General features: G+C 43.5%; 1 protein-coding gene across 8 annotated transcripts; it reads right to left on the bottom strand.

The window, feature by feature from the left end:
- Positions 1-21,109: 21,109 nt before the first annotated feature.
- Positions 21,110-67,566, bottom strand: INDH (INDH1(iron-sulfur protein required for NADH dehydrogenase)). Of its 8 annotated transcripts, XR_015269793.1 has the most exons (10): positions 67,413-67,566; positions 67,170-67,331; positions 52,898-53,020; positions 52,695-52,792; positions 33,985-34,111; positions 22,668-22,765; positions 22,456-22,554; positions 22,231-22,356; positions 21,865-22,147; positions 21,385-21,524 (listed from the first exon to the last, which is right to left on the bottom strand). XR_015269793.1 is itself a non-coding variant. In XM_086824028.1 (9 exons), the coding sequence occupies exons 1-9, from the start codon at positions 67,417-67,419 to the stop codon at positions 21,348-21,350; spliced, it is 1,017 nt and encodes a 338-aa protein (XP_086680154.1). In that variant the 5' UTR covers positions 67,420-67,563; the 3' UTR covers positions 21,110-21,347. The 8 variants fall into 8 exon arrangements, 6 of the variants coding, with proteins under 6 accessions (XP_086680154.1, XP_086680155.1, XP_086680156.1 ...); XR_015269794.1 differs by lacking the exon at positions 22,456-22,554 and having other exon boundaries at positions 21,110-21,524; positions 22,668-22,753; positions 67,413-67,562; XM_086824028.1 differs by lacking the exon at positions 21,865-22,147 and having other exon boundaries at positions 21,110-21,524; positions 67,413-67,563.
- Positions 67,567-72,089: the final 4,523 nt, after the last annotated feature.

Raw genomic sequence — 72,089 nt, 5'->3', positions numbered from 1 at the left:
CTAGATTTAGATCACTCCGGAACTAAATCACTCTGTTAGCACTAGTACACCATCATGGTCTTGCTACCTAGAGCTTCTCCGAACTCTGTAACTGGGTTTTATCCCAACTCATGGCTATATTTGTAATTTTCAAAGTTCAAATTTTATCTTGCACACTTTATCACTACGGCAAGTGTACATACAGACCTGCCAAAGAGTCAAGTTACATGCACAAGCCTTGGCGTCCCATTCCACCAAGACTACAATCGATTCCGTGAGAATTGATGTCCCATACCATCAAATTACCACCAAACCAATTGATGTGACATATAAAAAGGCTCTTTCCCCCCTCGAAAGATCACCACAAACTCTCGAGCAGTGGGATGTCGACGCATGGCAATAAAAAGAAGAGAAAACCATGCTTAGTAAGTTTAAGAACAGTTCTCTTCGATCAACTTCTATAAGGGCATTGAGCATTACATCTCAAGATTATACCCCTTCAGATTTGTTTGTCACTACAAAACAAACACAAATTTGTCCGAACAAAACTTTAACTCTAGCAAGACAACACTCGCAAAAGTGGAAATTGAAATCTGGCGAGGCTACGCTCCCAGAGTCGAACACTAGTCATGTCTAGAGAGTACGTTGCTAATGGGGTCATGTGATCAAGGCTACTAGCAGGTAATCGACAAACGCGACCTCAATCCCAGCTATCTTAAATGCCATTGACCAATTGTAGATATCATGACCATGGCAAGACTGCGCTTGGAAGTGTCTCTACGGACTACATTTGTTCGTCGCAATGGACCATATCCAAGTAGACATTTTTCATTGGGTCTAAGCACATTGGAGCCACGAACTTCTTCTTGTGGACTTTCAACAAGAACAATGTGTCTGATCCGCTCTCATATTACTTTGTGGTAAACCACATGGTTAAACCACTAACAAAGAGAATATATCATGTATTTATGTATTGTCAACGAATACTTCTCGAACTACGCGAGAACATTACCATCGATTTCCCTCTTGCCACCTTAAAAAAAATTCTAGTGCACTACGGCACAATGTGGGTATGAGTGCACTTACGACGTGACACCAACATGTGCACGCCATGACATGACGTGTGTGCAAGACTGTCAATGGTTCAGCAGACATGGGCACGCTACGGCACCCTTAGACGTACGTGCACCGCACGAGCAAGTGCGTTATGCCACAAATGGCCAGGGTGCACTACGGCACGACTGGGTTGGACTCTACCAATGCGTCCACAACTGGTACCAAACATTGGAGGATGCAGGCATTGCGCATATTCTCGCGGGCTACGGTCATAGGCGTGTTCACTAGGCACAACGGCCATAGAACGGCTTTGTCTCGAAGGACTCGGCACTACGGCCGTGGGATTTGTCTCTCTTTTAGCACGCGACGCTACGGTCGTGTGCGGTGGGTCTCTCTCGTGGAAAACAGGCACTACGGCCACACGGCACGACGACCGTGTTGGGTTTGTTTGCGTGGGGTGTACCATTGTTTTGTGTTTTTTTTTTGGTTTAAAAAAAATAAATAAATAAAATAAAATAAAGTACGGGCCGGGCCGGCCCTCGCCGCTTCGGGCGTGGCCGCCCGCCCGTGGGGAGTGTCCAGGTTGGCCGCCCGTTGCCAGGTGTGCGCTAGGCATGCCTAATGCGGTATCAAGGGCTGGCCGCCTATAGTTTTATTATTCATAAAAATGAATAATTAAAAATATATTAAAAAAAACAAATGGGTTTTTTTTAACCCCCTTTTTTTTTTTTTTGGCTGCCGCTGGTGCCTGCAGCGTTTGGTTGGGCTGGTGGCTGGGTTGCTTTGCCCGCCGCCGCCGCCTGGCCGGCCGCCCTTGGCTGGCCGCCGCCGCTAGCCGGCGCCGCCGGCGTCGCTGGCTGCCTGGGCTGCCCTGGCCGCCGCATAGGCTGGCGGCCGTGGGGCTCTTCGCCCCCCCCTTTAGACGGCGCACGCTCCTTCTTCGCACGACTGGCGCAGGCCCTCTACGTTGACGTGAGCAACTGCATACACCAGTCCGAAATGGACGAAGCATTCTCCCACTCCCCACGCTCTTCAACGGAATGCTTTTCATTCCAGAAAAGCTTCAGTCAAATCTTCGCCCCCCTCCAGGCTCTACACACAGTGAGAGTGGTCCAGGCTCTGACGAGGCGACTGTAAAGTAGAGCTTGCAGAGATGGGTCGGTTCGCTGCCGTCCGTGGCAGGGGCGGGTCCATGAGCGTGCTGGAGGCGGCGGGCGTTGCCTGGTGTGAGAGGGGGCCGTCCATGGCCTGGGCATCGAGCGAGTACAGAATGGCCTGGCTAGCTGGCCTGGCCGCCTATGGCCGCCTGGGGCTGGCCTGGCCTGGCTGGCTACGCAGCACAGGCAAAGGCGTATCGCCTGGTGTCGCCCCCCCCAACACATAATTGTTTTCCAGCAGTTCGCAGTGGGCTGTTGCTTCGCCCCCCCTCCATTCCCCCACACAGTATAGAGAGTCGTTTTTTCTCTCTTACCAAACGAATTTTCCTACCAAACGAATTCAGTTTGCAGACCATTGCAACGCAGAGAGAGAAAGAAAACGAAAATTGCTTACCTCCATTGCTTGCTGTTTGTGACGGGGACAGAGAGAGAGAGAGAGAGTTCTTCTTCCTCTCCATTCTTCCATGGCTGCCTCCCTCCACACCTTCCATTCGAGATAAGGATAAGGAGACGAATGGTCGAAAACCATCGAGTGGGCTCCGGTCCCCCGGTCACGCGCGGGCTCTGACAATCCCATCGAACCACGCTCTGATACCAGTGTTACATTCCCGTAACGCCGCTACGGGCATTACCACAAGAGGGGACGGCCTCTGGCTCACCACCCAGCCATAGAGGAAGAATGAGGATTGCCCCTCATCCCCCAGGCTATATAGTGTGTGGCCTGCTGTCCACACTAGCCTGGCCGCCCATGACTCCGCATGGGCGTCCTCTCCCACTGAACCCCGGATATAGCCATCCGGTCTGCCGCCGTCGGTCACAGGCGTTACAGCCTACGTGACATTGATGCCCATTCCACACGATCAACTGATAACAACCAGTTATACAACCATGGCCCAAGCACTTTCATCATGAAACTTTTCTGTTGTGCTTAAGATTGATCCTCCATCTTTGGTACTATCACATACACGCCAGGACTATTTTGGCTGCAATTGTACTGAGAGTCATCCAACAACAGAGTGTTGGACTCGTTGAACTATGGGTACAACTGCCAAAACTGCCTGAGGTGCTTAAAAAAGACAGGTTTCCTTGTTGGAAATGTGAAATCTGCAACCAAGCAAGTTTCTTGCACCATCCAACCAGACAAAAAACCTATAGCTCTTGGAAAGCATTTTCTTATCTTACGTTCTACATTGGCAAGCATTCTAGTGCTCTAGATAAACACATTGGCATATGTACTCGCTACAAAAAACAGCTCTGCATCCTTATGCACAAAGTACTTCACCATATGTTCTTCGATAATCTCTACATCATCAATGCTCAGATCTGGAGGATCACCCCTCCTAGGGTCAAAAGTCATCATCAATGCTCAGATCTGGAGGATCACCCCTCCTAGGGTCAAAAGTCATCATCAACACATTGCTCATGTCAATGATGAGGGCTAGCTTTCCCTTCCAATCATCCTCTCTAAACTTCGAAGGCATCACGTACTGTGGTGGTAGCACCTTGCCAATCTCTATCTCTTCAATTTTTGGGGCTTGGACTTGTGCTTTTTTTTTTTGGTGTGCCTTAGCCCTATACAAATGTACCATATTAGAAAATACACATGCTTAATAATGTACATTTATTACAAAAATAACTATACTTTTATTACAAAAGGAGATAGCACAACATGATGCACAAAGACACAAAAAAATTTCATTCCAATGGTGGGGATGGCAAAAGTGGAAAGTTCAATGCCTAATACAAGTGACTGGGGCTACTAGCTTTTTACATGCTCTTGGCTTAGGAGGGTGTGCTATAGGTGGTGTGGGTGCAGTACTTAAGCCATCTCCTCCCTTCTCAGCATTGAAGGATCTAGTGTAGTTCTATAGCTTTTTACATGCTCTTGGCTTAGGAGGGTGTGCTATAGGTGGTGTGGGTGCATTACTTTTGGGTCTCCAGTCAAGCCATCTTCTCCCTTATTAGCATGACCAAAACTCCTTGCTCCTACCTTGGGGTCACCTCCTTGCTCCGTTGCATCCGTGTGTGCTACTTTTGCTTTCTTATGTTGCCCACCTGCATAAAAACAAAAGATCATCAAACTCTATCTTACACATATATTTACAATGTTTCTAGACAACATAACTTGACATACCAGCTTCATTGTCGTTTTGATTTCCTTTGCCTGCTCTCTTCTTTGATAACTTGGCTGCCATTTGCTGAAGGGTATCCTCAGGGGTGGCAGTGCCATCAGAATGTAGTTTCAAAGCAGCCTCCACACTGGCTGTTGCTGCGTCATCCAGATGTGCACCCTGCTCTAGATGTGTAGGCACCTCTTGAGCATCCTTCTCTGTCTTCTCTTCTATCGTGGTAGAACTCTCGGTTGCCTTCTCTGCCTCTACAACAATACAAAAAGTAGCCCCTTGCACATACTATGCACTCTCTTCTCGTATATCAAAGCCAAACTCCCCTGCAGCCTTGTCTCCACAATTTTGAGCCATCCTCATCTAAATCATGTATGAAATGTTTCTTGGTAGCATTATGCCCTACATTCAAAAGCAAGAAACATATGTGCTTCTAGTAAAGGTATACATATGGAGTGTAGAGTATAGTATAAACAAGTATACTTACCGAACATGGATGGCTGGGCGGCAGACACCCATTGCCTTGCAAGCTCTGGGATTCTCTGATTGCATCCATGCTTCACACAAGTTGATCTGTCTCTACTTGCACTAGAAAAGCACAGAGGGTGGTGTTGGTGTCTACATGCAAGCATGTATAGACCAACCACATCCTCATCCTCCAACAGTAGACCACAAGCAACACATTCCCGATCGACTGAAATGGTGGCGAATCCAAAGAGCTTAGGATTGCGAGGTGTGGGGACACTGTTGAATATCTCACCATGTTGAAATATACAAGTGAATAGGGTGTGTGTGGGAACAAGCTCTTGGATAGAGGCTGTAAAAGAGAAGATGTAATTGTGAAAGAACCTGTGAAAAGGTTAGAAGAATCTACTCGGAGAGAATAATGGGTAGCATGAGGGAATTTAGGAGTGTGGAGATATTCTGGGAGATATTCAAGGAAAAGAGAAGAGGTGGAGAGAATCAGGCAAGAGGTGGAGATATTCTGGGAGTAAATCATGGAGAAATCAATGGGATTAGATGCTTGATGTAAACTCTATAAATTGAGGCATAGCCCTAATGAGAATTTGCTGGTTTTTGAGTATCCATGCCTACATTAATCTATTTGCTAATTATTCACTAATTACGTCTTAATCATTTCTTAATTACTTTGTTAATCATGTTGATTCTAGTGTATGATCCACCATAGCTCATCATTTAGCTCAAATTTCAACATGGTATCAGAGCCATGCCTAGAATCAACCAGATTTATGAGCCCATTAGTTAATTAATGAGGATTAGTAAGATAATTAGCAAAAAATCAATTTTTTAGTGAGTTCTTCATCTTCCCCTTCACCCCTAGCCCCCCAGTGGAGGCTCTCTAGCACCTTGCACACATAAAATTAGGACACAAGCTTTATACACAAGCTAGCTAACATCCCTAGCTTCAAGCCCATCTACTCCACGCAGCAAACCGCCAACGGACGAAGCAAAAATCGGCGTTTTAGCCGGCGCGTTTTTCTGAAGGGAACTGCAGATTTCTCATTGCTCCAATCAAATTGCTTCAATTCCTCTTAGCCCAAGGGGTAATCAAGCATGCTCTACAAGCTGGTGAAGACAGAAATCAATTTCATCAAGTCCACATAGAGATCCAAGCTCTTCATCAAATCTGCAGGTGACTTTGGTAAAACAAAGATTAAGCTTTCATTATTTGGTCAAATCTTGTGTTTCTTGGCTTAATCCTCTACTAGACTCATTGCTATTGATGCCTTTGAAAACATTTGAGCTCATTTGAAGTGGAAGGCACCAGATCTGGGCTCCCCGCATACTCTGTTTTCTGCACACAAACCAGAGCATTAATTTGCTAATCAGTGATTAATCAGTGCTAATCACTGTACTTTGGTGCAATTGAGGGTTCAAATTAACCATTAGGTATCTGATACAGATCCCTATAACTTCAGATTGCAAATCGGAGTTGGTTTGATACTCCAACCATCCCGTACAAATTGGTTACCCTTAATTTAATGTAATTTTTGGTAAAATTGTGCTGATAAAATTGTGAAAATCATTATTTTACATTTAACCCTTGGTTAATGCCTGTAAATCTCACTCAAATTCAAGATTATTCACAGCCAGAGTTGCATTTGGAATGTGCATGAGAATGAATGCTATACGCATTATGTATTGGGCACATTTTATCAGTGTAAAAATGGGAACAGACACTGCCCTTGTCCAGATTAAGGCAAGAGGTAAGACCTCCCGCATAAATTTGGGTTTGCATTGCATAATGATACAAAATAAACATAAAAAGCCCAAAGGAACTGTCAGCAAAACATTGAAACATGTTGCTCACATGGAGCAAAAAGACCTGACGGACGAGCTCATGGCCCCAACCATGAAAGAAGAAGAATATCTCTTCCCAAGAAGAGGATCCACACCAAGAAGAAAAGCTGAAGGAAGACATGGACACGAGAAGAGAAGCTGCCACAAGAAGAGAAGCTGCCCCGAGAAGACTGAAAGAAGAGACGGACGCGTGGTGGAGAGAAGCTGCCACGACAAGAAGACTGTAGACAAGAGAAGATGTGAGGCTCCAAAGAGTGAGGAGCCATGTGAAAATCTCAGAGAGAGAGAGAGAGAGAGACCCCACAACCCAATGTAACCTGCCCCAATAAAGTAAAACCACCTCTGAGCCACCGATGATGTAGGCCACGTGGTAGATGTATGTGTGAGCACTTTAGTTAAGGTCGCAGGCAACTATAGTAAGCCTTGGACACATAGAGAGAGAGAGTGTCAAGGACTATGAGTTTAGGGACTCGAGGCACTGGTCGCAGGCTATCAAGTAAGAGCGAAACTTGATATAGGGTCCAGGTGTGCTGAGATAACTTGAGGGGAGGAGTAGACACTGGTCGCGGACTACCAAGTAAGGGGAGGCAAACTTGGTATAGGGTCTAGGTGTACTAGGAGTATTCACTTGAGGGGAGGTGTTGAAATATACAAGTGAATAGGGTGTGTGTGGGAACAAGCTCTTGGATAGAGGCTGTAAAAGAGAAGATGTAATTGTGAAAGAACCTGTGAAAAGGTTAGAAGAATCTATTGGGAGAGAATAATGGGTAGCATGAGGGAATTTAGGAGTGTGGAGATATTCTGGGAGATATTCAGGGAAAAGAGAAGAGGTGGAGAGAATCAGGCAAGAGGTGGAGATATTCTGGGAGTGAATCATGGAGAAATCAATGGGATTAGATGCTTGATGTAAACTCTATAAATTGAGGCATAGCCCTAATGAGAATTTGCTGGTTTTTGAGTATCCATGCCTACATTAATCTATTTGCTAATTATTCACTAATTACGTCTTAATCATTTCTTAATTACTTTGTTAATCATGTTGATTCTAGTGTATGATCCACCATAGCTCATCATTTAGCTCAAATTTCAACACACCAAACTTCAATTTTTGAAGTAAGGCCTCTATAAATAGGCATTGGCTCTCCCCATGTGCAAATTTAGACATAGCAGCTTCATGTTTCTTCTACGTAGGCATATTAAATAGAAACCATGATCAGAGAGAAGGAATACTTAAAAGAGAGGATGAGTTTCACTATCTACACACTATAGAGAAGATCAAGCATAGTGCTAAAATGAGACTTGCAAAGTTCTTTTAAGTGGTTTGAAGCACTTCAAAACACTACAAAGTGCTTTGCAGTGCTTTCAAAATACTTTGCTTTCAAGCACTGGATAGCACTTTTAAGTGCTTGGAAGCACCTTGGAGCATTTTTTGGTATTTGAAAGCACTTTCAGGTACTTGAAAGCTTATTTAGGAGCCTGGAAGCATTTTCAAGTGCCTGGAAGCTTTTTCAAGTGCCTAGAAGCACTTTCAACTTCTTTTAAGCACTTAAGAGTACTTTCCAACACATTGGAGTGCTTTCAGGTGCTATAAAGTACATTAAAGAAAAAGCACTTTCAGGTGATTGTTGGAAGCACTAGAAGCACTTTCAAGTTCTTTTAAGCACTTAAGAGTGCTTTCCAACACATTGGAGTGCTTTCAGGTGCTATAAAGTACATTAAAGAAAAAGCACTTTCAAGTGATTGGAAGCACTTTCAAGTTCCTAGAAGCACTTTCAAGTTCTTTTAAGCACTTAATAGTGCTTTTCCAGCACATTGGAGTGCTTTCAAGTGCAATAAAGTACATTAAAGAAAAAGCAATTTTAGGTGCTTGAAAAGCACTTTCAGGTAACTAGAAGCACTTTGAAGTGCCTAGAAGCACTTTCAAGTTCTTTTAAGCACTTAAAAGTGCTTTTCCAGTACATTGGAGTGCTTTCAAGTGCTATTAAGTACATTAAAGAAAAAACACTTTCAGGTGCTTCAAAAGCACTTTTAGGTGACTGGAAGGACTTTCAAGTGCCTAAAAGCACTTTCAAGTTCTTTTGAGCACTTGAAAGTTCTTTTCCAGCACATTGGAGTGCTTTCAAGTGCTATAAAGTACATTAAATAAAAGCACTTTCAGGTGACTGGAAGCACTTTCAGGTGCCTTGAAGCACTTTCAGGTCCTTTTAGTACTTAAAAGTGCTTTTCTAGCAAATTGGAGTGCTTTCAAGTGCAATAAAGTTCATTGGTGAAAAAGCACTTTTAGGTGCTTGAAATCACTTTCAAGTGTGTTTGAAAGCACTTTCAACTGTATGAAATCCCATACATTTTCTTGGAAGCACTTTCAAATGCTATAAAGTGCTAGAAAGCACTTTTAGGTGTGCTTCAAAGCACTTTGAAGTGCTTGAAATCCCATACACTTCAAGGGAAGCACTTTCTAGTGCTATAAAGTGCTAGAAAGCACTTTCAAGTGTGCTTCAAAGCACTTTGAAGTGCTTGAAATCCTATACATTTTCTTGGAAGCACTTTCAAGTGGTGGCTGGAAGGACTTTCAAGTCCCTGTAAGCTCTTTCAAGTTCTTTTTGGCACTAGGTGTTCTTTCCAACACTTTGGAGTGATTTCCAGTGCTTAAAAGCATATTTTAAAGCAATCAAAAATACTTTTAATAATAGATTTACTGAAATCCTAGTGTTGTTACCTCTAATGACTCCATATTTTCTTTCACTGGCAAGAGGCTCTATAGGTCAATCCCACAAAAGCTCAGACCCTTATCACACAATTGTATTTGCACTTCTAGATTTCTGGACTGTACCAGGTTGGCTGCGGGGTTGCTTGTATTATAGCCATCTGTTTTTCAAACTTTTCAGATTTGACATGAACATTGCAGCTATACTGGAAGCACCTTCCAGCCAAAACAGAGCATCTCTCTTACTTTTATACTCTACTTTTGCTATCCTTGATGCTTCTTCCTTTTCAGCCAACCTGAATTTCACCTTGGCAAGCATTGCCTCTGCCAGCCCTATATGTTTCATAGAAGTTGCTTTGAGCTTCTTCTCTTTCACTTCCTCCATGAATGGAGGAGGCTTGCCTTTTGACTGCTCTGACATTGAGCTCCTAGTAGAATAAGCACTCAATGGCCCATTGACTTTCCTCCAATTGTCCAACTTCCTATTTATTAACACATTCTTGCCAAAAAGGGCCCATGCAATTTTGTGGCCCTCTGGATCATTTTTGGTTGCTTCGCTTTGTAAACTTTGTTGTGATTTCATTGTTTGGAGGAATCCCCTGGTATACCTTTTGGTAAAGCAGCTGGCACTCATGCAAAAACTCTTGGTGAACCATGCTCAAGAAAATGTTGCTGCCCTTTTGGTGGCTGGCATTGAAAACTGTCAAACACTGACTCTCTAGAATATCCTTGTCACTGAGATGTATTGGTAGCTTGCCTGTCAAGGTGAGTCCATACTCAGCGTTCAACTCCTCAGCTGTATAGCAAAATTGTGTGAGGCGAGGACAAATTACCTCAATTAGAATCATGCATAAACCATGAAAGAATAAGACATTTAAAATAAAATTAATAGAGACACCTTACCTTGGGAAGAAGATTTGGATGATGACTTTCCTGTTCGAGCTGACTTTCCTGTTCCGAGTTCATCAGGGGACTATGGAAGGTTTTTTTTGGCACACTTTCTCAGAGGAGTTTTTATTTTGCACAAATAATTAAGGGAAAAGAGGCATGTTACATGGTTAGACCTAGCAGCCTACTAGTTCTCTGATGACTTTGCATGAGAGAGAGAGAGAGAGAGAGAGAGAGAGAGAGAGAGAGAGAGAGAGAGAGAGAGAGAGAGAGAGAGAGAGAAGAAGAAGAAGAAGAAGAAGAAGAAGAAGAAGAAGAAGAAGAAGAAGAAGAGACAGAGTCATAGAGTGGAGTGGCACGAGACATCGTGAGAGAGTGGAGTGGCATGTGTCCCACCACCACTGCAACATTTAGTCATGAAGTTTTTTAAACTCTTAAACATTTTTTCTCCTTTCAAAATGCCTCTTTTACACCCTAAAGAGCTACTCGTGAAAGCCTTCCAAAAAGGACAAAAGTGGTACCACCTATGCATGCTTTGATCAAAGCATTGTCAAGCTATGGAGCACATAAAACCTAGCAGATCTGAAAGCTAAGGCCTATTGGTGAGTTTCCCTAACCCTAATCTTGTCGATTGCAGGTGATTAGAAGAGATTGAAGCAAAGAGTGGGCTACCCAAGCAAAGAAAAAGATATGTTTTTGGTCAAGCTCTCCATTGAATCTTGGGTGCACACATGTGAATGTAATCTAGATTGAAGAGTCGGGTATACATGATAATGTCTAGCAAACACTTTTGAGTTGATATATGTTGTGATTTGGAATAAATATCTTGTATTAGAGAGTTGAATGGTTTTGGCCTTTACAAGCTCATTTGAGTTGATTTAGCCATATAAGTACATCAAGTACTTGCTATTCCAACGTGAATAATGAGTGTATGATGTGGTTTTTAGCTAGAAAAAATCACATCATTAGTATAAGTGGAGACTAGTAGCTAGGAAAAACAACGCTAACTGGTCTTTGAGGTTGTTGTGTACACTATGGTAATGTTGGAGTTGAATTAAGTGCCTAAACATTGAAATGAGATGCTATAAAGAGTAGAGAAGCTAGCTAATACAAAATCTTGAGCTTATAGGAACCATAGCAAATCAAGCTATGAATGTGATTGTCCATCCATCTACAAATCTGTAAATTCAAAATAGTGAAGTGTCTTTGACTGGTTTCACTACTACATGTTAGCCTAATACCGGGGCTTGTATCGGCGCTATTTAACGGGGTGTAAAAAAGCCACGTCATCGGTATAAGCGTCGGTATATGCACCGGAACCACAGCGTCGGTATAACTGTCGGGTAATACACCCGGCACCTATATCGACGTCTATACCGGTGTCTATACCGGCGCCTATACCAGCGTCTGTACCGACCTTAATACCGACGAAAATACCAATGAATATAGCGACGTCGGTACCGGGGCATATACCGACGCTGTAGCAGAAATTTTTTTTTGGACAGAATAGTGCTGCCTGGCTGTTGCCTAGCTGCCTGCAATGAGCAGGATCAACAACAGCAACAGACAGCACCATTCTGTCTACAATAGAGCACACAAACAACCGTGCTCGTTTGCATATTCTCCTGATCGACAAACAAGAAATTAAATTAAACATTAATACTCAAGAATGTTTTGATCATATTTCATTAGTTTGAAGGTCATCTTACATCATGGTAATGCCTCCCAATTGACGGTCTCTCCTTCTTCTTCAAGCATCTCAAACAAGGCCACAAGGCCATGTTTGTGAGCGTACTTCTCCTCTCGCCTACTTGGTGGGCGATTCATGGCCAACTCCTGCACACACGATTAACAATTATAACTTTTAGAAATCAACATTTAGTCCACAAACATACATTTAAATAAATAAAATTGCTACAAACACTTACGAATTCATGGCGCATGGTTTCGTAACCACCACTCCCGAGATGAGAAGCCCCTATTGTTTGGAGTCTTGCCCTTGCCGCCTCTCTTTGTTGTTGAAACCTGTCTGGTGTCTCGGTGAGCTCCTGAGCAATGGCTGCCCACTCCCTGTCATCTAGCCAAACAGGTTTCTCCTTCCCCTCTCTAAATGCGTCCCTCGCCTCTGACCTACGATGCCCCATCAAAATGCGAGCTGTATATTGTATCCACTCATTAGAGACGACATTCATAGGGTCAGATGGCTGGAATTCTTGCTTTATCTTTGTGTTTATATAATTTTTCTTCCCCTTGTCTTGCTGATCCCATTTAGTCATGACAGAGTCATGAAACTGTATAGTGCACAATTGTCGAATGCGTGTCTTCATTGCTTTCCCTGCACTATCCATTATTGGTGCCCCATCCCTAATTGTGTAAATCTTGCTGTTGTCATGGTCATGTGCACCCCAGGGAGTGGAAGGTGACCCTATGGGTGTGCTATCAACAGATGAGAGCGAAGGACGACGCTCACGTGGTGGTGGTGTCACAGCATCTGTGGCACTACCACCACAACAACCTCCCCTTGAAGACCTACTACGTGAGCATCGTCTATGTGAAGAGGTGGTAGATCGAGCTGTAAGAGGAGTGGAAGGCTGTGTGGTATGAGGTGTGGGAGGTGCTGTCGTACCCACGGGTGTGGGAACTGGCGTCGGGAAGCCAGATGGTGAGGCAGATGTCCCTGCTCCAGAACCCCAATAACTCTGAGCCATGGCTCTCTGCTCTGGAGTCATGGACGAAAGAAAACCATATAACTGCTGGGGACTCATGCCCTGCGGTGTAGGATTAAATGAGAAATCTGGACTGTAGTCGTAGGGCGGTGAGTCACCCATGGCCTGTTGGACAAAAAACCATATGACAAACTTGTACGAAATGAAAATTACACGGTAAACAATGAATGAAAGAACCATAAGATAAACATTAACAATGATAAACAACATTGGTAAAACTATATCAACTTGCTCCTACAGTAGTGATTATGATGGTAAACATTAACAATGGTAAACAATGAATGGACCTTCAATGTCATAAACCCATTACAAATATGTCATAACTATTTGCATAATCATTGAGATACATCATTTTAAAAATCGTTATCTATTCTATCATCCTCATTAAGATCAGTAGCCCCAAAGAGATCTATGTCTATGTACATTTCAGCATCCTCATCATTAAAAGTCCCTTGATGAAGGATGTCTTCATCATCTATGTCTTCTTCCTCAACTTGTTTTTCAGCTTCCTTGGTTTGCACCTCTTCATTTGGATCTTGCTCTAGTTGCTCCTCTTCCTTTGCTTGCTCCTCTTCATTGTTGATCTCGGCTTGTTCTTGCTGCTCTCCATTACCATGTGCATCCACATCACCTTGTTAAAAGCTCAAATTCTTCAAAAATTTGCTTACTGCGGGGGGCGACTTGAACCACAAACAGCCAGCGTGGGTTAGAGGATAATAGAAAATATCATTATTTCAGTATAATACTGGCGTAGTATAGTTCTCATATTTTTTTACAAAGGGCTAAGGATCTATTTATAGGTGAGGGAGGCCTCTAACCAAGTCCAGATTGAAACTTCTCTCTCTCTCTCTCTTCAATCTTCCTTGGTGACTCCCACAACATACCAAACCAATTGATTGGTTGGGAGCCTCTACTGTGATCAAAGAATCAAGTAATTTAAGAGGTAAAGTGTGGATTAGTGTCTTCTTTTTCTTAAATCTCCAAATGTTTCTCTTCTCAACCCCTCTCAAGCTTGAGAAGCATTAATTTGAATGGCTTTTGAATACTATTGAAGTTCTTTAATGTATAACTAGAACCCACCCAACCACCCCAAATGGAAAATCATAATCATATGACATATGCGGAATGCAAAAAGCAAGCTTAAGAGAGCATGCTTAGCATGGTTAAGTGTCTTATAGGATCACGAGAGTTGTGATTGAACCTAATAATGCCAATCCTAAAAAAGCAACCAAAATACAAAACCCAAAGGAGTACCGCTTTCCCTTTCATCAAGAGGAAGCCATACTCTCTACAGAAGAGTCATTAGAGACAGATTGCACGAATTATGCGGTTTATGATTATTTATCAAAAGTGAAAATATGGGTAGAATTGATTTCTGTAAATCTCATGAATCCTTTTATTCAAAAGAGGAATATTGAATATAATTCATTTGAGAAATTGAGAATGAATATGAAAATAGTCATCGAGAAAAAGAACCTTTAATTAGGCCAAGCAATTGGTAGAAATTTAGAAAAAGTCCCATTATCGGGATCAACCTCGAAAAAGCTATTAAATGGGAATAGCATGTGAATGGATGAGATAAGGTGAAAATAGGATGCGATAAGATGTGTATGGGATGTGATAGAATGTGAATGGATGTGGATGTGTGGAAGAATGGATATGGATGTGTATGTGAAAGAATGGATGTGCATGTGCATGTAGAAGAATGGATGTTGATGTGGATGTGTATGTGAAAGAATGGATGTGAATGTATGGATGTGGATGTGTATGTGGATGTATGGATGTGGATGTGTATGTGGATGTGGATGTATGGATGTGGATGTGGATGTGGATGTGGATGTGGAAGAATGAATGTGGATGTGTATGTGGAAGAATGGATGTGGATGTATGGATGTGGATGTGTATGTGAATGTATGGATGTGGAAGAATGGATGTGGATGTGTATGTGGAAGAATGGATGTGGATGTATGGATATGGATGTGTATGTGAGAGAATGGATGCGGATGTGCATGTGAGAATGTGATGTCGATGTGAGTGAATGAATGAGATGTAATAATGTGATGAGAATCAGGATGTCAATGGATGAGATGTGATGTCATGTGAATTGGGATGTGAATGAATGATATGTGATGTGAATGGATGATATGAGACGTGATGTCATGTGAATCGGGATGTGAATGAATGAGATGTGATGTGAAATGGATGTGATGAGATGTGATTTAAATTGGGATAGATGTGAATGGATGATATGTAATGTGAATGAATGTGATGGGATGGGATGTGAATCGAGATAGATGTGTACGAATGGATAAGATGTGAATGAATGTGATGTGATGAGATGTGAATATGGGTAGATGCGAGTGGATGAGATCTGATGAGGATAAATGAGGAAAGATGCGATGAGATGAAAAATGATGTGATTGCATGAGAATGGAAATACGTATGAAATGGATGTGGATTAAGCAATGTGGATTGATGTGGAACAATGTGGAAAGACGAGAGTTCATTATAGAAACTGTATTTATGACCTGTTTTTAAATGACTGTTTTATGTCAAGAATGCTGGAGAAGCATTTTGACCGTCTTCTGAATGAGGTCATGGAGACCTAATCTGATAAAATTACAACAGCTGACGGAGAGTCAACGGAGGACGTCTCGCATGTAGCAAGGTCGGCCAAGGTCTTGACCAACCTCGGTTCGATTTAAATGGTGAGCTTCCGGTACGGTGGATGAGGGACCAAGGAGGCAGCCTATGAGTGAAGCGCTAGGTCACCTACGAAGGATCCTAGAGGGTGCTGACCATACGGTGCTCGGGCTGTGGGTCGCCGAAGATACCCACACGTGCATCAGGGAAGATATTGGAACAAGGAGTAGGAGTTGTTTTCTGAAACCGAGCATGGATCTGGTTGATTGACCTTGCTGGTCCTCAACGGATGAGTCCATGGCTCTTTTATATGGAGCCCTTTTCGATAGTTCCTAGCTCATAGTACCCGACAATATATTCACTTATAAAAATCAAGATGAAATCTCCGTTGAAGATCAGCAAGATCAACCAATACCCCCTGAGAGACAGGTGGTGAGCGTTCTGGTTGCCAATGATGCCATAGGTACACCGATGAAGGAATGATTAGAAATTAGGATTCAACCGGATATTTTGGAGGATTATGATCAGTGACACTATGGTTTTATTAAAGGATTATTTTAAAGATAACTGAATCTGTGAAAAAAAGGTAAATTTCATATTAGGTGTGTAAGTGGTGTGACTAGCGTTAAATTTGCATGAATATCCGCCTAGGGGACCTGGGAACTCTTTTCCCTCGTACCCGGGACAAAACCTAACCAAATTCTTAATTGGATCCCATCACTATAGTGGTTGGGTGGTTGGCTAACCCATGGGACTGGATGGGGTTAGGCGATGGATCCGTAAAATGAGACTCAATTTTGTTGTAGCACGATAGATGAAGTAAATCCCGGATAGTAATTGTTCTATGGAAAAGAATCAACGACTGTGCCTCTCGATGGGGAAAAAAGCGTTGATCTCTATGATCCAAGTGCAAGTTTCTTCCTTGATGTGACCAAGCGACTTACAGGTTCGGACGGATCACTTTGGTCAGTAATGACCTTGACTCTGTGTTAGAGCCAAAAATATCCTGGAGGAATCGCTCGTGCTTTCCGGGCGAGGGAAGTTTTTTCCGGGTTCGATTTTGGAAGAACCGAGGGATTAGTCTCTTGTCCGGATATCCGTGGGCGAGGCCCCGAGTGAAGGACCCTGCACCGCGCAAGGAGTGCTACTTCCGCTGCTAGCACCCTCGATTCCATTGCACGGAGGGGGCAGGGATATTTCAATAAGAGCAACGAGCTATAAGATAAAATACTAATTAGGATTAAGCATAAGAGTTAGTGTTTAATGGTGGCCCAGATACGAATTGTTGGCATCATGGTGGCTCATAGATGATGAGAAATCTCATGGTTTAGACAAAATGAACATGGTAATCTAGCTAGTGAGCCTAATCATAATATGATTAAGATAATGATGAGCATAATGACACCAAGATGAGAGAGATATATTTCCATTAGATGTGTGTCTCTTAATAGGCTAAGTACAAGATGGATTAGCAAACGCTAATGTTGCTTAGTAGCTTAACAAAGCCAATGATGTTGTCCATAAATCTCTCCATGATTCTCTCCCTAGAATCTCTCCATGATTATAGCCTCCACATACCCTAGATTCTAGCTTGCAAAGTCAACAAAGGAGGTTGCCTTTAATGCTCTTGGCTCCTAGTACACCTCATGGATTCTTTCACCTTTACTAGCACAATTTACAACAACTACTACGAGATTTTAACCTTTGACAAATGAGCTAAGGCTTATGCTCTACATCCATAAATCCCAAGTACATTAGTTTGTCCAATAATTTTAAAAGTGTCCACCACTACTAGTGGTTGATTCTCAGAGAGTACAACCTTAGCACAATAGGGAGGGACCCTTATAGGGTTTTCACTAGCATGGTTTTGGTCTTTCCATTGACCACCTACTCATTAGGCGCACTGATTGATCGTATACAAAAGGACAAGATCATTAGTTTGGGCATCTTCCATTGAGAGTGTCATGAGCACGACAGCATCATGCAAAAACAAGTAGTTTGACACTCAGTCCAATATATGGCTCAGGTATGTTTGTCTATTAGTAAAGACAAGAACCATGGCTTCGAATCTATTAATTCAAAGCCCATAAAGAGTAGGTCGAAGAATCTTTGTTTCCTCCTAGTGTCACTAGTGATTCCAAAATACCACCTCCTACGTGCACATGACCTTTGATTTGTTCAAACATGAGTTCATGTGGAACTAGTCATCCATGCTTCGGTGGAGGTTTGCTTGGAACTATGTCAAATTCTTTCTTGAAGTCTACAAAGCAATGATACAAGCCTTTGCCTTGGGTCTACTCTTTTCCATGAACACTCTTAAGGGTTTTCAAATGGTCAATGGTGCTATGCATGCATCCAAAGCCTGCTTGCCCTATGTCAGGCTTCATGTTCTTATTAGTGTGCTGCAATTTGCATCATATGAAAGTCCCAAAGAACTTCGCAGTATAGCTCTCCATGATGTGCAATAGTTGTCCAATTGATTGTTGTCCCCCACCTTTGCGGAGAGGTACAATCCAAATTGAGGTCCATTCCACTAGTATTCTGTGTTGTCTAAATGGAATGTATCTTATACCCTTTGATTAGTCAATCTTTCCTTTCCACTTAAAGCATTTCCGCTCTACAACCTTGTAAGTCTCACTCTAGGATTTGACATTTTTTTATGACTGTTGATGTCTTTGGTGGTGAAGAGAGAGGGGATACCTCAAAGCTAATCAAGTGTGTGCATCTTTTCTACATCAACTTGAGAGTATAGCTTTTCCTGTAATACCCCTTGCAAAAGGGGAAGGCCATTGCCTTTACCACCTCCATTAGAGAGGTACTTCAACACCATGAGAAACTAGATCTATTTCTTGCATGCACATGATTCAGTGTAGGAGAAAGCAAGCTAACATAGGTGGCTAAGGTTATTATCGATAAATCCATGTGTATTGGCTATTTACAATAGTTTATTTATTTATAGTAGCAATGGGCACTAATATGTGAACCATTGTTGTAACCTCACTATTGGTCAGAGTACCAAGACTTCGGCTATTGTGTGGCAGAGCATAGACCTGTTAAATATTATTAGTGATTGATGTGGGAATAAACAAGTGCTAGGTGGTTGTGTAAACTAACACTGTATGTAGGCTTAAATAAAGCGGTTCCAATGTGTGTGAAGAACCGCTAGTGTGTGTAAGTCTTCTATGTGGGAACAACCTCTTAGAAGGCATATGTGGTGGCATCATATTTGGCATAAGGCATATGTGGTGGTAGCATATGCTTTAGAATATGTAAAGGGGTTCTATTCTCTCCTATGAAAAGGACCTATGTCTATAATGAATTTATGCTTTCCACTAATCTTGTACTCCCTCAATCCCTTTGCCCTTGTGTTGATTATCTTGTTGGACATTATCACTCTCTCTCTTCCCCCACTAGTTGTGTGTTTGCACTCTAGGCATCTTGCCAACATTTAGTATTAGAGCTTTTGCTGCCTTTGCCCGGCTCTAGTGTGCAGCTAACTGGTGGTGGCCAACCCTCAACTACCAAACAGACGAGCGACGACTGCAATGCGCACCACCTCAGCTAGCAAGACAGCTCTGTTGCGCCTCTGTCTAGTCTTGCGCAACACTCAGCTAGTGTCTGCACACCCACTGCGTGCCACCTCAGTCGGCTCCAAGTACCTCACATCCGACCGTGTAGTTCTGCAAGGGCTACCTCGGTGGTCCTTGAGACCATGTTCTAGTCCCATAATGAATCTCGAGTCATGTACCTGATGCGGGAGCTGAACAACTTGACCATGAACGAGGATGATTCCATCCCAGATCATCTTACCAAGGTAAAAGACCTAAAAGAACAGTTGTTGAATATAGATGAGACACTTGATATTAGAAAGTCGGTCACCACCATTCTTAACTCCTTACCCAAGTCCTACCAGAGTTTCCATACTTCTCAGAATCTCTCTATGAGAGGAGGCAATCCTTTATCCTTTGAGAAGTTGGTTGGATTACTTCTCCATGAGGAGCAAACAAGGAAGATCAAATCCAGGGGTGATGTAAGCAGACAAGACAAAGCCTACTTCTCTAGGGACAAAGGCAAAGTGGACTCATCATAAGGTGACACCAAGGAGGAGGGAAGTGTCATTACTGCCACAAGCCAAGGCACTACATCTAAGAGTGTCGAAAGAGGCTTGCAAAGCTAAAAGCTGATGAAGACTGCAAACTCCACTTCTTCTACCTCTGATGACATGTAAATGCAATTAAAAAAAATATTTTTTAATTTATTTAGGCCATTAGGGCTTGTACCTTCTATCACTAAAGATAATTTTTTATATACATCACATTCGAGATAAGGCTATTACAATGTTGTTAAACTTTTTTTTTAAATTTAAAAATTATAAACTTACTAGGTACACAATTTTTTTCCAAAACTTCTACCATAAGTAGAGATGCATTCTAACCAAGCATTCTCAATTAGTTCATGAAATATTTTGAGTTAATTTACCTTTTCGTTCTTTTTTAATTCATAAATCAGCCTTGAGTCATTTTTGTGGATAAAGCCAGATTTGTGACTCAATCACAAGACGTGTCAAAAATTTCCAATTCATTCCACTTGTAGAACTATCTAATTCCATTGTCAATGGACATTACCAAGTAGCTATCTTGTTTCACTCAAGAAGCAATAGCCATAAGAAAAAGTAAACCTAGTCTAGGATGACTAGGCTTTCTAGCCACATTATCACTATGCGAGAGAATGTTAAGTATTATTAGTAATTAATGTGGAAATAAACAAGTACTAGGTGGTTGTGTAAACTAGCACTATATGTAGACTTTAAATAAAGTGATTCCTATGTGTGTTACCAACCGCTAGTATGTATGTCTTTTGTGTGGGAATAGCCTCTTAGAAGGCATATGTGGTGGCATCATATTTGGCACAAGGCATATGTGGTGGCAGCATATGCTTTAAAATATGTAACGGGGTCCTCTCCTATAAAAAGGCCAACATGCTTGGATTGCTAAAGAGGTGTGTGTGTGTGTGGGTGTGTGTGTGTGGGTGTGTGTGTGTGAGAGAGAGAGAGAGAGAGAGAGAGATCGGCATGCCGAAGGACTGGCATGGATCTGTGGGAGTCAGACCTTAGTCTTTGGCTCGAGGGTGGTTCAAAGCATAGAACCTAGAACCTATGGTTGGGAGGTGAGGTGGCTTGCACCCCTCTCAAGGGGTTTGTACTAATCACTCATATTTTTGCATCTAGGAGTGGGGTTGTAACACTATGCTCTCTCTCTTTCTCTCTCTCTCTCTCTCTCTCTCATTTTTAGGAAGTGAAGGCACAAGAAGTCTCATTGAATGTCTCGTACATTTCCTCTTACTTCTTGAGAACAAGGCCACTCCTAGTTCTAGAAGTGTGATATTTGATCTAGTATTCGCTCAGCTTTTATTTTCTTTTATTGAGTAGGAGCACCAGGCTCCTCCCTACACAACCTTTCCTTATTGGTTTGTTACACATCTTCTCTCAAGACATATTGTGAACATGAAAAGTATGCCGAAGTGCAAGACAACTGATTTGTTAAGCTCTGCTTAAGCAGGGCTAATAATGGATGTTTTACTTGTCCATGTCTATGACTACATTAAAAGCCTCCTCCCTGCCTGGCATCAAGCAACATATCATCGCCGCCTGCTTGAAACCTCTTACAAACCCATCAAACTGATCTCTAGATAACTGTCTCGCAGCCTTTATCCTAAGCCCAAACAGATGCCATCTCCTGGTTTTTGACATCTAATGTGATACTACAATGGATGGAGACTGACTGGTCGTATTTCCTTGTTCTTGTAGCTTTCTTAGTACCGTGCTGGCCATATTTTCATATATGCTGGCTGCTTCACTATCCGGACATGATACAACGATGGGCTTTCCAAGGTCAGATGTCTCCCTGATCTGAATGTTTAAAGGTACCTGCAACAAGAATCCCAGCTTTAAGAAGTGCATCTGAAGCCCTTCAAACAGGAAGAAAAATCCCAACTTCATGAAGTGGCCGTTACCATTGTGGCAACAACCCCCATCCCCCCCCCCCCCCCCCCCCCCCCGCAAAAAAAAAGAACTATACCCCATCCCCAGGGCCCCAACCACAAGACGAATGTGTGCCACTTATACTCTCCATGACACATCCACCCCCTCAAGGATGAATCGCCTAGCACACACCACTCTTTGATTTCCTTGGACACATGCCAGCCTCAAGCCTACCTACATCTCTGCCTCTTGCTACTCCAATACAAGTGGCCAATGAAGAGGCTACCTTGTGCCCAGTTCGTTCACCATCCAGTTTCTGGCCCAGCAAAATGTGTTTGCACAGCCTACACATTTGTGTAGTCCTCCAGTCTGCCCACCAAACCTCACAAGACACTGGTACTTCCACGTTCTCTTCCTCTTCACCCACAAGGATGGACACCAAGTGTACACAAAATTAGCGAGGACCAATTTGGAGCAAGTTCTTTTCTTTTCCCATTGCTTTAAGGATATTCGTCGCCTGACATGACCTTGAGCTTCTGTTTGTGCGTTCATATGAAGCTTGATTGTGCCTTCCACCCATGACAAGGAGGAGATGCATTAAACCGGCTACAACTTTATCTTCTTTAACAAAAAAAATTAGCCTAGAAAATACCTCCCCAAGCAACTCGAAATTCATCTCTTTTGCAGTCAAAGCAACTCCTCCACATCCAAAGATATTTGATTGAGCTCCGCATTGAGGGCATTTGAAGTAGCTCATGTTCTCGATCAAGCCAATTATCTTCCAAAAAAGGCCACGGCCATGTTAGCTTGAGCACATATATGGGCTTCACTATAATTATATGTCAAGTACTAAGGGGTTTACACATCAGCCCCTCACAGGTGGGCAAGCCTGAAGATAGATGGTCACTACTGCCAACGTCTCTGCCATAATCCGATTCTCTAGCCCAAAGCAGGGGGGAAGAGATGTGTAAAGCACCTAAGATTCTTAACATTATTACATCAAAAACCTTTAATAATTCAAAATAAAAAAGGTATGACATCAAATTGAGGATAAATGGAAGGTTTTGAAGTCATAGAAAAGAGACTCACTGGCACGCGAACTTTCTCAAACATGTTTGCACCTCGCCGGGCATCTATCAAAGCAATATCTTGTGGAGTCGAGACTATCACAGCCCCTGCAGTCACAACTCAACCATCAAGCACAACAAATTTTCACTCTATTCTTGGCACTTCCTCAACATAAGAAATAGTAACCACTAGAAAATAAGATAAGAATGCCACATGCCATACCTTTCAAAGTGATTTTTACACCATGCACCCAATATAGTAAATAGACATTTTGCCCAATACGCAACCCTCACATACATGACCAACCGGTGTCTCCAAGGGAAGCATACTTTGAAGCCGATTATGCTTTTGTACAAGCATTAAACTGCCGAAGTTCACATGCCGAAATCTGGCACGCCATAATTCAGCCAAGTGAATGGTTGTAGTGCGCATAGTTGCAGCACATGCATGAGTAGACTGCTTCTCATATGTGTCCAACATATATAAGCCATTATGTGGTGTTCCAATTGCTACAGTCTCATATGCATTAGCACAATCTTTGACCAAGAATTTCTCATCTCGGAATTTAACTACCAAACCCTGCTTTGCCATTGTAGGCACAGAAATCAAGTTCTTGATGCCTGGAACATAAAGAACACCTTTCATGCGACTTTCCTTACCATTAGGCACAATAAGGGCACACAACCTATGCCCTTGATTTGGTAAGGGGAATGATCTGCACAAGACACACTTCGACCACCCGCAATGGGTTCAAAGTAATTGAATACATCTCTCTTGGATGTTATGTGCCTGGTGGCACCACTGTCAATGTACCAAATCAAGTGCTGTGTAGAAGCACTAAGAAAAATGTCCCGGCTAGAAGTAGAGATGCCACTGGAAGAATCATACAATCAAGAATGTCCAATCCTGCATATCCTGGTGGGGTGCGGTAACGCACCTGGGATGGAAGGGGAAAAGCTCGGCTTGAGAGAGGGAAGATGGTGCTACTGAATCTATGTAGCTTTTGTGAAAAAGCAGGCGTTGCTCATGGCCAATTGCTTTTTTTTATGAGTTGCTAGAATCTATGGCTGCTTTTGAATCCAAGACATGGCTCTGAGACCCTAGCATGCTATCCTAAGGACGTACTGTTCTGTAAGCAGATTGTATGGAGTGTAAGTGTGACCTGAGGCGCTGTACACGCGTCATAGAGGTCCTCACGAAGGGCTATGTACATGGAGGACTGTATGTGCAGGGTGGGTATACAGGGGCTGGACAGCATCACACAACGCATTGGGCATGGAGTCCAAGCCATGAGAGTTACCATTAAGCTGGCTGTACCTTATGGGCAGACCTGTGCGGTCCACACTGTACGGACACGTACTGCATGTGGCCGTACAGCTGCAGCAGGTGGGTATGGTTAATTGTGCATGGGTGATGCTTGGGATGCATGTGGATTATGTAGAAGGTGGCCACAAGAGGGGCGACCAGCCTGCTTGGCAAATGGCAAAGGGAGGGCTGTGAACGCTATAAACCAGGCCCAACACAGGTAGAGCAGATCATTAAACTACACACAGGTGGTAATAGGGCCCAAAACTGTGTGGAATGGTTTCATCTGAGTGCTCAAGGGGCAGCTGGTCACAGCTGTGTTTACGCTCCAGAAGGAAAGGTGTGGAGGAAATGTCTATTTTTGAGATATGGAAAAGCTATATTTCGGGCTGTTTTTTGATGCCCAAAAGTGGGGGTTTGCCAAAAGTGGGCAAGAAGCAAGTTCAGAAATCTGAACTTGCTCCTTGCCCACAAGAGGAGGTAAACTAGTTTAGAAACCTAACTCTTGGGTTATAAACTACTTTAGAAACCTACTAATGAACTAGTTTAGAAACCCATGCATTGTTGCTTCCTTTTTGAAAAGCCTTGAATGCTCAATTTGGGAAGACAGTGAGTTTAGAGAAGTAACTGAAAGTTTCTTTTCTTACAAAGCACACAAGTGAGTTGCAAGCTTTTCGAAAGCTGTAAACCTGGCAGCTTTTGCTCGATCATAAAGAGGTGTTTTCCACCTCATGAAATCAAAGGTGCTAGCTGATCTGCCCTCGGAGTCTTTACATAGCCTTTTCTCCAATTTCCCCTCTGCTTTTCTGTTATTTGAAGCTAACCACAGGGAATCCTTGGTATGAAAGATTGTCGGCTATCTTTTTACTAATAGTTGGCACATTGAAACTCATGGAGTCAGTATCAAGCAATGACTTGGAGCTATTTTAAGCAACCTGGGTAGCTTGGGCCTATTCTCCACCCACCTTCTAGTAAGAGGTTGATCAGGAAAGCGTCATCCAGGGCTTTTCAAGGTTGGACATGGATGAGCCCAAAAACAAGAACATAGTAAGTGATTCGGATGAGAATCCTGGTGTTTTTGTAAAATTCCAAGAATGGCTTGATAAGACTAAATCCAAACTCTCATTGAGACCTAGTTTAGGTTTTCTTTTTTGTAAATATCCTCAATTTAATAAACTTATGAGGCTTTACGCAATTGCCGAATTTATGTTTGGATCTAATAATTCATTTTTGTTGGAGATGCAATCCACACTTCTAGAGAGAACCACCTCACGTGGTGAGACTGGGTTTGAATCTTGGCAAGTTGAGGTTTCTACAAATTGGATTACTGGAGGTCACCTAACACCTTAAGGTTTTGGGGTCTGGATGGCTAGACCAATTTGTGGAACACCTTAGTTAAGCGCGCTTGCGCAGGAACACAATTGGGATGGGTAACCTCCCGGGAAGTGGGAGGATCCATGTTTCCAACATGGTATCAGAGCCCAGGTTGTGATGTTGGATGCTAAGACCTCAACCAAAGTGTGGCTTGAGGGGGGGTGTTGGAGATGCAATCCACACTTCTAGAGAGAACCACCTCACGTGGTTGAATCTTGGCAAGTTGAGGTTTCTACAAATTGGATTACCGGAGGTCACCTAACACCTTAAGGTTTTGGGGTCTGGATGGCTAGACCAATTTGTGGAACACCTTAGTTAAGCGCGCTTGCGCAGGAACACAAGTGGGATGGGTGACCTCCCGGGAAGTGGGAGGATCCATGTTTCCAACAATTTTTGTGAAAAGTATTTTTCCATGCTAGTTTTGATTCCTTCTAAAATCTGGGCTATCAAATTGTGTTAGAAAGAAAATTTTGTAATGGTATGACTTACAAGTTTTTGACTGACTTATAAATTTTTGACTGACTTATAAATTTTTGACTGACTTATAAGTTTTTGACTTGCTTATAAGCTTTTTGACTAACTTATAAGTTTTCGACTGGCTTGTTGAAACTCGAGATATGAGCGACAGCATGTATGAGATTAATTTTCCAAAGGAATCAAGAATAAGGTATCTAGACTTGAGTATCCACAGTATACCCATTGTATGACCTACGCAAGAATCTAGGCAGCTATTGAGTAGCTACTTAGATGGCAAGCATATTCCCAATGAGCTAAGGTTATAGACTTGCTAAGGTTGTGGGCAGCTTATGGGTGGATTGCCTGATTAGCAAACCTAGTCCCATGAAGCTGAGGTCATGAGGGACCTTACAGTTTGGATAGCTTACAGATAGATATGTAAGCAGAGATTTAAAAGATCAAGACACTTTGATGATAACTATGGTCCAGAACATGGTGGTAACTTTCATACCGATTGGAAGACTAGCCATGCACCCAGTTGACCTGGAGGTTTGATCATGGCATCAAGAGGGAGGTTTGGCTGCATCAAGGCCCAATCTTGGGAAGGAATTGGCCATTCCACCTTAGACTTGTGAACCTAAGGAGTTGTTTTTACATGGGTATGTCTTGGTGGTATGGGACCTATTCCATGTAGCGTCTCTTGATGCTTCCATATCTTTAGACCTCGCAGCCTATTCTTTAATAAATAGCCTCACATAGTCCTACGGGTCGGTTATCTAACATAGAACCACTATGGATCAGGATGGAGGACATACCTGAGAAACCCTAGCAAGGTTTCCATAGACCCAACATCAAACTCATCGCATGACCGTGATAGATTGCGGCTAGCAACTTACCACCGGTAACTAGGTTCAATACCTCGAACCACCCCAGAGCCTAAGGTTAGATTTCCGCGAGCATGCCAGTTACCGATGAGCCCAACCTAGCATCCCATACCACCAAGCCGAAGCCGAATCACCCATTGACAGCTCCATGGCCGAGAGATCTTGCATGCTCCTTGGTAACCCGCTTATGTCTAATGGATTATAGACCATAGACTCTAAATAGGCAAGAAATTAGAACTTCTTGGTTTGGGGAAAGTGTGCTTCCAATGGTGAAAGCAATGTGTACTTTCAATGTTCATTCCCTAAGAAGTGGTGAATAGTTGCTATATACACAACAACCAAGGCGTGAGCTGATCGCTTTATGCCACGAGCAGATTGATAGCTGCACACATTAGTCGGCTTGCTAGTTTTAGGAAGTTTAAACTTCCACAACCATCTCACAAGATCCATGATGCAGAGAAGGGTGGACTTGGTTCTAACTTGGTAACAAGTTTCATTGGGAGAACTTCAATCAATTGGTTGCATCCTTGGAAAAGCAACAGTGTGAACTAGTTGCTATGATTTCACTTCCAAGAGGGCTTGTAGTTTTGGAACCCTATCTATCCTGGGAAATCTCCTTGTATTGAGATTCCAATGACACGAGGGAGCTTAAGAAAGAGGTGTGCTGCATGGATTCGCTTCATTTTAGTGGGTGAAAATAACTTGGGAGAATATCCACTCTCCGTGAACAAGTCTCTTTCAACTGATAGTCCTCTTCCACAAGTTAGGTAAAAGGAAGGAAACTTCAGATTTTGTGCCTCGAGGGTTCGCAGCAATCTTTTCTATTGCAAGCTTTCTTGTCTATGTCATGGGATCTCCACTAAAAACTTCCAGGGAAACGGCTTCTCTATGAGGGTAGATTCTTGTGGAAGAGAAATCAAGAAAAGGAGAGATAGCTAGCAAATGACATACGCTAGTTACGAATTCTTCTTGAGATAGATTGCTTTTGGCATCTTCATGGAAATTAGAACAAGGACCTTTAAGTAACTAGAGCGGGAGGGAGGGATTTTCAACTAAAAGACAGAAAAAAGCGGTAAAATCTGCTGGCAGTTGAACCCAATTAGAACAAGGTCTCGTCCAGTCCCTGATTTGGGTTGCTGCCAGAGAGGATTCTTGTGATTGGGATATCAAGCTTTTGAGCACGTGTTATAGAGCAACACAAGTTGCTATATTGTATTTGTGTCGGTAATCTTTCCTCGTGCGTGCTAGCATGTACTACATGGTATAACCAGCATGGCTCTAGGAATGAGCTATCGATTGGTCGTATACAATTAGCAGGTACAACACAAAATTCTATGCCGGAGGCGAGAAAGACTGTACTACTTGCATCGCTTGTTTAGGCTGATTTAGTTAGCTCATGACTGTACTAGCATATGCTTTATGTATTGTACATGAAACGAAGTGTGATAGCGCAGCACCAACAACTTTGTAGCACACAATCAGCAAGTGATTGCTCGCAAGCAATGGCACAAATAGTTTGGCATGAGGAGTAAATTGTGTAGTAATTTCATGCTAGGGTTGTTGTTCATTCCTATAATAAATAGCCGGCACACATGGATTTATTAATAATAACATTAGCCGCCCATATTAGCCTGCTTTCTCCTAATCCCAAGGCTCCCCTAACCCTATCGGATTAGGCCACCAATCTCAAGGATTAGCACTAGGTACGTAACAATTGTCTTGGTGAGACTCATTAGTTTCAGTTTGGATCTTACATTACCTTACAAGAATTCTTTGATTCCAATAGCAAAGGTCCACAAGAGCAGTTCCAGTTTAGCCAAGGTAAGGAATAGGGAACTTACGTGGATGCTCCAGTGGAATACAAGAAATTCAAGGTCAAGCTTACTATTGTTTGTCTCCTACTTGATTAATGTGGACATAAATCTTATTGAAGGGGGAGATATTGTGTCATCTCAAATCGGGCTCCAGCGAGTGTTAACCAAGGGTTAAGGACCTACCGTTAAGGGGATATGCTAACCGAGGATTACCTATGGCTGAAAGGTTAGAGCTTAGCTAAGCACAAGGGCTGATAGGACTGCCCAAGAGGCTAAAGGCTAGCAAGGATGAGGTCTGGCAAGAAGGGTTGCGGCTTAGCCGAGCATAGGGGCTGATAGGACCCACATAAAAGGATGAGGTCTGGCAAGGAGGGTTAGGGCTTAGCCGAGCATAGGGGCTGATAGGACCCACATAAAAGGCTAAGGGCTATTAATCTAAAGCTAATTAGGGATAATAGCAAGAGGCTTATTAATATAGCGTAGTTACTAGTATATAAGTGTATGTTGGCCGGTGTGGATATGTGACTCGGAAGGGGGAGGTCTTGAGTTCAAACCCCTGTTGCCCTTGATTGGCAACGGCCTACTTTGCGACAACAATTGTACCGCCTTCGGTTGGGAGACCATGTCACCCTAGGGTAGACATAGAAGTTGTTACTACAAATGGACCTACTCATGGAAAAAAAGTGTGCCTTGGGCTCACTTATGAGATAAGGAGGTATACGTCTACCTAGGCACGGTGGACCTCATGGCCAAGTAGTTGTACGCAAAAGGTAGTTTGGTGGTATGGGACGCTGAGGCATCATGTCGGGGCCTAGTTGACTCATGACAATCTAGACCTCAGACTCAAGGGTAGTTCCGAAACGGGACTTATGGCTGCAAGGAGAGTCGCTAGCCAAATTTTATCACGATCGTCATCAGCTGGACTTGACGTGAGTTACTTCAACCATGCTAGGGTTTTTGGGTGGGTATGTAGACCTTACAATCTCAACCTCTTCAAACATGATCAACTTGCACACGAAATGATATTTTAAGGATAATGTTCACTTATTTTATGGTTGTAGACTAAGGCTCATAGATGGTGATCATAATAACAGATAGAGGATATGAAGAGTTGTAGTTAGTCCAAAGACAAGACCTTTGACATTTTCATATGAGACCTTAATGCAAAGATCTTAAAAAAGGCCATGTATAGGCTCTCAAGTTGGCCAGCCACGCCAGGTTGAGTACTTTAGGTACGGTGCGGTATGCGTACGAGTACGCAAAGTACGCATCGGGATGAGTACTTTAAGTACGTTCACTTTTTTAAAAAAATGTGTATATAAAAAAAACACATATTATAAATCATTCATAATTTAGCAACACTAGTACACAAAGATGCACAAAAAACAATTGAAATGCAAACACGTATGGCATATGCTATATAAATGTCAAATGAGCTGCACTGCATACAACATGAAGGACTGTCCTACTGAAGCTGAAATCCTAGTATATACTACAAAGTACAAACGCCAATAGCCGTATGGCCGGCTCTCACTCATCATCATCCAAGCCTGAAGATGAGGATGATGAGTAGTCTCCATCTGTGAGGAGATTCCCATCAGAATCATATAGTGACTCCCGCTCCCCCACATCACCTGGTATCTCCTCAACAATGGTAGAGGTTCTCTGGTATAGTCTGCATCTGGTGCTCTGGACCACCTCTACTGATCGCTCTGGTGGCTCTCCCTCTGGCATGTGCACCACGAGTATACACCCTGGTGCCTCTAGAGGTGGAAGGAAGACTCTGTTGAACTAAAGAAGTAAGGGAGCTGGTAGTGAGAGCTCGAGACCGAGCTCGAGTGACTCGTCTATCAATGGTCTCGAGCTCTTTGTGAAGCTGTCTATATATCTCCTCCTTCTCATTACGTACTATGTCGCTCTCCTCGGCATGTTACTGGTTGCGGCACTCGAACTCCTCAACATCAACCTATGGAGCATGTATTCACTAGTAGTTATTAGTGACTAATCACTTTAAGCTTACTATGAACTTTGAAGTGCATCAGTATGTCGTAAATGTTTTTACCTGTTTTGGTCTATCCATCTTTCGAAGATTCCGAATTAGTCGAAGGTTGGCTCTGCAAAACACCAACCTCTCTAGTTGTGTTGTGCTCAAGCGGTTTCGGATCTTCGTGTGAATAAGAGAGTAGGAACTTTAGTTCCTCTCACAAGCTCCAGAGGAACAATCCTTAAATCCACGAAGATTCGAGTCTTAGTTATAACAAATCTTAAAGCCTGGGCCCTGCACCCTACACTCGTGACTCCAAAGCCGAATAATTTATCAATAATCAATATGTATTTTGTATTATTACCTTGGGATAATAGCTGAAGTACAAGGGCTTTTAGCTGAGGCTGATGGTATCCATGTGCCTCCCACCAATCAAGAGGCGTCTTACACACCTCTGGCAGCATAGAAACACCGCGACTATGGAATTCTCTAAGGTTATTGGAGTATCCTATCATCTCTCGATCAATGTGTACATGCTGCTCATCGGTCAGTACATGACTCATGTACTGATCTCTCATGGATAGAAGCACCGTGTCCAAAACACGAAGGGATTTGTTTTTTTTTAAAAAGGGTACGGAACCCTAGGCAATGCGAAACCAACAGGTTTAAGCTTCCAAAAAAAAAGTCCATGTTGTGCTGTTCCGTACGACGTACGGATCCATACTGTGCGTACTGTACGGACTGAATCTTTCCGTACCAGTATGGAATGCAACTATGAGCCACGCACACAACAGCCATGAAAGGCAACACATCATTGCTGAAGTCGGTGCAGCTGTAAAGAGTATCTTGACCGAAACAAACACCACCATAGGCGCCTACGTGGGTGGAGGCGCTGGCTGTTTTAGCTGTCTGGTCGCCACTGCCCATGCGTAACTGCAGCAACATAGCTGCTCTCACACAGGCGACAAGAAAAGGCCATTGTTTGTAAGCACAGCCCACGCTACAGTCCATGTTTGAAGCAAAGTGAGACAGCTGTAAAGAGTATCTTGGCCGAAACAAACACCACCATAGGCGCCTACGTGGGTGGAGGCACTGGCTGTTTTGGCTGTCTGGTTGCCACTGCCCATGCGTAACTGCAGCCACTAGCTGCTCTCACACAGGCGACAACAAAAGGCCATCGTTTGTAAGCGCAGCCCACGCCTACAGTCTGTCATGTTTGAAGCGAAGTGAGACAGCCCAACAGCATAGAAGAGGCTGTGAAGCAGCCCGCCTCATCTCCCAATGTTCCACGTGCAACCCCCGTAGCAAAGATGCCATCTAGTGAACCAAAAGAAAGCGCAGATCATCGTAAAGAGATCCGAATCGCCTTCCTGCACAAACTAGTAGGAAAGGAAGAAGGAAAAGGGTTACTCTAAGGTTTAAAATAAACTACTATTTCTCTAAGCTTATTAACCTTTAAAGTTCTAAGGGGCTATGCATATGCAGATTTTCTACTTATGCTTTCTCACATAATTCTAGTCAAAAATCAAGCAAAGTGGTGTGAATTTGGGATTATTATTCTCATCAAATTTCGGGTGCATTGGCAATCAAGGCGATATCATGCAAGTAAGGTGCTTTAAAATTTTCTCAATAGCTTTCACAATGACCTTGGTTGAAGTGCATATTTGAGTTCTCTCTTTTTTTTTCTCGCGTGAGCTTTCCTCTCCACATGGATGACAAGAGTCCTCTCCCTCAATTACAAGCTAGTCAAGAACAATCCAAGAACTCGGAGATGGGAGCCAAGAAGAAACCTTGCAAGAGCAACCGCATCAATCGACATGTGGATCATCACGTATTCTGCCCATGTTGGCGCCATGTTAGGCAAGAGAGTGTGGGTATTCTCAAATATATTATTGGTAAGATCATTTTGTTTTCACCTTTGCTCTAGTCAAGAAAGTCACAAACATGGGTGAACGATTGGATGCATCAGTGTTACCTAATAATAGTAATTTGGATGGTAAAAAATATCAAATATGGAAGTCCAAAAGGAAAAAATTGTTGGTTTTGAGGGATCTATGGGAGATCACCACACGTTAGAGAAAATTAAGAACATGACGATCAACTTCAAGGTTGTTGCTCGTGGTGCGAGAAGTGATGAAAAGCTTTATAAGCTTGATACTATTGTGAATCAAAATTCTTTGGTAGCTTCAAAGGATGACAAAAGTCAATTGTGGCATGAAATGTGAGTTATTAACTTGCTTCATGACAAAGTATGGTGCTTGGTCTTCCAAAGATAACAATGAATACCATGCATGATGGGGAAGAAATCTTTAAGGTTTCATTTTAGTATGTAATCATTAATGTTTGAAAAAGTCTATGAAATGATGATCCTCATATTCTCTCTATTAAAGGCAATAAAATGATGACCCTCATATAGTTTCTATTTGCATACATTCACCCATATGTTTTCTATTTGCAATCCCTTTAGAACACTCTTTGGACCTTAATAAGAATTTTTTTGAAATTATATACCCCTAGGCCAAGATGTCCAATTCATATATTCAATTAATTTCTAATGCACATTGGAAAACTCTTTTTAAGATACTGTTTCAGGGGATCTCTTCCTATTGACTGGGAGAAAATTCTTATCCAAATATATTTCAAAACTGTATTACCTCTCTCTAGACCAAAAACAAGGAAAAATAGTGTTTTCTTGCATTCTGAATTAGGGGATGATTATAGAGACTGAAGCATGATGCATATAGAGCAAGAGGAGCGCTTAACATGATCCATAGTGATATTTACGAACCATTACCAACACAATCTCATGGAGGTTCATCATTATTTATTGATGATTACCCACAAAAGTGTTCTTGAAGCACAAGTCCAAGCTTTTCAGTGTTTTTCAGAGCTCCTCAATGCTTCCCCAAATGCTAGTACGTGAGCCCAATCTCTATCACTTCAAAATAAAGAATCTCTACTGCATTTGTGAAATTTTCTTTTGTTGATTACCTATAGCTCGTAAAAATGAGATCATCCAAATACACGACGATGACCATCTACATGCTTGTTCACCCCCCAAAAATAAATAAATTTGTGCATTTGCATTTGAAGGGCTTCTAGAGAGATCAATAGTCACAAAGTATGAATCAATGTGTTGATGTCATGCTCATGGGTAGCAGGTTTTTAAGTCTCCCAAGCATGATTTTTAAGGATGGAGTCATTCTTTGCATGTAACCAATTCCGGTTCCCCTACGCTTTGAATGGTAGCAGGTTTTTGTTTTTGACATGAGAGAGAAGCTCTCAAGTGTGATTTTTGAGGATGCAGTCATATCGCCTGCTAACCAATTCTGGCTAACTTCCTTAACCCAACTTGACTTTTTGAAGCAAGACTTATGAACAACCATCAAGGTAGAAAAAGATTCAAGACGAATGCAAGGGAAAGAGAGGGGGAAGCCGCCAAGAGACACGATAGACAAGGAGGACAATGTGGAAAGCTTAATGGTATAACATTGTGAAGAACCCAATAAAGGGAAAAATACCTGAAAGCTGTAGACGTTGAGATATTGAAATTTGAGCATCACCAGTACCAGGGGGCATGTCAACCACCATCACATCGATCTCCCCCCACCTAACTCCTTTGATTAGCTTTTCAAGAGCACTCATAACCTGCAATATTTACAATTTTACCTCTCTCTCTCTCTCTCTCTCTCTCTCTCTCTCTCTCACACACACACACACACACGTCACACACACACACACATGTATATATATGTGTGTATATGTATATGTGTATACATGTATGTATGTACATATATATGTACACACACACACACACATATATATATATATATATAGATGTGTGTGTGTGCATATAATATACATACATCTATAGATATATCCATATGCATGTATGTGTGTGTGTGTGTGTGTGTGTGTGTGTGTGTAGATGATATGTCTCTATATATGTGTGTGTGTGTGTGTGCGCGCGCGCGCGTGTGTGTGTGTAATCTTTTCCATGGCTCATATTTCCATGACCTTACGTTCGGGAGGATATGCCAATCAGTGTGTCTTCATAGGGAAGAGATTGGAGACTATACCAACAAAAGCCAAAGTTTTTACTTCGGTGTATCAAAGAATGTATTACTTGGAGTATGTTCCACAAGGGGATGGTGGTCTAGACATGAGCAGTACTGGTGGATACAGATTTGGTGCAGCACTTTTGAGGAGTATTGTTTCTAGTTATGCTTTCTTCCACTGGAGTGCATTGGAGTTGATGCAAGCAGGTTAATGTGATCGATCTGAGCTGATGCATTAGTGGATGGAGTTTAGACAGCAGAGTTTTGTCAGGCCATTCTTTGGAGCGTTCTTCCTGTGTGCTACATGAGACTCACTGGCCTCTAGTGTTCCATCATGGCCAGTTAGACACATTCTACCAGTTCCACTTTCAATGCACTCACCTCCTCCTTGAGTGCTATGTTCTCTTGTTCAAGGTCCGTGACCCGTGCTTCGAGGGCCATGATGTGCCGGTGTAGTTTGTTCTCCACCTCATTGAGGTTGGAATCGAATGTCTTCTTGTTCTCCTTGATTAGTGCCTTCATTGCCGTCTCGAGGGCCTCGAGTTTCTCTTGGAGACTCGGGGCCATTCCTCGAGATTACTCTGCAGCCCTTCCCACAGGCGGCAGGGAGGAGAGAGAGAGAGAGAGAGAGAGAGAGAGTTATGTTGCTACCTTGGGGGCCTGAGGAAGGGTGGGTGGGAAAAGGGAGGCATAGGGGCTACCGGACAGGCAGATGGGCCAGCATAGCGCCAACAGGGCAGCGAGGCGGAGGGGCTAGTGGGCGGCAGTAGAGAGAGAGAGAGAGAGAGAGAGATATTAAGCGTCTACTAAAGACCCAATGGGCCTATGAGACCAAAGTGATACAATAATGTCCATGGCATATCTCATCATGGAATGGAAAATAAAACAGAAAGAAAACATAAACATAGCTATTTCACTTAGGTGATAAAAAACTGTCCATGGAAATACTAAGAACATAGAAACATGAGAGTAGCATCAGCTCCGAGTAGATGGTATACCACTCTCCAAAATATCAAGCATGGGGCTAATGAGTATGGTCGAGAGGTCTCCCTGAGAGAGAGAAAAAGAAAAGAAAGAAAAGATATATTAACGTCTACAGAATACCAAATTGGCCCATGAGAAAAATCTCTATACAAAAAGTCCATGTCCTGAGTATCATGGAAATGAAAAGCTAATCCTAGTCATCTGCAGCTCACTATGCAGTCACTGTCTAGCATGCTATAGATGTACAATCATGATAGGTGGTATACTACTAATTCCACCCTGTGGAGATGGTGGGGTGTAGTACATCATACATGGGGCATGGGGCGAGGACTCTCACATTTGAGAGAGAGAGAGAGAGAGAGAGAGAGAGAGAGAAGATATATTAGCGTCTACGGAAGGCCAAATCGGCCTATGAGACAAATCTGTATACAACAAGTCCATGTCCTAAGTATCATGGAAAGAAAAACTGAAATGAAAAGCTAATCCTAGTCATATGCAGCTCACTATGCAGTCATTGTCTAGCATGCTATAGATGTACAATCATGATAAGTGGTACACTACTAATTCCACCCATTGGAGATGATGGGGTGTAGTACATTATACATGGGGCATGGGGCGAGGAGGACTCTCACATCTGTTGTGCCCTTGTGTAGCCTCTGGACTCTCCTCCATAGCTCTGCGGTATCATGCCTGGATTTGGCCAGATTGGGCCTGATGGAGTAGCGGTGGTCTGCGTCCAGGTAGTCGCGATCTCCTGGCAGCTCTGATCTCGTAGGCTCTTTGTAGTGTGAGCCCTCGTCGGGAGGTAGATGATACAGGGAGAGGGGGATGTGGCTCGCTAATAGGCCTCAAGAAGCTGGTGATCTATGGGCTGGGATCTTTCGCTCTACACCTGTAGAAGCCTCTCTCTATATGTAAGTGTAGCTCAAGGAGGAGAAGGCCTAGGCATCTCTGATCAAGATACTCCATCACCCAGCTAAGTGGGCCAAAACCCTCTCTGAACAAGCAATGGTATCTCCCTCTGATCTCATAATATACAGGGTATCTCTGCATATGTAATGCTCCTTTGACTCTACCTCTCTGTGGCATAATCTGCATACTCTGTCCTCTCTAGGGGTCTGTGCTGCTCTCCCTGCCTCAATCTCCGGAGTGTGAGAGGAAACTCAGATCTAACCAATAGTTACCCTCATAGCGTGAGACATGTGTACAACCATGTAGCTTGGTCGTCTCACAAATCCATCCTCTGTGAATCTAAGGAAATGATCTCTATTGTACTACATCCTGGTGGGAAGGGGACCCGACCAAGTCTCCCTGGTGTGCATCTACATCAAATCCTATCTCAAAACTCTATTCATCTCCTCTCAGGAGAGTGTAAAGTATGGGGAGTCATCATCACACTAGAAGGGCAGTAATCTATCCATGTCAAGCCCATGTGCTGAGAACCACTCATCTATTGTAGCATTTCATGATGGGTGATGGCCCTATGCAGCAATACTCTGTGAGGACTCCATGGCTAAGCGGGGTAGTCTCTCTAGACCCATGGCTCTGATGCGTTTGATGTAGGCTATGATCTAAAATAGAGCCTCTACCATTCTGGGGGGCACTGCAAGCTTTGCTCTGACGATCTCATGTGATACTGATGGTTTGCTGCGAATCATCCTAGAGATCATGAGGATCTGCAGTCTCTCCATCCGACGCCAATCATATGTGGAGAAAGGAAAGGAAAGGAAAGATATATTAAGCGTCTACTAAAGACCCAATGGGCCTATGAGACCAAAGTGATACAATAATGTCCATGGCATATCTCATCATGGAATGGAAAATAAAACAGAAAGAAAACATAAACATAGCTATCTCACTGGGGTGATACAAAACTGTCCATGGAAACTTGTAAACCCAGCAGGGGTGCCATGACAGACTCAACCACGTGTCCAAGAGATAGAGATATACAGAGATATAGAGAGAGAGGGGAGAGAGGAGGGAATAGGGATCTTGCACAATACACCACATTGAGCGGGAAACAGACCCCGCCCCCTTATAGGAATTTATTCAAGAACAATCCATAGCAGGCTGGCCAGGATCAATACAATCAATGAATACAAAACAAATAGATATGCCGATGTAGGATATCCAAGTCGATGTCGACGTCGAGGCACAAGATCTTTGATGCCGAGCACACCACGGGGATAACCCACAAGTATCTCTCACCGGACTAGTACCAAATCTAATATCCAAATCCAAATCCAATGAGCCCAAGTCCAAGTCCAAGTCCAAGTCCAAGTCCCATAACCAAGGTCCACTCATGGTTGAGGGAACATCTCCCAAGAAATGGAAGAACTTCAAGAAGCAGTTTTATGATCAATTTTTACCTAAGAAGTTTGAAGATGATGTGCACCTTGCATAGGAAAGATTGCAGATGGAAACAAGTGAGACAATTCATCACTACAACAAGAAATTTTGGGATGCATATCTCAAGATTACTCCTTTTAAGGAGATTTCTGAGAAGTCTAAGTTAAGAAAGTATCGGGCCGGTGCATGACATTTTTTGAATGTATGTCTGAATGATACCATCCAAGATTTGATGCATTCAGCTTCAGTTGCTGCCAAGGTCTACATGGTAGACGAACCAAAGAAAAAGACAAGTATGGGAGATCAAAAGTCTTCGGTACTTGAGAAGCGTGACAACTCCAAGAATAGGTTTCAGCCTATGAAGCCAAGGGGTATTCCAAATTCCTACAAAGGAAAGCACAACTTGACCAATGAGCAAATAGTGGTCTACCGCAAGGAAGAAAAATGCTTTAGATGTGGCAAAGAGAGGCACATGCCGGCCCAATGTCCGGATCATCCGAAGGGACCTAGAGAGTAAGTAAAGTCCAAGGAAAAGTCTAATCCACTGGTTGGTGGGATTCCCGATGTATTAGGAAACATTTTGGAACCCGAGGCAAGAAAGCAATGCCTCTCTTGGGGCAAAGTGCAGGACAAGAATGCCCTGGTGTTGTTTGACATGGGAGCCATAGATAATTTCATTTCCATAGAGCTTTTGGAACAATTGGGTATCAAACCCGAGGAGATGGGACTGACCTTGCATGCGGAACAAGTGTTTCATGGTGATGTAGTGGCAATAACGCCTATCATTGGTAAGTTGAGGATTCACATGCAGGGTTATGTGGATTATGAGGATTTCTATATTTCACCTTTGAAGCACTCGGATGTCACCTTGGGGATGCCATGGTTGCATAAAAAAAGGGCTCCTATCCAGATTCATGAGAGGACCATTTCTTTTAAGCATAAGAATAAGGATATTACTATTAGAGCAAAGAAGAAGGGAGATACCATCCTTATTGTATCCCATGTATCTATTTCCAAATTAATGAAGTCTTCCATCTTTGCATATATGATCTTTGTAAAGGATAAGAGTAAAGACTCAAAGAAAGATTTTAACTCTCTTGGGAGAGAGAGACTACAGTTTCTAGGGAGATACAAGGATTGCTTCATGGATGTTATTCCAGGAGAGTTGCCTCTTGAGCGATCAGAGGATCATGTGATAGATTTGATTCCACGGAGTTCAACCCCAAATCAACCTCCTTACCGTGTGAGTGCAGTACACAAGACGAGATGACACAAGTATAGGACTTGCTATCAAAGGGGTTGATACGGCCTCGTTCTTCACCCTTTTGTTCTCTAGTGCTTCTAGTGCAGAAGAAGGATGGCTCATTCTGCATGTGTTACAGAGCCTTGAACAAGAATTCAAGAATCAGTTTCCTATATTGAGGGTTGATATATATATATATATACCTAGATGAATCCAAGAACATGCCCAAATTCACCTTTTAGGAACGTGCATGTTATATACTCATGGTAGTCAACCCACAAGACTATATAACTATCAACTCCATTATGCATAGTATGGACTAGATACTTCAACATCCCCACTAACGTTATCAGTGCCCAATAGTGGGTGTAGAACTCTGTATCAAGATATGCTCTCACACACGCACTCCCCACACACACACACACGCATAAGAGCATATATTCACACAAAGCCCTTCGTACCGAGATTCTGTCAAACCTCTGGAGATGCAGGGCAGACTCAGCCATAATGAAGCCTAACACTAAGGGAAGTAGCAAATAGAAAGAATTACTATAGCAAATAAGTAGTTGATAGGGCAAATGCACCGCTAAAGATAGAAAGAAAGATAATAGTTGATGTCAGATGATATATTGGACCGGTTGGAAGGCACCGCATTCTTTAGTCCGATTGACTTGAAGAGTGGCTATCATCAGATTCAGATCCAACCACAGGATATTCACAAGATTGTCTTCCGTACCACTTTTGGATTGTATGAGTATTTAGTGATGCCTTTTGGACTCACAAATGCTCCGGCTACCTTCAACCCCATGATGGATCGAATCTTTAGACCACATCGGAAAAGTCATGGTACTTTTCTGATGCCATGGCCGTGGTCTCATGAGAAATAGATCGACGGCCTTGGTTCCCATCTAGAAGTTCTGTATCGGCCTCATAGTTGGTCCCTTCATGAGGCCCTTGGTCTCCCTCTGCTCTCGACATGGCTCTGTCACCCAAAGAAAGTTTCTTCAAGAGAAATCCTGCCCTAATACCATTGTAAGCCCAACGGGCATGCCGTGACAGACTCAACCACGTATCCAAGAGATAAATAAAGATATAGAGAGAGAGGGGAGAGAGAGAAGGGAATAGAGATCTTGCACAATACACCACACTGAGCGGGGAACAAGCTCCGCTCCCTTTCAGGAATTTTTATTCAGGAACAATCCACGGGCATGCTGGCCAAGATCAATACAATCAATGAATAAAAAACAAACAGATATGCCGATGTAGGATATCCAAGTCAATGTCGATGTCTAGGCACGAGATCTCTAATGCCGAGCACACCACGAGGATGACCCACAAGTATCTCTCACCGAACAAGTACCAAATCAAATGAATCCAAATCCAAATCCAAGTCCAAGTTCATATCCAAGTCTAAGTTCACGTCCAAGTTTCAAGTCCAAACTCAAATTCTAAATTCTAGTCCAAGTCCAAGTTCTAGTTCCAATCCAAGTCCAAGTCCAAGTCCATGTTCTAGTTCCAATCCACGTCCAAGTCCAAGTTCTCGTTTCAATCCAAGTCCAAATCCAAATCCAAGTCCAAGTTCCCATGAGTAATCTCCACAACTCCTACAACCTTGTCGATGAAGAAAACCATGGAAAAGCTCTTTCTCGCAAGAAAACTGATATAAAATCTGTTTTAATGGTTTTCGAACGATTAAACTTCCAAAAAGTAGTTTCTTGGGTTTTTGGAGCAATTTTAGGGTTTATGAAATTTTCAGTCCGTACAGCTCCGTACATGTCTGTATAGCTGTGCGGATCCGTACAGTCGTACGGACAGGTGATGACATGGCACAGCAGTTGATGGAGGCACTTTGAATCAACAGGCAACGATGAAAAATTCCATGATTTGGTTCATGATCAAGTAGATGATGATAGAGAAGATGATCTCCACGCTTCAACAAAGATGGCAACGCGATAAAGAGGTTCTTCTTCAACTTGATGCTCAAGAGAGGCTCATGCTTCTTTTATACTTGGGGAAGCCTTGCTTTTTGCCAAAAAGTGATGCTTTTGCCTTATACTTTGCTTTTGGTCTTTTTAATAGTAAAATATTACTCAACTTTAGTCAAAAGTTCTTGTTTTGCTTTTCTAGCTTCAAGGCCTGTTTTTTGACCTTGGAGCTACTTTTTTTAAAAGTGGCTTTTAGCTTTTTGGTCCGGCTCAGTCTCCTCTTTCCAATGGTGCCCTTGGCTCGCGATCAACCTTGTTTGACTTTTTGCTTTTTCTTACTTTTTGACCAAAACTAGTATTTTTTCTTAATTAAACCTTATGGACCCAAGTCTTCTTCCAGCTGTCTGGTGTCAAGGCATGGGTTTCATCATGTGAAATAGAGCTAGGAGGGCCAAATAGTTAAATCGGAAGTATGCAACCACTTTCTTTGATAACATCATTGTGTTTTTCGAGACCAAAGAGGAACACAAAAAGCATTTAGCTAAGGTATTTCAGGAGTTGCACAAGCACAAGTTGTTCATCAATAGATAAAAGAGTGAGTTTTTCTTAGAAGAGATACATCACCTTGGACATATAGTGTCTAAGAAATAAGTGTGGATGGACCCAGCAAAGCCTGAGGCCATCAAGAATTGGCCAGAATTGAAATCCGTACATGAGGTGCGCAATTTCTTGGGGTTATTCTCCTATTACAAGAGGTTCATTAAAAACTTTGCCACCATTGCCGCTCCATTGCATGATCTAACCAAGAAGAAAGTAGTCTTCAAATGGGGTGAGCGTTAGAGACATGCCTTCAACCTATTGAAGGAGAAGCTTACTACTAGACCAGTATTGGTCATTCCAAACCTAGTGAAATCTTTTGTGGTGGAATGTGATGCAAGTGGGGGTTATATAGGGACAGTTTTGCAGCAAGAAGGGCATGTGGTTGCCTTTGAGAGTCGAAGGTTGCAACATGCTAAGAAACACTTGCAGGTTTATAAGAAAGAACTTCTAGCCGTGATTCATGCTCTTACTTCATGGAACAATTATTTGCTTGGGGCTGATTTCATGGTGAAGACGCATCATCAAAGTTTGAGACATTTTCTAACCCAAACTAAGCTTTCCGAGAAGCATATGAGATGGTTTGTCCATGTTTCATTTCCAGAATATCTGTTACGACCCTGTGTTTTTCCCTCTGGACAACAAGCAGGTTGGCATGGGCACGGGACGCACAGTGTGGACAGGGATCAGTTGAATGTGAAAAGGAAACTCATAAGTGTGGCCAGCCCAAGTGTGAAAGGGGACAAAAGGGATTTTGAGGTTATAAGGTTTTTAAAACCTTTGATGACAAAAATAATAATATTATTTGAAGGCATGCGTTTTTGCTATTGCTTTTAGTTTTTGGAGAAAAAAAAAACAAGTGGAGGCGACTCTTTATAAAGGGAAGGGTGGCCGATTCCGAAGCGTGGAGTCGTGTGGCGCTTCTCCTTGGACATGGTTTCCTCCCACGCATGTGTGCGACCAGTTACGTGTGGGTGTGCGCTTGTAGGAGCGTGTGCACGTGGGCATGTTGTCGCCTGCTATTCTATGGCCATGTTGGCGGGCAGTGTTTCAGTTACACGTGTGGTGTTTCTTTGGCGACTGGCGGGCTGCAGGAACGCGCAAGGTTGCAGGCAGCGCACGGCTGAGTAGGAGGCGGGGCTGGAATGTGCCTGTTCGCTCTCTCGGTCAGAAGGGGGTGAGAAAGCTGCGCACGACTGCAGGGGAAAGTTGGCAGCTGCAGGACAGCACGTGGGCTGGGCTGCAGGACTGCTTTTAGCTCGTGGGAAGACGGGCAGCAACGCGTGTTTTTCTCTCTCGCTAAGAGTCGGGCAGCAGCACATACAGGACTTTTCCACTCTGCAATAGACCAGCGAACTGAACCACCTTGTCTTTCTCTCTCTCTTGCAAGGAGGCGGTGCTGTACTGAGCACGCTTTCTCTCTTTTGCTTGGATGTATGCGGGCTGGCTGCAGGAGGCGCACGGCAGAACTACAGGAAGCCTGTGGCGGGCTGGGCTGCTGAGGTGCTGAACTGTAGGAAGCTCTCGACGGCGAACAGGGCAAGGCCTGGGCTACAAGTGGCTACAGATTGCACAGAACTACAGAGGTGCAGAACTGATCGTGGGTGTGAGGAGGACCATGCGCTTGATGTTGGGTGCAGGGTGGAGACTTGAAGATGATTATTTATCTCTCCCTCTCTCTCTCTCTCATCTTAAGGACCTTGCGTGTTTTGTCTTCTATGTGCCATGGAAGCATAAGAGACAAGCTACAGATACACAGGACGATGTTCATGGGAGAGATGGTGTGATTTCTCTTCGTGATGAACTTATATGTGGTCTTTGGTTTATCGGATACAGGTCTTTGGTTTCGTGTGGAAAGCATGTCTTTGGATTCATGTGAACAGGTTCTAGTTTTCTCGAGGTTACATGCAAGCTGTGACTATAGGAAGGACATATGGTTTGGTACAGCCCTACTGCTGTTTGGGAAAGGGTTGTGAGATCCATGGTTGAGATGGAGAAGACCTTTTTAAGCAGGGAGGTGTCGTACACAGGTGTGCCTTCTCTATGGAATGCTTTGCTGTAATAGCGAGAGATCTTATTTGGGAAAAGTCGGGGGTGAAAAGCAAAAAGGGATCCTATTGGTAAAGGATTCGACAAGTTGTACTTTGTACTCTTATTTGATCAAGTAAAGAAATACCGCAAGGGGCGCCACTGCATTTTGGGGCCAATCGGTGTCCTTGTACTATTTGCAGGAGCACTCTAGCTCCCCTGTTTGTTTTCCTTTTCCAGGTTCCCATGGGTGATGAAGTGTTTTGTGTGCGAGTGTTTGTTCCACCACCCGTCAGATTTCTGAAGGCCGGTTTCATTATCCATACACTTGGAAAGAAGAATGTGGTTGCAAATGCTCTATCTAGGAGACCACAGGTATATTCAATGTCCATTGCCTATCATAGAGTTGGATTCCATGAGAGATCACTATGTGCATAATGAGGACTTTGGTGGGATTATGCAAAAGCTAGAGGATGGTCATGCAGTTAATCACTATTCCTTGAAAGAGGGATATTTGATGATGGATACACGGTTATGCGTAACCAAGTATTTGAGGCAAAAAGTGATTGAGGAGTCATATGCACCACCTTATGGAGGGCATAGAGATATTTCTTCTACTATACAGACATTGGAATGGTAATTCTATTGGCCTAGGATGAGAAAGCATATTGACAAGTATGTATCAGAGTGTTTAACTTATCAACGGTCAAGTATAATCGTCAAAAGACTCCAGAACTGCTTATGCCTCTACCCGTGCTCGGGAGGCCATGGGAAAGTAAAGCGATGGACTTCATTTTTTACTTGCCAAAGTCAAAATTTGGGAATGATGGTATTCGGACCATTGTGGACAGATTCAATAATCAAGCTCCTTTCATTCCAGTAAGGAAAACCATCAAGGCAGACCACATGGCAAGGATTTTTCTGGTACAAGTGTTCAAACATCATGGAATGCCCAAGTCTATTGTTGGTGATCGAGATCCCAAAACCACCAGTTTGTTTTGGAGTGCATTGTTTGATTATATGGGAATGAAATTGGATTTTTCTTCCTCATATCATCCACAGACGGATGGCCAAAGTAAGATAGTAAATTCAGCCATATTGGATTTGTTAAAGTGCTATGTGGTAGAACAGAAAATGGAGTGGTAGCGTTTGCCTACAGCAATATAGTGCATACTGTAACACGCCTTCGTAAGGGCTATGGCATGGGTACTTAGCTTATTTTCAAGAAAAACAACAAATTGACGCGTAAAACCTTGAGAAAATCTGAAAATAAACAAAAGAGAGAAGACACCACACTAGGAGTCGGAATAGCCATGGGCCGACCCCCCTCCTCTGAGTTATATTAGATAAAACCCCTTGGAGGAGTCGTCTTGAGTACAAATTCTTAGAGCTAGAGAGCTCTCTTGTCTTTTTACATGTCTCAACAATAAGAGAATAGCTGAATTTATAGTTCTTGCCCAAAAGCACTTGAGAAAAGTGAAAGAGTGCACAGAGCGGAAGCAGAGTGGCACTAGAATGTGCTGAACAGAGAGTGCAAGAGAGAGAGAGATATGGAGCAAACTATGCTGAATATACTGAACCAAAACAGTCCCAAGCAAGAGACAGTGATAGTCTCATAAGTGAGGGAGCAAATAACTACAAGACTCTATGAAAAATGAGAGGCCAGCACCCACTATTTATAGTGGGGAAGAGCTGGCCGACTGGAGCATGAAAACAGGCCGACTGGAGCTGTTGGACATGGCTCCCTAGAAAAATGCCAGAAAGGCTGGGAAAAATCCCAGAAAAATACTAAAAAAGGGTGGCCAGCCCACAAACAAGGGCCATGCAAAAGGGGACCAAATGGGCACCATACAGAGCAGAAACTGGGGATGAAAGTGCTAACACCCCCTCTCAGCACCAGATGCTGAACAAACTCCGAGAATCCGAAGATGAGGAGCCAAGGAAGCCTGAGAAACCGGCTTGGTGAACAAATCTGCAGCATTCTCCGCGGAAGGACAATACTCCAAACGCAAATCTCCAGCAAGAACCCGTTCACGAACATAGTGATACTGAATCTCAATGTGTTTCGTACGAGCATGAAACACAGGGTTCTTGGCGATGGCGATGCAACTCTGATTGTCACACCAAAGAAGAGTAGATCCGGTAGGAGGACAGCCAAGCTCCTCCAATAATCTCCGCAACCATATCGCCTCACATGCAGCATAGCAAACTGCACGGTACTCCGCCTCGGTAGAAGAAAGCGCCACAGTAGGCTGCTTTTTACTGCTCCAAGAAATGGCTCCAGACCCAAGTGAAAAAACACAACCAGTGGTCGAACGCCGTGTATCTGGATCTCCAGCCCAGTCTGAGTCAGACCATCCAACAAGAGTGCGTCCTTGGCCATAAAAGATGCCAAAATCCAGAGTGCCACGTAAGTACCGAAGAACTCTGAGAGCACACCGCCAATGCTGCTGACGGGGTTTGGATGAGAAGGAACTCAATAAACTGACTGCGAAGCATATGTCCAATCGGGAGTAGGTCAACCATACCAAACAACCGACGAGAACCCGATACTGTCCCTGATCAGTCCCTGGAGAAGCATCAAGTGAAGAAAGCTTCTCACCAATATCCAAAGGAGAAGATACTGGTTTGCACCCAGTCATCTGAAATCTGTCGAGAATCTCCCGAGTGTACTTCTGCTGAGAGAAGAAAATGCCCTTCGAGGTCTGCCAAATCTCAAAGCCAAGAAAATAGTGCAAGAGGCCCAGATCCGTCATCTCAAACTCTGTCTCCAAAGCATCCATAACAGAACGGATCCGCACAGAATAAGAACCTGTAAAGATGAGGTCATCAACATAGACCACAATGATAACAATCAACCCCCTCTCAAGGAGGATATAAAGGTTCGAATCTGCATGAGAGCGGCGCAGGCCGAGCTTCTGAAAGAACTCATCAATCCGCTGGTACCAAGCCCGCGGAGCCTGCTTTAGACCATATAAAGCCTTCTTCAGCCGGTACACATGATCCTGTTTGCCCGGAACAACAAATCCTGGCGGCTGATCAACATAAACCTCCTGTGTAAGCTCTCCATTCAAGAAAGCCGACTTGACGTCCATCTGGAAAACGGGCCATCTATGATGTCCAGCAAGTGCAAGAACGGTACGAATGGTAGTCATTCGGGCCGTTGGAGCGAAAGTCTCATCGAAGTCGACACCGGGGCGCTGAGCATAACCCTTGGCAACCAACCTCGCCTTGTGCTTGTCCAAGCTGCCATCAGCTCGGAACTTTGATTTGAAAATCCAACGCACACCAATCACCTTACGCTGCAGAGGCCGAGGCACCAAAATCCAAGTGCCATTCCGTTCGATAGCATCCAGCTCTGTCTGCATAGCATGACGCCAAGACTCATGTGAAAGAGCCTCGTCTACAGAAGTGGGATCAGAAGGACCATTAATGATTGTAGACATAAGAGCATAATTAACAAACATGTTGCCCTCATGAATTTGTTTCCCTGTAACTCTGGAAGAACGCCGAAGAGAACCAGGCGGAGGAGCAGAAGGAAGCTCACGTAACCCAGAGTCACGAACTGTCTGATAATACCAACCAGGTACAGATCTGCTCGAACTCGCCGGAGGAGGAGCAGGGTCATCATCATCTGACTGAGAATCCTCAGCTGGAGGTGTGACAGTAACAGCGGGAGCAGGAGGATGAGTAGGAGGAGGAGAAGGAGGTGCAGGAAGAAGAAGCTCACCAAGCTCACCACCCCCCTCTGAAGATGTAGGAGTCTCGTCGAACACCACATCACGGCTCACAATAACTTTACCGGCTTGAGGATCATAAAGACGATATGCCTTGGACACAGTGCTGTATCCGAGAAAAGTCATGCGCTGAGACTTCGAGTCCAACTTGGAGCGGTGCTCCTTAGGCACATGAACATACGCGGTACATCCAAATATCCGGAAATGAACAACGGAGGGCTTCTCACCATGGAAAGCCTCATATGGAGTTTTGTCGGGAAGAGCAGCAGTAGGAGACCTATTCTGAATGTAGACAGCAGTGGAAGCCGCCTCAGCCCAGAAACGTCGAGGTAATGAAGAATGCTCAAGCATAGCACGGGCCATCTCCATAATGGTCCTATTCTTCCTCTCGGCAACTCCATTCTGAGATGGAGTATATGCTGTAGTAAGCTGTCTCCGAATGCCATGTGTCTTGCAATATTGCTTAAACTCCTGGGATGTAAACTCACCCCCTCCATCGGTCCTGAGAGCCTTGACCGAGTGACCGGTCTCTTTTTCCACCTCGGCTTTCCAATCACAGAAGTGATGAAAAGTCTCATCCTTGGTCTTCAGAAAGAAAACCCAAGTATATCTGGTAAAATCATCCACCATCACGAGCATGTACAACGCCTTACTCAAAGACGCGGTACTCATAGGACCACACAAGTCTGCATGAATGAGAGCAAGTGATGTCGAAGATCTGTGTGTCGCCTCCTTCGGAAAGGCGGCTCGGTGCTGCTTCCCCTGCAAACAAGAGGAACAAGGAGAAGACGGAGCCTTGATGGTTGGTAATCCATCAACCAACCCATCCTTCGAAGCTCGCTGCAGAAGCTGATAGCTCAAATGGCCAAACCGAGCATGCCAAAGAGCAGAAGAAGCACCAGAAGAAAGCAGAGCGGTCAGTTTGTAGAGGCCACTATCTTGGACTCCCTGAGCCAAGATGCTACCAGTCGCTTTATCACGAATGGTAATCTCATAACGAGAAAAGATCACCTCTGCACCCTGAGCTGTAAGAGCACTCACTGACAAAAGGTTAAAAGCCAAATCTGGAATATACAGAACGTCAGAGAAGTACCTCTTGTCCTCTTCAGAACGGAAGATGGGGATAGTGCCATGACCATGCACTGGCACAGAAGAAGAATCACCCAGAGTGATCTCGCCTGATCTGGCAGTGAAGTCCTCGAACCAGTCTCGATGGGGTGTCATATGAGCAGTAGCACCGCTATCAACAATCCAAGACCGTGACTGAGAAGTCACAAGAGCAAGTATACGCCGAGTACCTGCTAAGAGAAGTATTCCATCATCCTTCTTGGGTTGAGACACCGCCGTTGAGGAAGAGTTCTTTGCTGCTTCATCACGCTTCTTCTTGTGACATTGGGGTGACTTGTGACCCTTCTTGCCACAATAGTGACATTCAATGTCTTTATTCTTTGAAGATTTGTTGTCTTTATCCTTATCGGAATCCTTGGAGTTCTTGTCAGAACCCCCTTTACCTTTCTTTTGTTGAGACTTCCCTTTATCTCGTGCTGCCAAAGCTCCATCAGGGCCACCGGAGGTGCCAGTCCGCTCCTCAAAGCGAGACTCTATCTGCATAATGGAGGGGAGAACATCCTCCCAAGTAACTGGAACAGGACGAGGAGAAGAAACCAGAGACTGAAAGTATGCATCAAACCTCTCTGGAAGTTTGGAGAGCAGCCGAATAGCCATATCCTCTGTGGAGATGTCCTTGCCACAAACAGCAAGCTCGTCCCGGAGATCTTTCATCTTCGAGATGAAAGCAGATAAAGATGGAAACGCAGAAACTGATAAGTTCATAAGTTGCTTTTCCAATGCCAAAATCCGACCCGGAGACTTAATCTCATAGAGATCTGCAAAAGCCTTCCAAACTTCATGTGCAGCATCAGCTGTACGCACATGAGAGAGAACAGCATCCTGACAGTTCAACATCAGGAAGGAGAAAACACGTCGATCATTCGACTGCCAAATATCAATATGTGCCTGAGTCACACCACCGGAAGCAAGGGTGGGAGGGGTGGCATTGGCTGGTGTAACAAGCCAATCCCAGAGATCCACGCCACGCAAGGCCGATTTCACCTTCACCTTCCATAGGGTGTAGTTGGAACCATCCAACTTGGCAGACTCTGCAAACATATGAAGAGAAGTGGGAGCAGCCATCACAAGAGCTTGGGCTCAATCTCAAGAAATGCACAATCTCTGAAAAAAAAATGTCCTCCACAGGTACCAAGTGTGCCACCAAAGCCTGCAACACCACAAGCCCCCTCTGCAAAGGGAAAGAACCACTGGAGAGGAAAAACGCAGCAATGAAGAAGTGCTGTCCTGTAGAAAATAGGCCGCCTGCAGTCCAATCTCCAAGTGGGCAATGAAACACTGATCTCCAAGAGCCAGACGGCTGAATCGGTGAAGCCAATCTGAAGAGGAACCGACCAGCAGAGTGCTGTCCAGAAAACGCAGCAGCAAAAAGCTATGGATCTGGAAGAAAACGCAGAGGAGAAGTGCTGAAAACAGGGCTGAACTGGGGCAGCAGAAAGGTTGCTAACCTAGAGCGATGATACCATGAAAGAGTGCACAGAGCGGAAGCAGAGTGGCACTAGAATGTGCTGAACAGAGAGTGCAAGAGAGAGAGAGATATGGAGCAAACTATGCTGAATATACTGAACCAAAACAGTCCCAAGCAAGAGACAGTGATAGTCTCATAAGTGAGGGAGCAAATAACTACAAGACTCTATGAAAAATGAGAGGCCAGCACCCACTATTTATAGTGGGGAAGAGCTGGCCGACTGGAGCATGAAAACAGGCCGACTGGAGCTGTTGGACATGGCTCCCTAGAAAAATGCCAGAAAGGCTGGGAAAAATCCCAGAAAAATACTAAAAAAGGGTGGCCAGCCCACAAACAAGGGCCATGCAAAAGGGGACCAAATGGGCACCATACAGAGCAGAAACTGGGGATGAAAGTGCTAACAAAAAGCACTTTAAAACTCACTCATAGCCCAAAAAGCATCTTTTTAATAATAAAAGCTCTTCTCTTTTTAGTATTGAAAAAGCTTTTCATCTTTTGCTTTCCAAACGCTAGTCACATCATTCCAAGCCTGTTGTAAGATGTCCTTGGGTTGCTATCCTACCACGTGTCAGTGCCATATCACCATCGCCACATCATCAGCGCTACACCTTTTTTTTACTTTCTTTTCTTCTTTTTCTGTTTTTCTTTTTTTGTGCGTTGCATTTTTGCATATCAGCAACCTGTATTTTGATGCTTCAATGGCATCCCCCCAACTTATTGAACAGTTGTCCTCAATTCATAGGTCTTGGCTTTATCTGCTTTTTCTTGCTCAGGCAAGAGTTTCCCAACATGATTCTCTTCTTGTCAAGATCAACATGCACCCGTTATATGTCAGAAGACACAAACACGTGCACACATGCTCATCCTTGGGTTTAATCGGGCTTCCTTGACCCTTGGAACACATACACAGGTATACTCACAAGCATAAATCAAATGAACAAATGAATGCACAAACGATTCCTTGGTTTTGAGACAAATTTCTTGGTTTTTACACCAATTCCTACTGTAGTCCAACTACCCATGTCAATGTCTAACTATGGTAGACTAACAGTATTCATATCCATGTACTTAGTTCTCATTTCCTTCACCGATAAACAGTCCCTCCATGAGATGGCTAGTCCCATGACTCTTGTACAAAATATTTAGTGTTGTTCAATCTCAAAATTGCTCCTTTTTGGATACAACTTGGATAACAGCCCTCAAGTTCTAGAATACTCAATATCCTGCAGTGGAATATAAACCTTGAGCATTCTCCTTTGTTCCTGGTTTCTTGGATGTCAAAATACAAAGGCCAGTGACATCCCCCCTAAACTCATGAATGTAGATCTCATGCATCTTTCCCAAACAGCCCCCTCACAGACTCATCTACGCCTACACAGAGATCCACTTTCACCATGACCTGAATAACGGTTATCAAGGTCATCTCGAGCCCCAACTCTAGACTCTTGACCTTTCTGCTTCACTATCCACCATCACGGCTCAGCTCACCAATTTTTTGCATGATACAGCCCGCATCTCTTTCCCCTCCACACACCACTCTACCAAACTTCTACAGATCCTTTTTGATTGACAACAATAGTGAGGCTTGGCAAAAACTTCTTGAGCCCAGGCCACCGGCCATTTGGCACATCTATGCCCAAAAACTCCACATTCCTAACCCACAGATCTATCGCATTTCCCCCAACCCACTTTCGCCACCCTCTTTACCATACGTAATGTTACTAAAGCCATGTGTAAACTGCACGAGGCCAGATCCAGGACCTCCTACAAGACAATCTTGTCGGCAAGCAAGAACATATTTTTGATTGACATCTTGTCACTCAGCAAGGGCTACATCCACGAATGGAGTTCAACTTAGGCTGTTGGCTGGAGCAACTGGCTTTCTCGGTACATCTGCTTCACCGAGAGTGCTGAGGTTGCTTTTTGGAGATCTCACACAATCTTTTATATTGCACCTTCTTTCTCATATCAGTAAAGCAGATATTTTTTGGGGTGGGGTAGTGGTGGGAGGCAGGGGGGGGGGGGGGGGGGGGGTGTGCAGTGCTGCAGTTGTGTTTGAATAAATCTCGCTTTCTTGTCTCTGATATTTTAGTATTTTTATTACTGTCAATCTTGGTTAAGAGTAAATGCTTCTGCCAGATTCCACGGCATTGTTATAGCACATTTTACTAACCTAACATTGGGTTTCTCTCTCCTACCCTGACAGTACATTCTATTCCCTGATTACAATTTCTGGTTCACATACAGTCCATGTACTCTGTACGCGGCATACTTAATGACCTTAGTTTGAGTCAAACAGGATTTTAGCAAGTACTAGTGACAATTTGGCAACCCTTAGAGTGACCATTAAATTTTTGAAAAAAAAAGTAAATTAAAGGTAGACCGCCAAACTATTGCGCTGTAAAATTTGAGCCCTTCACTGGTGTAGTTCATCAAAATACTGAAGTGGTATTAATTACTTCAAATGCCAAACACCAGCACTGTCTCCATATTTGCCCCTCCTCCTTGAGTCAAATAGCCCACCTTCAAAAGTCCTAAATGCATAAGGTTGCTTAAAATGCATGCACAAACGCGGGCATGAACCAGGGGCACAACAGAAAAATGGCCTCTAACCGAGAGTTAATAAGGAGAATCAAGCATATCAAGTCAAAATGTTGCCACTTCATTCACAAAGCAATTAAAATAGGTTTTTCTTCACAGAGGTGAAATCCTACCATAGGACCTCTCCAAACAACAGGTGCATCCTTCTCCATTAAGAAGCCCATTGACATGCATCGCACACCATAATTCTCCAACGGAATCATCTTTGAATCTAGAGAAAGTGGTAGAAGAGATTTTATTCACAGCCAACTCCAAAATGCAAAGATTTTCCATCATTTCAAAACAATCCCAAGTTTTGAAAACAAAGAACACTAACCTGAATCTAGCTTAGGTCGCCCCTGAAGCTTCATCATAGTAGGAATGGAAGGTCCATAAACATCAGCATCCAGTAGTCCGACTCTGATTCCACACTTTAAAGCCAATGCTACTGCCAAATTCACTACAAAATACCCCAACCAGTCAGGGTGCTGACCACAGAGGATATTGAGGAGATCCGCCAGTGTCCGATGCGGCACATATTATGAGATGGAGGTACCTCCATAGTGTACCTTCCAGTTCCAGTTTCATTTTCTAGGTGCCAGTAGTATCATCTTTATTTTTCATTTTCTGGGGTTTTTTATCCAGACATTGTATCAGATCCACCATGATGTAACTTTTGGTCTCATAGGTCATTATGGCCTTTTGAAGACGTTAATATAACATTTCATTTCATTTCATTTCTCTCTCTCTCTCTCTCTCTCTCTCTCTCTCTCTCTCTCTCTCCATGATGAGATATGCCATGGACATTACTGTATCAATTTGGTCTCATAGGCCCATTGGGTCTTTAGTAGACGCTTAATATATCCTTCTTTCTCTCTATTGTTTGATAGGACCCCTATAGGAGCTCCAGTTCTCACATGAGATGATATGGGGCGTGATGGCACTATATGAGGCAATACTTGGCTGAGTACGCGCACCCACTAGAGGACTCTCAGGAGATGTAGAACTATTGGGGTTAAGCAGGGATGCCCACTTCCACTACACTCTTTGGTCCAAATAGTAGTGCCCATATTGCTATATGTTGATGACTTTGTCTTGATCTTCTCAGATTAGCCAAGGGTTTGCAGAAACACTTGGATGCATTGGACAGATTTTGCAGGGAGAGAGGCCTTACAGTCAATTTGGGTAAAACCAAGGATATGGTCTTCAACACATCTTATGTGGTCACCTGATACAACCCCACGGATCTCCTAGACACAAAACACGAGTGATTAGAACATTTATCTATGGCAATCCTACCCCAAAAAAGATCATGAGACTATCGTAAGTGTATAACACATCCACAAAAATCCTCCCTCAAGTAATATTGTCTTGTGTCCGTAGCAACTCACTAGCGCATAAGGCAATCATACCAACATAAGGCTCGCCAGATCCTCCCTCAAGTAATATTGTGTCTTGTGTCCGTAGCAACTCACTAGCGCATAAGGCAATCACACTAACATAAGGCTCGCCAGATCCTAAGTATGGCTACCACATGTAAACCCTCTGAACCTCAGATTAAAATCGGGAGGATAGTCTAAGGGAACGCTACCTTTACCCACAATAGCATCGTTTCTCCAAAGAAACCATAAATCCCATACGAAGTTGCTACTCTCTCCCAAGGAACCAACCATACTACCCACCTCCACCTTTGTATCTATGCACTAAAAAGAAACTCAAGCCCCATCCAAGAGATAAAATCCCATGATAATCAAGTTCTATCCAAGAACTCCGTTTTACATGCAATAAGTGATAGCCTCTATCATCTCGAAATCTAAGATGAAACAAAGGTGCATCCAAAATGCGCTGTAACACGCGGAAGCTCTGGGGGTCTTCTTTCAGCCCTAAACACTACTGGTAACATGCTGATGCAAAACGCAGATATAGAGAGAGAATAGAGAGAGAGAGATATGCTGGACATTCAGTATATTACTATAGTACAAAAAGATACTCTGTCCACAGCCATAGGCTACCTTGAAGAAAAGGTGATAACACCCAAAATTATGTCCCCCTATGGGACTCCTAATGACTCAAATCCCTAAAGGATTGAATGAATACAATGATGGGCCTCCTAGCCTTTTTATAGGCCCTTTTATTCATTGGAGAACTGGCCGACCAGCAGTCAGCCAGCAGTCTTGGCATTAAATCCACAAAACGCAGCGCCGCCTCTGGTTGGTCAGCCGCCTTGTCTTCTTGATGCGCTTCAGCCCCCCTTGCTCTCTGGTTCAGCCGACAGCTCCTAGAATCAGCCGACAGTACCTCCTAGAATCAGCCGACAGCATCCTCCTTCATGACCTCCATGCCTTGCTCCCAGTCTACACTGCCACAAAGTGCTCTGTGCTCCATCATCCTGGAGCTACCTGGTTTATACTCTTTATCTGGCTGCCTCTTCTCGACCAGCAACGGTGAATGTCCATGGCATCTTTCATGCACATGACATGCACCCTCAGGAAACCTGCTACCATTACAGCATGCAAGAACTCCACAACAAATGGCATCCAACATTTGCTATGATGATGATTGTGTTAGAAGTCATCTCTTGTCTTTAGGTAGACACCAGGGCCTGACATGGTATCAGAGCCCTAGGCTCTTGATAGTTCTTGGGATTTGTGTGAGCAAGAGGGGGACTGTTGTGTTGCTGATTGGTGGACTGTTCGGGACTGTTCGGGAAGAGGAGAAGCAAGAAAGAAAGAAAGAAAGAAAGATATATTAACGTCTACAAGAGGCCAAAGTCGGCCTATGAGACAAAAAATAATACAACTGTGTTCTTCCGGTCATCGGAAGAAAAGAAACAAAAGAAAAAGTGTGCATGTGTCTGGATACAACTGTGAATCATCATGGATCGGTGGAGCCCATATACAAACAATATAAGGGGGGTGGGGATGTGGATGGAGTGCTAAGGCAATATAAGAGTACGGCGGGCTGATTTGTTGGACAGCCACTTGCAGGTGTAAGTTCTTCTTTGTTCCCACCCACCCACCCTTTTTTTCATATTACATCCCCGCAATGGTAGATTTGTTAGAGATGTGTGATCATCCCTACACTCCCCACATTCTCGGTGGACCGTCAATTGGACAGGAACAACTTCGGCATATGGAAGGTTATGATGGAATATGTTCTGGAGTCTTACGACCTTGCTGATTTCATCGTTGTTGGGGTTCCACGGCCGGAGGTAGAGGAAGGGGAGTTACCGTCAATTCGTAAGGACCGGGAGGCACAGGCACAATTGTGGGATCGTGTCAACGCCAGGGTCCGTTCATTTATCTTCCTCAACTGCACACCGCAAGTAATCAATCATGTAAAGCATTTGACGCTGGCCAGAGGTATATGGCAGCATTTGGCTTCTCTTTACAGCAGGGTATCGCCCATGAAGAGGATTTCCTTGGAAGTACAGATGCGGGTTATGAGCATTGCAAAGTCGTCGACAATGCGGGAGCATATTAACAAGCTGCAGGCTCTTCAGCAGGAAGTTCTTGAGGCTGGGAAGGAGATATCATCTGAGGACATGGCCATAACGTTGCTGTCGCATTTGCCCTCTCAGTACTCAGCATTTTACTTGTCTTTGATTACCAGTGGCACGCTCATAACCATCACGTGGGAGATGTTAAAATATTGCATCTTCTTAATGCTGCCGTGGAGGTCCTATCAACTTGTTTTCTACAGCCGACTTGCTTCATGCACAAGTATATAAAAGTTGCTCTCTTTTATTCATTCAATCATCTTACATTGCCTTATTTGCTAGCTCTTGTACTCTATAACCTCAGGCTAATAAAGCTCTTGATCTTGCTTGCAATCTTTCTCTCTCTCATGTTTATTTGCTTCCACTTGTGCACATTCTTTCATGGTATCATACGCTTAGGCTCTTGCTGTTGCACAATCTGCTTCTCTCCATTTTCTCCTTCCCTAGATTCTCTAGGCTGTAGATCCTTCAAATAGTGGCTGCGTTTTTTCTTTCTTAGCTGCGTTTTTTTGCTTTACAAGCCCTCCTACTGCTGTCGGCCAGCCCCAGGCTGCGTTTTCTTCTACAGAGGCAAGTGGAGGAGTTCTAGCTCCAAATTCAGTAAGTGCATCAGACAAGTGGCACATCAGCTCTTCTCCTTCCAAGATCCCCTCCCCCTTCCGGTAGGAGGTTCCCGGTGGGGTGTTTTTGGGGTTTCTTTTGCTGCTGTCCAGCCTGCATCTTCAAAGGGGGCTACTTGTCTGGTTCCTGTGGAAAGGTGCTTGAGAGAGCACGTGGATTGCTTAGCTACTGAGGTTGTTTGAGACATAGCTTCTTTGAGGCAAACATGGGTCCCCCCTGCACAAACAAGGACAAGCTCGGTGGTTCAAACTATGATTACTGGAAGCTACAGATGAAGGTCTGGTTCACACACAAGGGACTCTAGGAGATTGTTCAGGGCCACGAACGAAAGCCCGAACGCCCTACCAGCTCTAGGAAGTGGACTCAGGACCAAGAGGATGCCTTTCTCGCAGAACTTTCAGCTTGGGAGAATCAAGACTCAAAAGCTCACTCTGCACTTGTACGAGCCATCTCACCAGAGGTCTCCCCCGTCGTGCAAACATGGATTGTGCTGCTTCTGTTTGGAGAAACCTGACAGATCTATATGCACGGGACTCTACACTGCGGTCTGTCAACCTATTGGGTCAGCTCTTTTCCCTGGAGTTTACAGCAGGGACTTCCATGCAGTCGTTTGTGATGAAGGTTAAGGTAATCCATGACCAATTAGTGGCAATGGGTACTGCCCTGATCTCTTCTCAATTAGCTGCTCTCCTCCTCATCAGGCTTCCTGCAGATTATGACATGGTTTCCTGAGCTTTGCGGGTTCAGATCACAACACATTCCCTCGAGTTTGATGATCTCTGTACTCTCCTCTTGGAAGAGGAATCCATCCTAGTTTCACAGGGGAAGTTGAAAGTTTCATCGTCTATTGGACCTGATCAAGCACTCGCGATGGTGCAGAAGAAAGTTCGGAGTCGGTGTTACAAGTGTGGGAAGAAAGGCCACCTGTCAAAGGATTGTCAGTCAAAGGACAATGGTCAGTCTTCAAAGAAGGGCAAAGACAAGTCACAGGACACTGACACAGACTCGTCTAGTGATAACCCCAGCTCTCCCAAGGCCTTACAGACTGGAGAGAACATGACTGGTGTCCTGCTCTGATCCTAAGGGCGTCCCCCCACGTGCTGTCTTCCAGAAACAGCTTGTGGGCGGGAGAGGGGGCTTTCAAAAGCTCTCTTATATTAAATCTGGAGCATGGGACCCGTGTGTCGGAGTTCCAAGTATAAAGACAGGCAAGTTCACTTGATGGTCCGGATGAGTTCCAGGATCAACCAAGTTTCCTTCATGGTTCGGATTGTCAGAATATGCAGCGGAGATGATGACCAAATCTGGGAACACAAGAGCAAAAGCAAAAACGCAGGCAGAAAAACAGCACAAGAGAGAGAGAGATATAGGCGTGTAACTCTGCTCTATATACACAAGAAGATCCCGATATATGATACAAATAAGGCATGGGGGCTGGGGTCCTATATATACCCCCCTAGAGGGGGGTCGGCCAGCATCAGGAGTGCCCACGACTGATAAAAAAAGACCCACGACTGCATAAATGCAGTCGGCCAGCAAAACAGGTGCCCACGACTGATCAAATCCAGTCGGCCAGCAGCCCTGAAGCCCACGACTGATGTAGATCCAGTCGGCCAGCAATAGGGTGCTCCTGGCATCACCTGGCAGCCCTCCCAAGCCTCAGAAAAATGGGAAAAAATAGGGGAAAAATACGGAGAGTGGGGAAAAATGGAAAAACACCTCATAAGGGCGGGCACACCCACAACAAAGGCCCTGGTGTATAAAACTAGACAGGAGATGACTTCTAACACCCCCTCTCAGCTCCTGGCTGTGTAACCAACCACTGGGAGCTGGGGTGCCGCCTGAGCAAATCCTGAGAGAGCGACTTCGTGAAGAGGTCCACAGTACTGTCCTCCGTCGAACAGAACTCCAGCAAGATGTCATCAGCAACGATCTGTTCACGAACAAAGTGCCTCGGGATGACCATGGGTTCCTCCAGTGGAAGCCCAAACCTGCAATGTAACCTCCTCCTGCTCCGTAAAACTGCTCCTGGGCCATAAGTAGATCTCCTCGTGTCCGGATCTCCTCCGCAAACCGAGTCACTCCAACCGCGGAGTCGAACTCCATCCAACAATCCCCCTCCTGTGTACAAGAGTCCATGATCCTTCGCATGTCGCAGAAACCACAGAAAACGCAATCCTGCCTCCCAAAGAGACATCTGCAACCAAGAGCTCAACTGCCTCATCAGGAAGCTCCCGTCCAATCTGGTGTCCATCAACCAGATCAATGAACCATCCAGCTTCTGAGTCACAGAGACATCACACTGCTCACAAGGATCAACACCTGTTACGGTGCACAAACAAGTCCTGGAAACCTGATGAAACCTGTCAACCACCCCCTCTGAATCCGGAACCACAAAGCCTGGAGAAACCACCTCCTTCTGCAAGTAATCACCTGTCACCTGCCTGGCTTTCCGAAAGGTCTCCGTGGAAAGAACATCCTCAACTACTACTGGAAGTTCTATGTCCCGAACACGACGAGACATCAGAGCATAAGTGACCTGTTCAGCTTCCTCTGACTCACGAACACAAGAACTACCAACCTCAGTACTGGAAAGTTCCTGCCAACTGCTGCCATCTACTGGCAAGCTATCCACCATCTGGTCCCGGAAAGCCCGCACCTGCAGCGTATCCACACCTGAGTAGCTATTACCACACTGCCACTCATCACAATCTTGAGGACCTGGGAGAGAGAGTGCTGAAAGCCTGTAGACTCCATTCTCCACTCCACCTTCCCAAACAACTTGGCCTGTTGCTTTGTCTCGGAGAGCAACAAAATGCTCATCAAACTCCACCCGTACGCCAGTCTTGCAAACCTGATGCACTGACAACAGATGAAAACCAAGTGCCGGAACATACAACACCTGGGAGGAATGCTTCCCCCCTCTGCCATCGGGAACTATCTCCATCATGCCCTCACTGTGAACTGGGATAGTGGACGTATCCCCAGTAAGAATATGACCAGAAAGCCTGCAGAGATCCTGTAAACCGGAACAGGAAGGAGTCATGTGCCTGGAAGTACCACTATCGAGAATCCACTCCCGAGTATCCGTTGCGGAGAGTCCTCCAATCTCCTCCCTGCCTGAAGAAAATGAAGCATCGGTGTCCATCACCTCCAGGTGCACAAAAGCCGGAGTCTTCATGATTGCTGAGGAGTCTTCACCCTTCTCGGTCTTCCGCTTGGGACACTGCCTCCAGTAGTGGCCTTTCTCGCCACAATCATTACAGGTCCTCTCTGCCTTCAGTTTCTCGCGGTCAGCGTCCGACTTCTTCTCAGAAGACTTCTCCGACGAAGCCTTCCCCTTGCCCGTGTTACGGCCTTTCGACCGTTGGCCAGTAAAGGCCTCCGAACCTCCACCCTGAGGAGGGTTCGTGAATCGTTCCTCTTGGTCCAGGACCATGGGAACAAGCTCCTCCCACGTGATGGTGCTGAGCCTGCCACTGGTAATCAACGACGAGTAGAATGCTGAGTACGAAGAGGGCAAATGTGACAGCAACGTGATGGCCATGTCCTCTGACGATATCTCCTTCCCAGCCTGAAGAACTTCTTGCTGAAGAGCCTGCAGCTTGTTAATATGCTCCCGCGTCGTTGACGACTTTGCAGGGCTCATAACCCGCATCTGTACTTCCAAGGAAATCCTCTTCATGGGCGATACCCTGTTGTAAAGTGAGGCCAAATGCTGCCATATACCTCTGGCCAGCGTCATATGCTTTACATGGTTGATTACCTGTGGTATGCAGTTGAGGAAAATAAACGAACGGACCCTGGCGTTGACGCGATCCCACATCTACGTCTGGGCCTCCCGGTCCTTTCGGGTTGACGGTAACTCCCCTTCCTCTACTTCCGGCCGTGGAACACCAACAACGATGAAATCGGCGAGATCGTAGGACTCTAGAACGGATTCCATCATCACCTTCCATATGCCATAGTTGCTCCCGTCCAAGTGACGGTCCACCGGGAACGTGGGGAGTGTCGGGATCTTCACATGTCTCTCGGCCATCTCATACAGATCTGCCATCGCGGGGATGTACTCTGAAAAGGGTGGGTGGGTGGGAACAAAGAAGAACTAAAACCTGCAAGTGGCTGTCCAGCAAATCAGCCCGCCTTCCTCTTGCTTCTCCTCTTCCCGAACAGTCCAAAACAGTCCACCAATCAGCCACAAAACAGCCCCCTCTTGCTCACAAGAGCAAAAGCAAAAACGCAGGCAGAAAAACAACACAAGAGAGAGAGAGATATAGGCGTGTAACTCTGCTCTATATACACAAGAAGATCCCGAGATATGATACAAATAAGGCATGGGGGCTGGGGTCCTATATATACCCCCCTAGAGGGCAGTCGGCCAGCATCAGGAGTGCCCACGACTGCATAAATGCAGTCGGCCAGCAAAACAGGTGCCCACGACTGATCAAATCCAGTCGGCCAGCAGCCCTGAAGCCCACGGCTGATGTAGATCCAGTCGGCCAACAATAGGGTGCTCCTGGCATCACCTGGCAGCCCTCCCAAGCCTCAGAAAAATGGGAAAAAATAGGGGAAAAATACGGAGAGTGGGGAAAAATGGGAAAACACCTCATAAGGGCGGGCACACCCACAACAAAGGCCCTGGTGTATAAAACTGGACAGGAGATGACTTCTAACAGGATGAGTTCCAGAACTATTGGTTAGCAGAGACTATGGACAGGATGTGTTCCATGTTCATTTGTTCGAGGTTATTAGATGTGATGTGTTCACAGTTCTACTTTGAGTTTGGAGAAAAGCAGATTTTCTTTCTCTTTACAGTGGCATTATGTTTTCTGAAGATAACAAGCTGACATGTGTATTTTCCGAGGTGTACTCAGTATTGGCCATGCTGAGGTGTCCATGGTCGCACCTTCATCATCAGTTTTCTTCTGACCTTTTTGCACACTTCAAGATGCAAAGGGGGTGTTAAAATATTGCATCTTCTTAATGCTGTCGTGGAGGTCCTATCGGCCTGTTTTCTACAGCCGACTTGCTTCATGCACAAATATATAAGAGTTGCTCTCTTTTATTCATTCAATCATCTTACATTGCCCTATTTGCTGGCTCTTGTACTCTATAACCTCAGGCTAATAAAGCTCTTGATCTTGCTTGCAATCTTTCTCTCTCTCATGTTTATTTGCTTCCGTTTGTGCACATTCTTTCAGTGCAAGCATGGAGGCAGAGTACTAAATTCAAGATATGGGATCCCCAATGCAGCGGAATGTGCATCTTTCAGTTTATGTTGTCTATGCTTTCTTGTACAACTAAAAAGATTAATCCCTTCTTTAAAGCATTTGCCACTTCTTGACTCCTTTGATTTGATATATATATACCTAGATGAATCCAAGAACATGCCCAAATTCACCTTTTAGGAACGTGCATGTTATATACTCACGGTAGTCAACCCACAAGACTATATAACTATCAACTCCATTATGCATAGTATGGACTAGATACTACGACATCCCCACTAACGTCATCAGTGCCCAATAGTGGGTGTAGAACACTGTATCAAGATATGCTCACACACGCACTCCACACACACACACACATAAGAGCATATATTCACACAAAGCCCTTCGTACTGAGTTTCTATCAAACCTCCGGAGATGCAGGGCAGACTCAGCCATAATGAAGCCTAGCACTAAGGGAAGTAGCAAATTGAAAGAATTAGTATAGCAAATAAGTAGTTGATAGGGCAAATGCACCACTAAAGATAGAAAGAATAGGCACAATTTCAAACTTGGTGAAGGGCAACAAGACAAACAAAGATCTTAGAAGAGCTTAAAATAACTAGGTTGAGAATAGTGTATTTTTAAAAAAAAAACTTTGAAATATTGAAATAATCAATAGAATTGGGTAGATATCTAGCTCCATGGTCTAAAGGGATCCTGTTAACGCTCAGTACACAGTTGTCATAACCTTTAGAAATGGGTGAACTGCACAGGAACGAGTTTCAAAAAGTTTCAATCCCCAAAGGAGAGGTACCGTATGCTTGTACAAATATACACAGATACATACATACAACCATACATACAGTATGTACAATACATACACGTACAACCATACATACAATATGTACAATACATACATACGTACATATGTATGTATGAACGTATTTTAGATACTGAATGTATGGTTGTATGTATGTATGTAATATGTATGCATGCATGCATGTGTGTGTGTGTGTGAAAAAAAATGCAAGGTTTCTAAGGTACCATATGTTAGAAATGATGCAAGTCATATTATATGGCTCACCTCATTTGACATGAGTTTTGAACCAACTATGGCTTAGTAGGAGACATTCTTAATCATAGTTGCATCAACATGGTGAATTAATGATGAAACCGCCATATAGACATAAACACAAAGGATGGGAAACATATGATGTCCCACACCTATAAGATTAGCAAAATAAACATAAATGCCATTCTAGACGTTGCACTGCAATGTTTGCATGCTGCATTGATATGGATACTCTTACCACTTTAGAATTGGGTCACATCACACATTGAAGACCTATTTTTCATGCATGTCCAGCCCCACTCATGCCTTACCTCGCAGCTTCCTAATTACATCAAATAAGCTTTTAGATAATTCATGTGCATGTTGATGATGTGGCATATCAATGTGTATTGATGTATTCTAGGGCACTATGCCTAACGTGTGTCAAGAATGTCTTTTACCTCCTCATATGCAAGAATCAAAGAGCTAGATTTCAGCCCTAGAATGTATCAAGAACATAGTCATCAACACGGACATACGTCACATTGTTATGATATGGTATTAGTGATTGATGTTTGTTTTTGTTCCTTTGAGTAGATCCTTTTGTAGTAGCTACTTGAGTTCCAACCCAAGAACAGATTGGTCTCTTGTCCGAAGGCGGTACAATTATGATCACAAACAGCCCGAATGGCGTTGGGGAGCCCAACTAGGGAAGCGGGACAGTCCAAATACCGGACACACCCAATGAGCCTACCGGATTTCAAATAGGGAAGGGGGACAGCCCAAATGCAGTTGGGGATGTTAGAAGTCATCTCCTGTCTTTACCAGACACCAGGGCCTCTGTTGTGGGTGTGCCTGCCCTTGTAGGTGTTGTTCTCATTTTTCCTCACTCCCTGTATTTTTTCCATTTTTTCTGTGGCTTGGGGGGCAGCACTGTGGTGGCAGGAGGACCTATTTGTTAGCCGACTGCATCAGTCTACTTGCTGGGGGTGGCCGACTGTATTTGGCTGGTCGTGGACTCACAATTGCTGGCCGATAGTGCACAGCTGGCCGACTAGTATTTTGTTGCTGGTCGTGGAGTTCTACAGGTCCTGTCGGTTGCCTATGAGCAGGCCGACTGCAGTATTGGGGCCATATAAAATGGTCCCATAGCCCACTGGTCATTTTGTCTTGTATTCGGGATTCTTCTTGTGTATAAGAGTTACACGCCTCTCTCTCTATTGCTGTCTATTTTCTGCACTTGCTCTTGTGTTTCCAGATTTTGTCATCATCTTCGCTGCATATTCTGACATGGTATCAGAGCCCTAGGCTCTTGATAGTTCTTGGGAGTTGTGTGAGCAAGAGAGGGACTGTTGCATTGCTGATTGGTGGACTGTTTTGGACTGTTCGAGAAGAGGAGAAGCAAGAGGAAGGCAGGCTGATTTGCTGGACAGCCACTTCACTTGCAGATGTAAGTTCTTCTTTGTTCCCACCCACCCACCCTTTTCAGTTACATCCCCGCAATGGCAGATCTGCTTGAGATGGCTAAGAGACATGTGAACTTTGAAGATCCCTACACTCCCCACGTTCGCGGTGGACCGTCAGTTGGACAGGAACAACTACGGCATATGGAAGGTTATGATGGAATCTGTTCTGGAGTCTTACAACCTTGCTGATTTCATCGTTGTTGGGGTTCCATGGCCGGAGGTAGAGGAAGGGGAGTTACCGTCAATTCGTAAGGACCGGGAGGCTAGGCACAATTGTGGGATCATGTCAACGCCAAGGTCCGTTCATTTATCTTCCTCAACTGCACACCGCAGGTAATCAATCATGTAAAGCATATGACGCTGGCCAGAGGTATATGACACGATTTGGCTTCTCTTTACAACATGGTATCGCCCATGAAGAGGATTTCCTTGGAAGTACAGATGCGGGTCTCAGTACTCAGCATTTTACTCGTCTTTGATTACCAATGGCAAGCTCAACACCATCACGTAGGAGGAGCTTGTGCCCATGGTCTTGGACCAGGAGGAAAGATTCTCGAACCCTCCTCAGGGTGGAGGTTCGGAGGCCTTAACTGGCCAACGGTCGAAAGGCCGTAACAAGGGCAAAGGGAAGGCTTCACCGGAGAAGTCTTCTGAGAAGAAGTCCGACGCCGACCACGAGAAACTAAAGGCAGAGAGGACCTGTAATGATTGTGGCGAGAAAGGCCACTATTGGAGGCAGTGTCCCAAGCGGAACACCGAGAAGGGTGAAGAATCCTCAGCGCAACCGTGAAGACTCCAGCATTTGTGCACCTGGAGGTGATGGACACCGATGTTTCATTTTCTTCGGGCAGGGAGGAGGTTGGAGGACTCTCCGCTACGGATACTCGGGAGTGGATTGACACATCCACTATCCCACTTCACAGTGAGGGCAGGTTGGAGATAGTTCCCGATGGCAGAGGGGGGAAGCATTCCTCCCAGGTGTTGTATGTTCCCACACTTGGTTTTCATCTGTTGTCAGTGCATCAAGTTTGCAAGACTAGCGTACGGGTGGAGTTTGATGAGCATTTTGTTGCTCTCCGGGACAAGGCAACAAGCCAGGTAGTTTGGGAAGGTGGAGTGGAGAATGGAGTTTACAAACTTTCAGCACTCTCTCTCCCAGGTCCTCAATTTTGTGATGAGTGGCAGTCTGGTAATGGCTACTTAGGTGTGGATATGCTGCAGGTGCAGGCTTTCTCGGACCAGATGGTGGATAGCTTGCCAGTTGATGGCAGCAGTTGGTAGGAACTTTCCAATACAGATGTTGGTAGTTCTTGTGTTCGTCAGTCAGAGGAAACTTTACAGGTAACTTTTGCTCTGATGTCTCGTAGTATTCGGGACAAAGAAACTCCTGTAGATGAGGAAGTTCTTTCCACAGGGACCTATTGGAAAGCCAGGCAGGTGGCGGGTGATTACTTGCAGAAGGAGGTGGATGTTGCACATTCTCTAGGCTTTGTGGTTCCGGATTCAAAGGGGGTTGGTTACAGGTTTCCGAAGACCTTCAGCAAGTTTCCAGGACTAGGCATCCCACCGTAACAGGTGTTGATCCTTGTGAGCAGTATGATGTCTCTTTGACTCGGAAGCAGAATGGTTCATTGATTTGGTTAATGGATACCAGATTGGACAGGAGCTTCCTGATGAGGCTGTTGAGCTCATGGTTGCAGATGACTCTTTGGGAGGCAGGATTGTGTATCTTGTGGTTTCTGCGGCATGCGAAGGATCTTGGTCTCTTTTGCACAAGACAGGGATTGATGGATGGAGTCCGACTCCACGGTTGGAGTGACTCGGATTGGGGAGGAGATCCACACACGAGGAAATCTACTTCAGGCCCAGGAGCAGTTTTATGGAGCAGTAAGAGGCAGTGATTGGGCTTCCACTAGAGGAACCCACGGTCATCCAAAGGCACTTTGTTCGTGAAAAGATTGTTGCTGATGACATCTTGCTAGAGTTCTGTTCGACAGAGGACAGTCCGGTGGACCTCTTCACGAAGTCGCTATCTCAGGCTTTGCTCAGGCGGCACCCCAGCTCCCTGTGCTTGGTTTGACAGCCAAAAGCTGAGAGGGGGTGTTAGAAGTCATCTCCTGTCTTTACCAGACACCAGGGCCTCTGTTGTGGGTGTGCCCGCCCTTCTAGGTGTTGTTCTCATTTTTCCTCACTCCCCATATTTTTCCCATTTTTTTTGTGGCTTGGGGGGGCAGCACTGTGGTGGCAGGAGGATCTATTTGTTAACCGATTACATCAGTCTACTTGCTGGAGGTGGCCGACTGTATTTGACAAGTCGTGGACTTCACAGTTCCTGGCCGACAGTGCACAGCTGGCCGACTAGTATTTTGTTGCTGGTCGTGGAGTTCTACAGGTCCTGTCGGCTGCCTATGAGCAGGCCGACTGCAGTATTGGGGCCATATAAAATGGCCCAATAGCCCCCTTGTCATTTTGTCTTGTATTCGGGATTCTTCTTGTGTATATGTAGTAGAGCTACACGCCTCTCTCTCCATTGCTGTCTATTTTCTGCACTTGCTCTTGTGTTTCCAGATTTTGTCATCATCTCCGCTGCCAGGGGAGCCAAGGGGATTTCAACTAGGGACCTCCCCCTTCCCTGTCACCCACACCGTTAGGCTACACACAGTCAGGATACACACCCATTGGGTGTGTGTGATGTTTAAGAGTGCCTTTTTTTTTTTTTTTTGGTATATAAAGGTGGTTTTGCAAGAAGAAGCAAGCAATACCTGCAGTTGTGGACTTTCCAACTCCACCCTTGCCGGAAGCGACTGCTACGACGTTTCCAAAGCCCTGCTTCATTGCTGCTTGCCCTGTCCAGCCGGACATGGTGGACAGCAATCTGAACGCATTCTGCCCACACCACCCTCGCGACCTCGTATAAGCGTGCTGCAGAAAACAAATCGGGTTCTTTTATTTTTTTATCCCCAAATTAATATACAATAAAAAACAAATATGGTAAAGACTTTCCTTTATCATCTCGCTGCAGGCCTGAGAGGTCCTTCCACACGAGCCCTCGCCTCAGCGTTAGATCGCCACACGTGCACACACCCGTATTCGTTTCACACATTATGGACAGGCACACGAAGCTTTGACGGCCAACCCACACTCAGGAAGGCTTTCGTTTGAAACCTTATTTTCAAAGGCAGGCACAAGAGGGAGCTTTAAATTGAAATCTAGAACATTATTCAAGTGGAAGAGCTAAAAATAGTTCCGCGCAAACCACTTGTGATGAATGCTTCGGTATTTGAGAGCCACTATTGATTATTCATTGTTTTATGCAGCAGATGAATGTACATATATAGGCACCTAGAAAGTTAATATACAAGACATGCATCTATTTGATAGAAGGCATGCATCTATTTGAAAACTCAATTTGTGCACCTTGAAAGTGATCATAGGAGATATGTATCTCTCTGAAACTTTGTCATGTGGAATTGTGTTTTAATCTTAGGATATATGTCTTTGTAAGTTTTATTTGAGCACGTTGATTCTAATCTGATATTGAGTGTATAGCATGCTTGTTTATGCACATTTTCATGCGGTTGGAGTGATGGCACACTTCCTCTCCACATTTTCATGCGATTGGAGTGATGGCACGCTTCCTCTCCACAAAATTTTCAAGATTAAGGATTATGCCTTGATTTAAGAAAACGCATGTAAACTAGGTGATGTAAGTGAATATGTAACATGTTAAAGCTTTAAGCACCTTGATACTGAGTATATAGCATCCTTTTTAAAAGCTCTAAGCACCTTGATACTATAAGCACTTTCATATTGAGTACATGGCATCATGCACTATTATGCAATCATATAATTAATAAATAAACATACATACACACATGCATATACATATATATATATATATATATATATAACCATATGGAGAGCTAGCAAACTTTCTCTCCATAAATTTTTTAAGACCAAGGAATGTGTCCTTGTTTGGGAAAACACCTGTAATAGGTTTAAGAAAACAGGTTTTTAATTTAAGTAGTCGAGTAATATGTAACATGTCAAACATATATGCACCTTGATACTGAGTGTATAGCATCCTTGTTTAACGCTCTAAGCACCTTGAGAGAGTGATGAGACTGTAGTAACATTATGGTGGCATGCTATTGTTGGAATATGACTTTGCAATCTCTATATTGCAATCTATATAAGATGACTAGCTACATTAAGTTAACAAAGAAAATAAAACTTTTTCCTCCACCAATTTTATAAAACAAGGGTAGACAATTAATCTTCGCCAACAATCCAGAATTCCTTGGTTAATGCTTGACACAAGCTCGCATTAATGCATAAAGCCTTCTTGATGAAGGCTTTGAACAAATATTGTGACTTGAATCCAACACATAAAGGATTGATTAAGGCTTTTGAACAAATATTAATACTTGAATTAACACTCCTCCTTATTATTAAGACTTGAATTAACAATCCACCTTATAAAGACTTGAATTCAACACATAAAGTCTCCTTGAATTAACAATCCACCTTATAAAGACTTGAATTCAACACATAAAGTCTCCTTGATGAATAAATATTAAGCTTGAATTAACACTCCTCCTTATAAAGACTTTGAGCACATATACTAATGAATTTTGAAACAACTAGTAGAAGAATCAAAAACCTAAACAACTTCTAGAAGAATAAAATACCTAAACACACAAATGATGGCATGGAAAAATTCAAGAAATTAAATGATGGCATAGAAAAATTCAAGCAATCAAATGGACTCAAAGAGAGGGAAAAGGTTGAAACTTGCATAGCTAGTGAATAGTCACATCACACACAAGGCTGAGTCTTCAATAATATTATTAAAGTGCACTCGGTAGGCTTCAAGATTTAGAGTATTAAGTAGAAGCCTCTTGCCTAGTGCAAAATTAAAAAGATAGAACATTCCCTTCCTTACTCCATCACAATCTTACATATGCCTATATACATAAGAAGAGAAATTGTAGTCTCCCCCTTTGCACGCCCATCAATTTGCTCAAGGAACCTACCCAAATGAGCAACTTCAAATGGTACACCAGCTTCTATGCATCATAATACCCATCACATGGCTTGCAACGTACTCTAGCCGATCATCTCAGCCTTCAATATCTTGAAACTTGCATAGCTAGTGCCATCACACACAAGTCTGAGTCTCTAATCATAGTCTCTGATAACACTCTCATAATGGACTCTAATAGTCTCCTAGTGCACCCTCACAGTCTCTAGCAATTCTCTCACAATGCACCCATCAAGGTTCAGAGTTTAGAGGGCAACTTTGACATTATTAACATTGCAATTAATGAAGCGATTTTGGTTTGGGCGTACAAATAAGTATTTAGTTTTGGGGCAAGTGAAAATGTGGGAAATTCATTGGCAGATGAAGAAATGAGTTGGAGAGATAAAATATATCTAGTGGATCACCCCAAACAAGGTTGACACCTTTCCTTTAACCGGTCTAGATCATATACCCAAGGGCATCTTTCATCAAGTTTCCCACCAAGTCTTACTTTTAGAGGATATTAAACACCGAGCTTCTAATGAGAAGCCATATGCTTGCGAGCCCCTAAATGGTCGCCTTGGAAAAGCATCATATTAAGAATGCCAAAAAGGAAAAGTCATTAAGGGTGATAGATGTCAAAGAAAGATGTTGGTACTGTACTAAAGATGTTAATAGACATCAAGAAAGATGTTGGTACTCTACTAAAGATTAATACAATCGTTGGAATTTGATGGGCAAGGAAGACTAATTTTGGAAGGATCCTTCAACTATGAAAATCAAAAGAATGGTATGTCTTGCGGGTTACTAACAGTATCACCCAATACTAGTTCTGCTTTATGCTAGTTCTAAATACATTTAAAATTTTAAATGTATGCTTTATGCTAGTTCTAAATACATTTAAAATTTAAAATTTCTACTTTATTCTAGTCTCAAATCGACGTAGGTTACCCACTACCATGTCTACTTTATTCTAGTTTTAATTACATTAAAAAATTTAAAGCACTCTCTCTAAGCTTTGTAATTATTGTCATGATTATTATCCCACCTTGATAAATAACTCTTTAAAATCATTCCAATCATTGTCCACTCACATTCCTCCAAAATTTATTAATTTTATATTAGAGGCCTTTAGTAATATATACTAGCTCATATGAACAAAGATGGCATACATACATGGTTATGCTAGCTTATATGAACAAATGTAGAAAATGGATAGTTTTGAACATCACCTTGCCATTCGTAGATGACAACACAATAACTACATACAATGTAAATAAAAATGTGAGGATGGTTTGCACTAAATTAAATCACCCTATCCCTTGAGCTTCTTCTTAAAAATTAAAAATAACAAAAATCATGTCCAACATGTCAAAAAAACATAGATTTGTTTGGCTATAAATTTTGAACTAAGTTTTAAAATGGATGGATTTATGAAATTTCCCATAACTTGCTTTTGACTAGTGCATATATTTTGTTTTGCTACACTCAATATTAACTCAAGCATTTATTCATGGACATGCCACATATAAGTAAATGATTATCTTTTTTAACTTGACATGACTTATTAAATGATTAGCATTGTTAAATTGATGTGACTTATTAATGAGATTCAATCCTTAAGTTTTGGTGGCACACTCAACCTTTATCTCCTCTTGAATATTCAACCTGCTACTATAAGGAAGTTCAAAGGTTCAAGTACATTATAAAAATTGATGATGGTAAATGTGTACCAACAAGACCACATAAGAGCATTGATTTAAATTAAATATACATGATAGTGAAGCATAATAAGAAAGAGGTATGTTTTTGCAAAGTTTGGTGAGTTGGTGCTTCTTATGTGAACTAGATAAGTGATGTATGAATATATTGAAGATGGTGTTAAGCTTTGAGGATCCAAATTCTATACTATTGGCATTGCACACACCAAGTTTAGAAAATCAACTATCTTATATATTTCTTTGCTTAGGTTTCTTGACTTGGGACTCTATTGAGTGATAATGTCTTGGCCTAAGGATGTGCAGGTTTATGGGTTGAACCTTTAAGAAAAAAACTAACTCTAGAAATAGAAATAGTGGTAAATGACATTACTTTTTACATACCAAGAAATAGTGGTAAATAGTGGTAAATGACATTACTTTTTACATACCAAGAAATAGTGGTAAATAGTGGTAAATGACATTACTTTTTACATACCAAGAAATAGTGGTAAATAGTGGTAAATGACATTACTTTTTACATACCAAGAAATAGTGGTAAATAATGGTAAATGACATTACTTTTTTCATACCAAGAAATAGTGGTTTACTTTCTACATACCAAGAAATAGTAGCACCAAGCTCCTACATGAGTTTTAGTGTTGACATGAGGCAACCTTTCAATATCCTCCATATCTTGAACATTAATATAAATTCCCAACAACTAGGTTCACTACTATTAAAGTAAATGGTGTTGCCATTAGGAGACCTTGATGTAATATTTGATATATCATTCTCATGTGTGATGTATTTGGCATTTTAGTGGGTTTGGAAATGTAAATGCAAGACGATATCTATGATTGATACATGCATATGAACTCATTATAGTCTAGTATATTTGATAAATAAATATCTCTTGAAGCTTATAATAAAGAATATAATTTGAAACCTTACACTTTTAG

This window comes from Cibotium barometz, chromosome 30, assembly GCF_041138505.1.
Source record: "Cibotium barometz isolate CiBa-2024 chromosome 30, ASM4113850v1, whole genome shotgun sequence".
Lineage (NCBI taxonomy): Eukaryota > Viridiplantae > Streptophyta > Polypodiopsida > Cyatheales > Cibotiaceae > Cibotium > Cibotium barometz.
The sequence above is the reverse complement of the archived record's forward strand: the minus strand, read 5'-3'. Positions and strand labels throughout refer to the sequence as shown.

Excerpts from the sequence above, each read along its gene's own strand:
- INDH (XM_086824028.1), bottom strand. Across the intron at positions 22,766-33,984 it reads TCAACGTCTACAGCTTTCAG|TTGTGACTGCAGGGGCTGTG; the intron begins GTATTTTTCCCT and ends TTGATGGTTGAG. Across the intron at positions 22,555-22,667 it reads TTGAGAAAGTTCGCGTGCCA|GTGCTTTACACATCTCTTCC; the intron begins GTGAGTCTCTTT and ends TAAGAATCTTAG.